Source organism: Mauremys reevesii, linkage group 15 (genome assembly GCF_016161935.1).
Source record: "Mauremys reevesii isolate NIE-2019 linkage group 15, ASM1616193v1, whole genome shotgun sequence".
NCBI classification, from domain to species: domain Eukaryota; kingdom Metazoa; phylum Chordata; order Testudines; family Geoemydidae; genus Mauremys; species Mauremys reevesii.
The window spans coordinates 16,508,709-16,572,455 of NC_052637.1; the positions used below are offsets into that span (position 1 = coordinate 16,508,709).

Here is a 63,747-nt window from a genome sequence, read left to right on the forward strand (position 1 = left end):
GAGCCATGGGACCGGCGACTGGCACAGCGCCCCCCGCGGCGTGCTGCCGTGCTTGGGGCGGCGAAATGGCTAGAGCCGCCCCTGCTCCTTAGACACTCCGGTCTAGCTTGCTACCCAGGCAAGTTGGCCTATGTGATAAATGGCCACTTACTCCAAGAATCACAAATATCCCAGGTTACACCCAGTCCCAGGAGACCAGTCACTCATCCAGGTCGATGGGCATCCAGGATCTCACCCCAAAGACAAGGCTGGGAGCCATTTCTATAGTAAACGTTCTAAACGTTTATTAGCTGAGTAAAAAGAATGAGAGAGATTGAGAGGTTCAAATATGTGCACAGGTCAGTCACAGGCTATCGTTTCAAAACATAGCAGAGATGTAGTAATCTGGCAGTTTCCTGAGAGTCCTTCAGGGCTACCCAGAGTGACTATGGGGAGCTCCATCTTCTCATCTGGTTATTCTGCCCCGTGGGAAGATAAACAGTCCTGAAATGACAAATTTTTCCTCATGTCCATATTTACAGCTTCTGCTCACAGAACCCAAGCTGCCGGCAGTGTTCCCACACAGGTCTCATCTTCAAAGGGCTGCGGGGGTGGGGTGGGGGGACAGAGCATGCTTAACTAAGGCCACGTCTACACTAGCACTTATGTCGGCAAAACTTTTGTCGCTCAGGTGTGTGAAAAAAAATCACACCCCTGAGTGACATAAATTTCACCGGCATAAGCGCTCGTGTGCACAGGGCTATGTCAGTGGGAGATATAGCTACCGCCGCTTGTTGGGCTGGTTTTATGATGTTGACGGGAGAGCTCTTGCCCATCGGCATCACGCGGCTACACAAGCATTCTTACAGCGGCTCATCTACATCACTACAGCTGTGCCGCTGTCAGATTGTAAGTGTAGACATGGCCTAAGGCTTTGCTCTTTGCTCTCATGCCCATTTGCTTTCCAGGTGCAGGAATTAGCACTTTCCTGTTAAAGTTCTTCTTTTGCATTCCACATTCCACTTATGTCCATAGTTTTACCAGTGAAAGTGCTAGAGCAGACCTAGCATTAGTTACAGGGGTATACGCAATGCAAACGTTTGCTATCACATTCTAACAGGGCACAGCAAAGTGAAAAACATGCATGCAACTTCCCACCAGTTTTTTATGACGTTTGAACACTAAACACATCCTTCTGCCTCTTAACATCTGCTTTGAACGACACGCTCACATGCATGGGCTGGCCCGGCTTCTAGCGGGGAGTTTGTCAGGTCTCAGCGGACACCTAGGCCTTGGCTTACCTGCATCACAGCAGGTATGAAGGGAAATGCCCAAATCTAGATTTCTGTGCAACAAGCACACCAGTGACACCAATACGGGGACTGACACCTTTAAAATCGTTCCATGTCCCAAGGGCAGGGGAATCTGTGAAAGGATGTATTGCAGCAGAGGGAATTGCGGAAAGATTTCCTGCTGCTTTTGAAGGTATGGATCCACAGGGTCTGGTCTATGTCCCAGCTTGTCACCAGTCCCCTGGGAGTGACCCCGACAGGCCTCAAGGACCCACACAGCTCCACAGGGGCAGGGCCATGACTCCAAGACTCCCGGCCTGGGCTGTCAGCACGAGCAATCCCTGTCTCTCTCCGGGGCTCCCTGCAGCAAATCTGGCCAAGCTGGAGTTGTGCCTAAGGCTTGTACTGGGCCCCTCCAGGGCGCAACACTCTCAGAAAGTATTTTCAGTGGCACCAGCAGCTTTTGCAAAATGAGGGACCCATTTATTAGTCACCTGGCTGCAGCAACTGGAAATCCTTGGTGTGTCATTGCACTCCATATGCTTTATACAAATATGTTTGTCAGCGTGAATATGATGTAACTGGAATATGCTTTATGCAAAAGGCCTCTTGTAAGGTATCATTACAAAGCTTAAGTATCAGAGGGGTACCCGTGTTAGTCTGGATCTGTAAAAGCAGCAAAGAGTCCTGTGGCACCTTATAGACTAACAGATGTATTGGAGCATGAGCATGCATCCAACGAAGTGGGTATTCACCCACGAAAGCTCATGCTCCAATACATCTGCTAGTCTATAAGGTGCCACAGGACTCTTTATTACAAAGCTTATGATCTACTGAGTGTGTTCATCCCATTTGTTTGCATGCAGGCAACTATAGGCCTGTTAGTTGACATCTGTAATATGCAAGATCTTGGAAAAAATTTTGAAGGAGAAAGTAATTAAGGACATTGAGGTAAACGGTAATTGGGACAAAATACAACATGGTTTTACAAAAGGTAGATCGTGCCAAACCAATCTGATCTCCTTCTTTGAGAGGGTAACAGATTTTTCAGACAAAGGAAACGCAGTGGATCTAATTTACCTGGATTTCAGTAAGGCAGTTGATACAGTTCCACAAGGGGAATTATTAGTTAAATTGGAAAAGATGGGGAGCAATATGAAAATTGAAAGGTGGATAAGGAACTGGTTAAAGGGAAGACTACAACGAGTTGTACTGAAAGGTGAACTGTCAGGCTGGAGGGAGGTTACTAGTGGAGTTCCTCAGGGATCAGTTTTGGGACCAGTCTTATTTAATCTTTTTATTACTGACCTTGGCACAAAAAGTGGGAATGTGTTAATAAAGTTTGTGGATGACACAAAGCTGGGAGGTATTGGCAATACAGAGAAGGCCTGGGATATCATACAGGAAGATCTGGATGACCTCGTAAACTGGAGTAATAGTAATAGGATGAAATTTAATAGTGAAAAGTGCAAGGTCATGCATTTAGGGATTAATAACAAGAATTATTGTTATAAGCTGGGGACGCATACAGGTTTTCTGCGGCCCCAAGCGGCAAAAGAAAAAAAAGAAAATAGCGGAGTGCCGCCCCTTGGTATTGGCCGCTCCAAGCATCTGCTTCTTTAGCTGGTGCCTGGAGCTGGCCCTGGATGCATCGGTTGGAAGTAACAGAGGAGGAGAAGGACCTCAGAGTATTGGTTGATCACAGGATGACTATGAGCCACCAATGTGATATGGCCGTGAAAAAAACTAATGTGGTCTTGGGATGCATCAGGCGAGGTATTTCCAGTAGAGGTAAGGAGGTGCTAGTATCATTATACAAGGCACTTGTGAGACCTCATCTGGAATACTGTGTGCAGTTCTGGTCTCCCATGTTTAAGAAGGATGAATTCAAACTGGAACAGGTACAGAGAAGGGCTACTAGGATGATCCGAGGAATGGAAAACCTGTCTTATGTTTAGTCTAAGCAAAAGAAGGCTGAGGGAGATATGATTGCTCTTTATAAATATATCAGAGGAATAAATACCAGGGAGGGAGAGGAATTATTTAAGCTCAGTACCAATGTGGACACAAGAACAAATGGATATAAACTGGCCATCAGGAAGTTTAGACTTGAAATTAGACAAAGGTTTCTAACCATCAGAGGAGTGAAGTTCTGAAACAGCCTTCCAAGGGGAGTAGTGAGGGCAAAAGACATATTTGGCTTCAAGACTAAGCTTGATAAGCTTATGGAGGGGATGGTTTAATGAGATTGGTCTTTGCCTATTAGCGGTAAATATGCCCAATGGTCTGTGATGGGATGTTAGATGGGGTGGGATCTGAATTACTTCAGAGAATTCTTTCCTGGGTGTCTGGCTGGTGAGTCTTGCCTACATGCTCAGGGTTTAGCTGATCGCCATATTTGGGGTCGGAAAGGAATTTTCCTCCAGGGCAGATTGGCAGAGGCCCTGGGAGTTTTTCACCTTCCTCTGCAGCATGGGGCACGGGTCACTTGCTGGAAGATTCTCTGCACCTTGAAGTCTTTAAACCAGATTCTGTAGCCTGCGTTGTGCAGGAGGTTAGACTAGATGATCATAATGGTCCCTTCTGACCTTAAAGTCTATGATTCTATGTCTGGAGTTAGGAGAATAAGATATAAACTTGTATTACTGATGTAAACATATTAAGTGGAAGCCATTAAGGGTGCTTCAGAATCAATGAACTGTGAATGGGTTTGTTTCCCTGCAAGCCTTCCTATGTAATGAAGGTAATGAAGAAGGAGGTCTTACAGTGACATGTGACCATGTCACCTAATACTTGAATCCATCTTAAACCTGGTGCTTTTCCATTTAGAAGGAGGGGTGGGAACCCAAAGAGATAAAGGATTCCTGCTTTGTGCCAAAGCTATAAAAGGGGGTGGGACAGAACAAAGAGCCCCAGTCATGTGAAATCCCCTGCTTTCCACTTAAGATGCCTACTGGAACTAACAAGAACTGTACCAGGGGAAAGGATTGGGCCCAGACTAGGAAGGAGTCTTGTCTGTGAAAGATGCTTATTGGAACATCTCTGAGGGTGAGATTTATCTGTTATCAGTTTCTTAATGTATTAGGCTTAGACTTGTGTGTTTTGTTTTATTTTGCTTGGTAACTTACTTTGTTCTGTCTGTTATTACTTGAAACCACTTAAATCCTATTTTTATACTTAATAAACTCACTTTTGTTTATTAATTGACCCAGAGTAAGTGATTAATACCTGGGGGAGCAAACAGCTGTCACTCTCTATCAGTGTTACAGAGGGCAGACAATTTATGAGTTTACCCTGTATAAGCTTTATACAGAGCAAAACAGATTTATTTGGGGTTTGGATCCCATTCGGAACTGGGTGTCTGGGTGCTGGAGACAGGAGTACTTGCTGAGCTGTTTTCAGTTAAGTCAGCAGCTTTGGGGGCATGGTTCAGACCCTGGGTCTCTGTTGCAGCAGGCTGGTGTGTCTGGCTCAACAAGACAGGGTTCTAGAGTTCCAAACTGGCAAAGAAAACAGGCTCAGAGGTAGTCTCAGCACATCAGGTTGTCACAGAGTGTGGGGGAGTCAGGGCCCTGCACCCCCCACTTCCTGTGATTCATCACGATTCTCAGCCAGCCAGTAAAACAGGTTTATTAGACAACAGGAACACAGTCTAAAACAGAGCTTGTAGGTACAGAAAACAGGACCCCTCAGTCAGGTCCATTTTAGGGGGTGGGGAGCCCACACCCAGGTTCTAGGCCTCCCCCCATCTCCCCACCAGCTCCAAACTGAAAACTCCCTCCAGCAGCCTGACCAAGCCACACACCCCAGCTCTTCCTCCAGCCTTTGTCCAGTTTCCTGGGCAGAAGGTGTCATCTGGCCCCAACACCCTCCTGGGCTCAGGTTACGAATGGCAGCCACCATCCTTTATGTGCTGGCCATCAAGTGTCATCCCTCTGTGATGTTACACCCTTATTTCCCATCATCATCTATGTCATAAACAGATAGTTAAGGGTTAATGTCTCTTTTACCTGTAAAGGGTTAAGAAGCTCAGTAAACCTGGCTGACACCTGACCAGAGGACCAATAGGGGGACAAGATACTATCAAATCTTGGTGGAGGGAGTTCTTTGTGCTCTTTGTTTTGGGGGTTGTTCGTTCTCGGGACTGAGCGGGACCAGACGTCAATCCAGGCTCTCCAAATCTTTCTGAATCAGTCTTTCATGTTCAAAATTGTAAGTAGCACAGGCAAGGCGTGTTAGTCTTATGTTTGTTTTCTCAACCTGTAAATGTTCCTTTTTGCTGAGAGGATTTTACCTCTCTTTGCTGTAACTTTGAACCTGAGGCTAGAGGGGGTTTCATCTGGGCTATATAAATCTAAGTACCCTGTAAAGTATTTTCCATCCTGATTTTACAGAGATGATTTTTACCTTTCTTTTTCTTTAATTAAAAGCTTTCTTTTTTAAGAACCTGATTGATTTTTCTTTGTTTTAAGATCCAGGGAATTGGGTCTGGACTCACCAGGAGTTGGTGGGGGAAAGGACGGGGGATGGTTAATTTCTCCTTGTGTTAAGATCCAAGGGATTGGATTGGTATCACCAGGGACTTGGTGGAAAAGCCTCAAGGCTATCCAGGGAGAGGAAAGTTTTGGGGGGACAGGGAGTGTGCCAAACACTGGAATTCTGGCTGGTGGCAGTGTTACCGGATCTAAGCTAGGAATTAAGCTTAGAAGGGCCCATGCACCCTAAAGTTCAGAGTGGGGGAGGAACCTTGACAATCTAGTATTAATGCAGACAGTAAACTAGTAAAACTCCCATGCAGCATTACCAGATTAATACTCCCTACTCTGCCATAGGGCCACCCTAGCGAAGCCAGCACCATAACAAGCCAGCCAAGCTGTGATGGACCCCATTTCTGGCTCTGTCCCTTTTTCAGTCTGCAGGCAGAGCTGTTGAATCTCTCCCAAAGGCAGCCCTTCTCCGGACACTCAGCCCCTTTCCCGCTTTGTTCTCCAGCTGCCTTCACAAGTCCCGCCCACCCTTTCCTGCCAGTGTCCCTTGTTCAGTTGTCAGGGAACGGGGGTCTCCTTGTCTTTTCAGATACTCTGTCAATCTGGGTCGGTTTCAACCTGTTCTTTAATGACTTACATGTTCCACCCAGCCAGCAAGGTCTCTCTCTCTCTCTCTCTCTCTCTCTCTCTCTCTCTCTCACACACACACACACACACACACACACCTACCTTTGTCTCCTGCACTGCTCCAGGAGCAGCATTAACCCTTTCCAAACACTTGCACTGTGTCACAGAAGGGTTGGGATGTTTACCAGGATATTGCAAAATCAAGTGATCTACCAGTGCAGAGCCAGCAAGGCATGCAGCCCCACGCCTGCCATGAACAGTGATGCCCAAAGCAGAGAAGGGCTCCAGTGTATAGAACAACTGGGTATAACCGAAGAGGCGGAGGAACCTTTGGGATGGGTTAACTTGATGGTTGCAGCAGGAAAAAGGCAAAACATGGGTAAGGTGTGAATATCCATAGCCCCTTGAGACCTAAGTGTAACCCTTCTGCCCCTCTGAGTTGGCAGCAACAAGGGCCGGGTTCAGTATCCAGGGGTTCCGTTTCAATAACACAAATGCAAAACCGGCTCGAGCCCCCACCCAGTGACCTGGGACAATTACATACCACCCCCCCGGGCACCTCTAGGAGGCAATACTTCCCCTCTTGCAAGCACAGAGTCCGAGTGTAGCAAAATCCTTTTAATAAAGGAGGGAAACAATGCGGCATCACATTGGAGAGACACCACAAACAGGACTATACACAAACCATAAGCAAAAACCCACCTCCAAGTACATTTGGCACTGTCCTTTCCCCCTTAGGGTCTTAAGTGCAATCACCCCAAAGTCCAACAACCCAAAAGTCTCTGTCCCTGGGCAGTGTCACCCCAGAGTTCAAACGTTTATCTGCAGAGTTTTACCTCCCCAGCCTGAGTGGAAATGGGGGCGGGCACACAGGGTGTTAAGAGGCACCTTACATGAGTCGGGGCCGACTGCCCCACCTCTCCGTGGAGTTTTGCTGCAGCCTTCACCATGACTGGCTCCACTTCACTAGCTGCACCACAAGCTGCGCCACTCCTCGAGCCATCCCCACAAACCACTCCACACACTCGCTCACTGTTCCTTGGGCCGGTCCACAAACCGCTCCGCTCTGCTCCGCTCTCTGTTCCATGGGCCACTCCAACCATCCCACAAACTGCTCAGCTCAGCTCCACAGGCTGCTCCAACCATTCTGCAAACTGCTCCGCTCTGCCAGCCGCTTAGTGATAGATCTTCAGGCTCCCCCACTAGTTAACACAGCACTCAGTGATCTCAGCTCAGTAAGTTTAGCTCTTTTAGGCCTGGTCTACACTGGGGTGGGGTCGAACTAAGGTACGCAACTTCAGCTACGCGAATAGCGTAGCTGAAGTCAAACTACCTTAGTTCAAACTACTTACCCATCCTTACCCACCGCCGTTCGCGATGGTGGAGTTCCGGAGTCGACGGGAGCGCGTTCGGAGTTCGATATATCACGTCTAGATGAGATGCAATATATCGAACTCCGAGAAGTTGATTGCTACCTGCCGATCTGGCGGGTAGTATGGATGTACCCTTAGTGATTTCAGCTTGTAGTAGGGGAGCCCCAGTACTGGTGCACTATTGGCCCAAAGTGAATTCAGCTCAGCAGCCTTTAGATGAACTCCTAATGGAATCAAAATTAGCTTTGCTCTTCAAAAGTGGAGAGAGGAGAAGGTGCAACTGGTGTCCCTTGTCTAGTGAGTGCTACTTAGTTGATGGTGAGATCCTCTGTCATAAAACAGGTTCATAGTCCCTCATTCACATAATCAGGGTAACAACACTTTATTCCTCCTGCCCCAATAACAGAGAAATTGGAGATCCCATAGCTGTCAAAGTGACCATTTTAGGCTGCTGTGGGCTATGGGTGGGTGTGCCTATGCAAACAAGATCAGCTCCTGAAATTATTTTCCACACTTGCCATAATTCACCACCAGATGTCAGGGTAGAGCTCATCCTGACTCTGCTTACATAAGCAAAGCAATAATGCGAACACTCCAGCCTCCCCAGCCTCGGTGACCCTGCTCCCAGGCCAGCCACAGACGGCATACTCAGTGTGCTAGCTGCTCAGTCTGGGTATTGGCAGGTCAGGCTGGCTGAAGAAAGCAGCAGGTCAGACACTGGCACCTGAAGCTGGACCTTCAGCAGAACACCCTTTGTTGTGCTATCTGCCCGAGAGAGATTCCAGAGGCATGTGCATGAAATACAGCAAGGACAGAGAGTTGAAGTCATCATGGGTTGACACTCCAGTGCACATCAACACTGGAGAACTCTATGCCGACCTCCAGGGATGCCCATGGGAGCCCCTTGCCAGAGTGGCTGGGGGAATGGGGCTTTTTGTCACTTTGAATTTTTGGAGACGGCTGGACATGGGAAATGTTTTGATTGGGAAGTGCAGGTGTGGTGCCTCAGGAGAGTGTTCCCAGCCTCCTGTACGGCTGGGCTCTCTGGCCAGATGGCCTCTCCCATGGTGCATCCCCTCCTGGTGAGATGCCATGGTGCATGCTGGGGGGGTGTAATCTGGATGGGGCGCCCTGCCCAGAGAGGAGAAAGGCAGCACAAGCTATACCTCTCAGGGCGCATTACCACAGCATTTCCAAACAGAAAGATTTGAGGCATTCAAGGTTTCTAAGGAAAAGTCAGAATTTCCCATGTAAAACAGACATTTCCCAGGACCCATGTTTGTTTTCTCCCCACATCGGTTTTCCGCTGAAGAACAGTTTGAACCAGCTGATGGCACTGAGGCTGGCAGGGAAGTCTGAAGGTTCCCCCCTCGGCCACAGGAGTCCCAATCCTCTCCTGCTGTGGTTGTGATCCCCGGTCCAGCCCCTGGCAGGAGCTCCATGGGAGATCAGAGCCCCAGGCACCCAGATGTGCTAGGCATCTCGGTGACCCAGAGACATCATGGTGCCACCTGGCAGAGAGCACAGAGGCTGCCCGGGTTTCCTAGGTCTACTGTCTACATTACAGTGTGTCAGAGAGTGGCGTGTGAATTCTCTGCCAACAGCCAGGATCCCAAGGCTTGTCCCACTCATAGTGAGATGTATGTGTGGGTGATATTTAAGGATGGAGTCGATCTGCAATTGCTAGCGGCAAATATCTCCATTGGCTGGAAATGGGACACTAGATGTGGAGGGCTCTGAGTTACTACAGAAACTTCTTCCCCAGATGTCTAACTGGTAGGTCTTGCTCACATGCTCAGGGTTGAACTGATCGCCACATTTGGGACTGAGAAGGAATTTCCCCCCAGGTCAGATTGGCAGAGACCCTTGGACATAGATGACTCATGCCTCCTGTTACTGGGGTGGGGGACAATCTAAAGGGGAGGACATGTGGCCATCCCATGTGTCTCCTCTGTCCAGTGACCCCCTTGCCCTGTACCCATCCCAGGGCCGCCATGCTCTCCCCACCCCATGTTACCTGTGAGGGGAGGGACTGTGTCCTTCTCCCACTGTGCCTGATCCCCGGCACATTCTGTCCCTGTCTCTGGCAGTCAGGCCCGGGCAGGGAGCAGGAAGGATCCACTTCTCACATGGCTGAAGCTGGCCTCTCTGGGTTGCTTCTCCAGCTGCCTGTGAGAGCCCAGCTGGGGAGGCGGTGGGCCACCCTGTCACGGAGTCACCAGGGCGACAGGGCGGCCCAGACGGGGAGGGGGGACACAAGTGGGGCAATTTGCCCCAGGTCCTGGAACCCGCATGGGGCCCTGCGAGCCCTGGCCTGGCGGCGGTCCAGGTCTTCGGCCGGCATTTTGGCTGGCATTTCGGGACCCTTCAATTGTTCCGGGTCTTTGGCGGCATTTCGGCAGCGGGGGGGCATGGGGGCTTCAGTTCTGCTGAAGATGTGGAGCGACTGAAGGGTCCCCCACCGCTGAAATGCCCCACGAGCCCCGGCCCAGCAGTGGTCCAGGTTTTCAGCAGCATTTTGGCAGCAGGGGGCCCTTCAATTGCTCCACGTCTTCGGCAGAACTGAAGGGCCTCCCGCCGCCAAAATGCCCCACAAGCCCTGGCCCAGCGGTGGTCCGGGTCTTTGCAGGCATTTCAGCGGCAGGGGACCCTTCAGTCAGTCCGCATCTTCGGCGGCATTTTGGTGACGGGGTCCCTTCAGTGCTGCTGAAGACACGGAGCGACTGAAGGGCCCCTTGCTGCCGAAATGCCGCTGAAGACCCGGACCACTGTCAGGGGAGTACAAGCGCCACAGCTCCCCCGCTTTGCCCCAGGCCCCCTGAATCCTCTGGGCAGCCCTGCGGGGTGATGCTCTGGAATTACTCCCTGCGAAGCCAGTCAGGACTCTGGGGGAGCCTCCTCTCTCTGAGCATACTGTCTCCAGGGCAAGAAGCTTACACAGCTTTGACCTTCCCGGGTCTGACCTCAGAGCATTCAGCATCCCATTCCTCACCATGCACTTCCCACAGCGAGTCCACCCAAGCGGGGCTCCTGGAGAAGCCAGTCAGACGTGACTCTCAGCCAGCCAGTAAAACAGAAGGTTTCTTAGTTGACAGGAACACAGTGTAGGACAGAACTTGTTAGTACAGAAATCAGTGACCTTCAGCCAAGTCCATCTTTGGGGGAGGGGAGCCCAGAGCCAGGGCTCTGGTCCTAGCCCTTAGCCCCAAGCCAGCCAAGACTGACTCGCTTCCAGCTGTCTGGCCTCTGCCCTGCCTGTTGCTCCTTCTCTGGCCTTTGTCTTGCTTCATGGGCCAAAAGTTACCTGGTTGTATCCCCCTCCTAGGTCTCAGGTTACGAATGGGTGGCCATAGCATCCATGCAGGCAGCTGGAGCAGCCTCTGCAAAAGTCACACACAGCATTCATGCAAAACAGTAAGGGTATGTCTACGCTACAGGATTATACCGATTTTACAGAAACCGTTTTTTTAAACAGATTGTATAAAGTTGAGTGCATGTGGCCACACTAAGCACATTAATTCGGTGGTGTGCGTCCATGTACCTAGGCTAGTGTCGATTTCCGGAGTGTTGCACTGTGGGTAGCTATCCCATAGCTATCCAATAGTTCCCGCAGTCTCCCCTGCCCATTGGAATTCTGGGTTGAGATCCCAGTGCCTGATGGGACAAAAAACTTTGTTGCTGGTGGTTCTGGGTACAGCCTCACCCCTCCCTCCTTGAAAGCAGCGGCAGACAACCGTCTCGCGCCTTTTTTCCTGGGTGAACTCTGCAGACGCCATAGCACAGCAAGCATGAAGCCTGCTCAGCTCAAGACAGCAGTCATAGACGTTTTAAACACCTCGCGCATTCTCATGCAGTCTATGCTGAACCAGGACCTGCAAAACCAGGTGAGGAGGAGGCGGCTACGGCAGCGCGGCGACGAGAGTGATGAGGACATGGACACAGAATTCTCTCAAACTGGGGGCCCCGGCGCGTTGGAGATCATGCTGGTAATGGGGCAGGTTCTAGCCATGGAACGTTGATTTGGGGCCCGGGAAACAAGCACAGACTGGTGGGACTGCATAATGTTGCAGGTGTGGGATGATTCCCAGTGGCGGCGAAACTTTCACATGCGTAAGGGCACTTTCATGGAACTTTGTGACTTGCTTTCCCCTGCCCTGAAATGCCAGAATACCAAAATGAGAGCAGCCCTCACAGTTGCGAAGCGAGTGGCGATAGCCCTCTGGAAGCTTGCAACACCAGACAACTACCGGTCAGTCGGGAATCAATTTGGAGTGGGCAAATCTACTGTGGGGGCTGCTGTGATGCAAGTAGCCAAAGCAATCACTAAGCTGCTGCTACGAAAGGTTGTGACTCTGGGAAATGTACAGGTCATAGTGAATGGCTTTGCTGCAATGGGATTCCCTAACTGTGGTGGGGTGATAGATGGAACCCATATCCCTATCTTGGCACCGGAGCACCAGGGCACCCACTACATATAAACCGCAAGGGGTACTTTTCAATGGTGCTGCAACCACTGGTGGATCACAAGGGATGTTTCACCAACATCCAAGTGGGATGGCCGGGAAGGGTTCATGACGCTCGCGTCTTCAGGAACACTACTCTGTTTAAATGGCTGCAGCAAGGGAATTACTTCCTAGACCAGAAAATAACAGTTGGGGATGTTGAAATGCCTGTAGTTATCCTGGGGGACCCAGCCTACCCCTTGATGCCATGGCTCATGGCAGCCTGGACAGTAGTCAGGAGCTGTTCAACTACAGGCTGAGCAAGTGCAGAATGGTGGTAGAATGTGCATTTGGACATTTAAAGGGACGCTGGCGCACATTACTGACTCGCTCAGACCTCAGCCAAACCAATGTCCCCTTTGTTATTGCTGCTTGCTGTGTGCTCCACAGTCTCTGTGAGAGTAAGGGGGAGACCTTTTTGGCAGGGTGGGAGGCTGAGGCAAATCACCTGGCCACTGATTACACGCAGCCAGACACCAAGGTGATTAGAAGAGCACACCAGGAAGTGGTGCGCATCAGAGAAGCTTTGAAAACCAGTTTCATCACTGGCCAGGGTACGGTGTGACTGTTGTGTTTGTTTCTCCTTGATGAACCCCCCACCCCCCCTTGATTGACTCATTCCCTGTAAGCAACCCACGCTCCCCCTTTGATTACAGCTTGCTTTCTAAGGAAATAAAGTCACTCTCGTTTAAAAATCATGTATTCTTTATTAATTAATTATAAAAAGAGGGAGACAACTGACAAGGTAGCCAGGGTGGGGTTTGGGAGAGAGGGGAGGGGGGGAAGGAAAAAAATTTTTTTTTTTTTTAAAAAAATAATGTTTTGGGCTGGCTGTCTGTCAGGTGTGGTGGGCGGGCGGGTGGAGCCCCCCCACCACGTGTTTCTTACGTCTGTAGGTGAAAGAGGCTATGGAACATGTGAGTGGGGAGGGTGGTTATACATGCTGCTCCCGCTCCTCCTTCCGCTCCATGTCAGCATGATCAATTTCAGCAGCCAGCAGCCCCAGCGTTGCATCATGCCTCCTCTGATCTTCCTGCCGACACCTCTGATCTTCCTGCCGCTCCCTCTCATCTCGAGCGTCTCTCCTCTCCTCATGTTCATTCCTCCTCTCCTCACAGTCACTGATACCACGTCCTTCCACTCATTCAGATCTCTTATCTTTTTTCTGGTCACTTCCTTGATTTCCGAGAACATTTCGTCTTTTTTTCTTTTGCCTTATCTCTCTAGAGATAGCCGGACGGGGCGGGCAGGGGAGGCTTGAAGCTGCAGGAGGAGAGGGAGGAAAAAAAAAAAGAAGAAAAATAAAAGATACATTTACAGACAGAACAATATTACTCTTGAACAACAACAACAACACTACTTACATATAGCACATGTGATAGTACAACACACATTTGCATGCATCTTAATATTAAGTGCCTGCGGCTTTGGTGTAAAGACACACAGGCAGGTCCAGGCAGCAGAATTCCATGCAGCCCATAAGCCATTGTCTTTCTCTTCTGCAGCCCTTCATATATATAGTGCCTCCTTTCCCAAACAGCAAGCAAAGCCCATTGAGTGCTGCTTCTTTCCTGTTAACGGTGCAGCACCAGAACCCCCATCCAATTATCTGGGATGATTTTACCCCTCCCCCCCCCCACAGCGTGTAGCAGGGAAGAGATCCCTAGCCAAAAAAAAAAAAGCTCAGCACCAATCATGCCCCCTCCTCCCCTGCTTGGCTAACTGCCCCTTAATTAAATTTTATTTTTCAACCAGGTTACCATGAACGATATCATCATATCTCTGAGGATAACATATAGGATAAGATACGGATGTGATGTTGCTTGAACACCAGGACCATACACAGCTAGGCAGCTTTCTCATGCAATGATGCCAGATTACTTGCTACATGCATGGGTGGGTGTCCTCCCACCATGGAGGACGGGGAATAAGGCTGCCCTGCCCAAACCTTCTGCAAAGGCTTCTGAGTACCTCTCAGGCGAGCTTCATGGACTTGTCAGTAACCTGTCCTGGCTGTGAATGCATCCCAAGTCCATAATTAATAATTAAAATTAAAAAGTGCTTTATTTTAAACCATGTCTTATATTTACAAAGTACATTCAGTCAGAGGTCCCTTCATGGGCTTCATTGTGGCTTGGTGGGGGGGGGAGGGGGGGAGTTCGTCAGGCCAAAAAACGGTCCTGGCTGTTGGGAGGAGGGGAGTGTGGTGCTGTGTGCTGCTCTCTCTCCTCCCTCTCTTCCTCCTCCCTCCTCCTCATCTTCTCGTCCAGGAATTCTCAGGCAGGCTGAGGATTACCCCCCCTCTCGAATCCACGGACAGGGTGGGGTACTGGTGGTGGACCCCTAGAATGTTTGCCTGCCCTTCTGTTTCTTCTTTCTTTTTTTTTTTCTGGTTTGTCTAGGCTCCCTTAACGCTCTTCACGCACTGTACTGAGTCCCTAGTGGTAGCTCTCTCCTCATCCATCCCCTGGATTTTTTTTTTTTTTTTTTTTTTTTTTTTTTTTTTGGGGAGTTCTGTCTGTCTGGGAATCCTCTCCCATATAGCGATCATCCAGTACCTCCTCCCGTGCGGTCCATGCTGAAGCTTTTTTTGGTCCTGTGTGCTCGCACGCTGGGCAAACAGGAAAACAGAAAAAAAAAAAAAAAAGCTTTCTGGGCTTTTTTGCTAGTGCTACTGTGCCAGATTGCTGTCCAGAGCAGCTGTCCAGGAGCACTGTGGGATAGCTCTGAATACCGGATACCCCCACCAACGGCCACACTAACTGTATCCAACAATGAATGTTTGGCAATACTGACTAGCTACTACTCCCGAGTACAGATAGAGATAATTAATATCAATATATATCAATAATTTTTTTTTGTTGTGGACGGTGCAGGGTTAATTTGGTTTAATGCTGCTAAATTCGGTATAAACTCGTAGTGTAGACCAGGCCTAAGACTCACATATAACAAAGGAAAAGCCCCACTTTGTATCACACACCCCATACAGGCCCAGCTGCTGGGGACAGGGGCTGAGTGAATTTGAATCCCCTCATTCCCCCAACATGTTTGGCATGGGCTAGCCAAAGTTCGGGGCCCTGTTGGTTGCGTCCATTAGGAGAAATGGATGATAAAGCCAGGGATTCTCTTTGGTTATTTACTTATACATCAAGTCCTGTTTCCCTGAACAAAGGAGGGTTCAAACAGCAGGGGACAATCCCATTCCTCGCTGTTCCAAATCTGCTTTTCCATGCAGCGCTCTGTGCCCAAACAGCTCTCTCTCTCTTCAGGTGCCCTAGTGTGTGTTAATATAGCACAGGGGCCAGTTAATGCATTACCCACCACTGTGCATGAGAACATATGCCCCTGTGCTGTGGACTAATGTAGACCAGCCCTTAGTCTGTCTGTGCTTTAGTTCCCCCATCTGTAAAACATGATGGTGGTGGTGGGGCGGGCCGTGAGGATCAATACAACACTCATCCCCAGCTCTTATCTAGTGTATTCCACCAGTAGATCAAAAAGCAATTTACAAAGGAGGTCTGGATTATTACCTGGATTATTGGGGGGAGGGATAGCTTTAGTTTATAATAAAGTTCTGTTTTTTTAAAGAATCTGATTGGTTTTTAGTGTCCTAAAAACCCCACTGTCTGGTCTCTGCTCACCTTGTTAACCTATTTGGTTGGTATATTATTCTCAAACCTCTCCAGGAAGAGGGGTGAACGGGCTTGGGTGAATATTTTAGGGAAACAGGAACTCCAAGTGGTCCTTCTCCTGAATCTTTGTCTAACTCACTTGGTGGTGGCAGCAGTACCCATCCAAGGACAAGGAAAGGATTTGTGCCTTGGGGAAGTTTTTAACCTAAGCTGGTAGAAATAAGCTTAGGGGTCTTTCAAGTGGGTCCTAACATCTGTACCCCAGAGTTCAGAGTGGGGCGGGAACCCTGACAACCCCCATTTTACAGGTGGGGAAGCCGAGGCATAGAGTGGGATTGATGTGACGAGGTGGGGATTTTCCCTTATGTTGTATGTGAGCCTATGTGAGGCTTACTGTTTTGCATGAATGCTCTGTGTGCCTCAGTTTCCCTGTGTATTGCACCAGTGTCTAGGTGGTGGGAATAAGGGCATGTGACTTTGTGGGGGCTGTTCCAGCTGCCTGCATGGATGCTATGGCCACCCCCTTCATAACCTGAGACCCAGAAGGGGGATGCAACCAGCTGACTCTTGCCCGGAAAGCGATACAAAGGCTGGACGAGGAGGAGCAACGGGTAGGGCAGGGGCCAGACAGCTGGAAGTGAGTAAGTCTCGGCTGGCTTGGGGTGCAGGGGGAGGGCCAGAGCCCTGGCTCTGGGCTTCCCTCCCCCAAGATGGACTTGGCCGAATGTTCCTGTTTTCTGTGCTAATAAGTTCTGTTCCACGCTGTGTCCCTGTCGACTAATAAACCCTTCTGTTCTACATGCTGGCTGAGAATCACGTCTGACTGCGGAGTTGGGGTGCAGGGCCCTCTGGCTTCCCCAGGAGCCCTGCCCAGGCAGACTCACTGTGGGAAGTGCACAGTGTGGAAGGGGATGCTGAATGCTCTGAGGTCAGACCCAGGAAGGTCAAAGCTGTGTAAGCTTCTTGCCCTGGTGACAGTATGCTCAGAGAGAGGTACACCAGCGTCCTGGCTGGCTTCATATGGAGTCCTAGCTAAGGTCGCCCAGAAGGCTGGTGGCAGAGCCAGGAATAAGAACCCAGGTGTCCTGAGTCCAATGCAGTGCTCTATCCACCAGGCCACACTGCTATTAAAGATTGTGTGTGGCAGGGGTGCTGGAACTATTTTTAGTGGGTGCTGAGAGCCATTGAACCAAACTGTAAACCCTGTGTATGATGAAAATCACTTCAAGGCAGGGGGTGCTCACCACTAATTCCAGTGCCTATGGTGTGAGGTGCTGCGATGCTCTGGCCATGGGGGTGCAGAGAAGCTATGTTAGCTAATTTAGGGTTTTGCACTGTTGTAGCAATATCAGGTGGGTGTGCAAGTCACTTTTAACATGTCTGTACTGGAGCTGTGCACTGAAACAGCTAGATGAGTATGAGTGAATCTGAATTCATTCCAGACGTCGCTGTGGGCACGAACAGGGCTCCACCATCCCAGGCCATCATGTCCCATAATCCCCACCACACACACCAATAAATATTGTCTGATAGATTCTTTTGATCAACCCCTTTTGAGACAGCCCTGCCATGGTAGACAGTCTGATTTCATTCATAACCCTGGTCCCCAATAGCTCAATCTTCTTTTCCGGATATCGTTAGTGATTAGGCGTTGTTGAATTTGCTGATGAATCTCGGCATTTGTTATAAATGTATTCCATTCAATTCCCACTCTTTTTCTAAGGTCTTTGATTTTGAAGGCATTTAGATGGCTGCCTGCCCATGGATTCGCTAAATCAATCAATAAAACAAAACAAAAACAAAACAACCCAGTATGGACAGCTCCCTGCCATTTGAGATGCACCCCACGTGGCATTTTTTGACAAAAAATGCAGATTTGGGTCAACTGAAGCATTTTGTGAATCTGTGTTAATATTGCAAAAAATTGTTTCGATCCAATGAATAAATTAATCCCCTACCCAAACCTGAAACGTTGAGTGTTTACTTTACCTGTTAGGAAAGGAACTGTTTCCATTTTTCTGATTTAAACAACTCTTTGTTTGATCAAAATTCCTTTTAATTTTATTCTTTTTTAAACATAAAAAATGGCTCACTGTTTAAACAGACTGGTTTTGTCTGGGGTGGAATAAAATGCTGCATTTTATCAGAAATGCATTTTTCTTTCCAACTTTTCAATTTACTGAAAATTTTAAAAAAATCATTTTGGGATTGACCTGAAACAATGTTTTTTCTTTGATTTTTCAGAATTGCCAGAAACCCCCTGCAACTCCATTATCCACACCGTGCTGACACCATGGTGACAGATGCAGCATATAAAGCTGGCGAGATCCCCACTAGGCATTTAGAGCAATCTAGCCTGCCCCGTTCAAAGGTCAGGCTGAGATGACGTCATGGTGACCCTCTCTGAAAGTTACCCCCAACCAGGGTACCACTCTGTGGCCCTTTAAAAACCAGAGGTCTGTATTTTGTTTGTCAAACAGTTTGTGAGGATCAACCCAGAGACCCCTTTTTAAAATCCAAAATTGTAAAATGAATTGAATTGAATTTTTTGTTTTATTTCAAAATGTTTCATTTTTCGCATGTGTCTGCATTTCCCATTCTCACCTTTTCTTTCTTTGTTTTTCTTAAATTTTCCAGTGGAAAAAAAGTTAGAGAAAGTGTTTTTTCTGCCTCCAAATTGCTCTCACTTGATTCCCACTCCTCTTCCAGAGGGGGGAAAAAAAGATGAGAAAGTTAAATAGCAAGAGAACATAGGAAAAAGGCGCATGCACACAGGCACCAACCCACCTCGATTCCCCTCCAAAACGGAATCCTTGGAGAGGAAAACATTTTGAATTTCAGATTCTTTTTCATCCTTAAAAAAAAAAAGGAAAGAAAGATTTTTCATGAAAAAAAATGTCATTCTTGAAATGGAATGAAAAATTAAAATTTGGACCAGCCAGACTCTGAAACCCCTGAAACCAGATCCCCTGGCTGGTTATTTGCCTCTTTCTTTTAGGGTGAGTGCTGGGCCCTTCCTCTTTAACGCTCAACATTCTTTAAAGAAAGTTTAAAGGGGCTGGTTCCCCTCTCGGTCATCCTGCTGTAAAGGAGTCCCAGTCGTGTAGGCCGGTGGTGGAGAGAATCCCATTCACTGTTACAGACTAGGGACCGAGTGGCTAGGCAGCAGTTCTGCAGAGAAGGACCTAGGGGTTACAGTGGATGAGAAGCTGGATATGAGTAAACAGTGTGCCCTTGTTGCCAAGAAGGCTAATGGCATTTTGGGCTGTATAAGTAGGGGCATTGCCAGCAGATCGAGGGATGTGATCATTCCCCTCTATTCGACATTGGTGAGGCCTCATCTGGAGTACTGTGTCCAGTTTTGGGCCCCACACTACAAGAAGGATGTGGAAAAATTGGAAAGAGTCCAGCGGAGGGCAACAAAAATGATTAAGGGGCTGGAGCACATGACTTATGAGGAGAGGCTGAGGGAACTGGGATTGTTTAGTCTGCAGAAGAGAAGAATGAGGGGGGGTTTGATAGCTGCTTTCAACTACCTGAAAGGGGGTTCCAAAGTGGTAGACTGTTCTCAGTGGTACCTGATGACAGAACAAGGAGTAATGGTCTCAAGTTGCAGTGGGGGAGGTTTAGGTTGGATATTAGGAAAAACTTTTTCACTCAGAGAGTGGTGAAGCACTGGAATGGGTTACCTAGGGAGGTGGTGGAATCCCCTTCCTTAGAGGTTTTTAAGATCAGGCTTGACAAAGCCCTGGCTGGGTTGATTTAGTTGGGGATTGGTCCTGCTTTGAGCAGGGGGTTGGACTAGATGACCTCCTGACGTCCCTTCCAACCCTGAGATTCTATAGAGAAGAGACACACTATGGCCACTCACCCCCTGTAGCACATTTTTCCTCTTGTGATTGCAATCTGAGAACGTAGCCCATAGGACTGGCCCCTTTTCTCCGCCCCGCTGTCCTGCTCCCTGCATGTAGGAGAGTCAGGCCTCGAGTGCTTGCTGCCTCTATCTCCCGTTTGCCCTACAACTGACCCATCCCACCCTGGGCAACTGCAACTGAGGCCGCGTCTGCTCTACAGCCACTGCAGCAGCACATCTACGGCGCTGCAGCTGGGATGCTGTAGCACTATAGATGCTGCCTACGCTGACGAAAGGGGATTTTCCAGTGATGAAGTAAATCCGCTTCTCTGAGAGGCAGTAGCGAGGTGGATGGAAGAATCTTTCTATCAACCCAGCTGCATCTCCATTGGGGGGGGCAGGGGCCGACCTATGTGTGGCCCTCAGGGCATGAAATCTGTCATGGGGGGGTCGCAGAGGGTGAGGGTGCCACGGGCTGCAAGAATTTGCCCCATGAACCCTTTATTCCTGGTGATGATGCATAAAAAGGAAAGAACCCAGCGCTTCTCTTCCATCCCAGGGTTGGCAGTGAGAAAAAAGATTTTATTGCTGGAAAACGGAGCCCCTGTGATTGCAGGGCGCTGTAGGGTGACGAAACGGCCACATTTCAAGAGTCACTTTTAGGATACGTCAGTACTAAAGCTGGAAGTGTGCTTTACAGCACGGGGTTTTCAGAGGTAGTGAGGCCATCGGGCCGTCCTGGAGGGGTCTCGGTCTAGAGGCCCCTGGGCCGTCCTGTGTGGGGGGGTGTCTCTGGCCCAGAGGCCCTCAGGCCATCCCGGAGGCCTTCTCCCAAGTGGGCGATGGGAAGTGGAAGTGCCAGGTTCCCCTCTCCTCTCCCTGAGGAGGGGATGGGGCAGCCTGGCGCAGGCTCTCGGTGGCACCTGCTCACGGTGTGCTCCCTGCGTGCTCCCTGTGGTGCTTGGAGAGGGCTGAGCGGACACTGAAGCCTTTCCCACACTGCCCGCACCTGTAGGGCTTCTCCCTGGTGTGGGTGCGCCGGTGCCGTGCCAGGTTGGACCTCTTGACAAAGCCCTTCCCGCAGTGGGGGCAGGCGTAGGGCCGCTCACCAGTGTGGGTCCAGCAATGCTTGGTGAGATGGGCACTCTGGGCGAAGCACTCACCACACTCGGGGCAGGCATAGGGCCGCTCGCCAGTGTGGACACGCCGGTGCCGCTCCAGGTGGGAGCTCCAGGTGAAGACCTTCCCGCAGTGCCCACAGGGGTGGGATTTCCGCTCAGGCTGGGGTCCCAGGACCTCTGAACCCTGAAGCAGCTCCGAGCTCTCCCTGAAGCAGCCACACGCCTCCTCCTGGTGAGCTCTCCGGGGCTTGGAGCCCAGCCTGCAGTCCTTGCACTGGGGACCCTGCTGCCATTGTGGTGGCCCCGAGCTCTCCCCAGCACCCTGGCGGCAGCGGCTGTGTTTCCCCTCCTGCTGAGCTTTCCTGGGCTTGGCCGGGCTCTGCTTGTGAGGTCGTTGGCGCTGCCTGATGCTCCCAGCTGCGTGGGTCCGTTTGTGTCGTGTGAGGTCAGAGCTGTCCCCGAAGCCCTTCCCACAGTGTGGGCAGCGGAAGGGGCGCTCCCCGGTGTGGGTCCGGCGGTGCTTGGTGAGGTGAGCACTCTGGGCGAAGGCCTCCCCGCACTCCCTGCACCGGTAGGGCCGCTCGCCGGTGTGGATGCGCTGGTAACGCTCCAGGTGGGAGCTCCAGGTGAAGCCTTTGCCACACTGGGCACAGCGGTAGGGTTTGTCCTCCAGGTGGCCACGCTGGTGGGCCACCAGGGCTGGGGGGTTGCCAAAGCGCTTGCCACAATCGCCGCACTTGTAGGGGCGCTCGCCGCCGTGAGCCAGCTGGTGCTGCCGGAGGTGGGAGCTCTGGGTAAAGCGCTCGCCGCAATCAGGGCAGGCATAGGGGCGCTCGCCCGTGTGGACACGCCGATGCCGCTCCAAGTGAGAGCTCCAGATGAAGCTCTTGCCGCAGTCCTGGCACCGGTAGGGCTTCTGGCCCTGGGGCGTCCGCTGGTGAGCCATGATATCCTGCAGTTTCTTGGGGCTGGGCCCCTGAGGGGCAGGTTTGCCCTGTCTCCTCCTTGCCCCTCCCAGCCTCACCCCAGCAGGCCCCTGGCAAACAGCTCCTGAAAATCCTCCTGGCAGCTTCTCCTGTGGTTCCGCTGGATCAGGGCCTTCCTTTGGAGGCTTTTCCTCCTCGGTCTCACTCACCGTCCCATCACCTGCCAGGACAGAGAGAGAATAACTCCCACACTCCGCTCCTGCATGGCTAGGTCTCAAAGCACTTTACAAATCCCCAATCCCCAGATGAGGAAACTGAGGCACGGAGTGGGGGTGTGACTTGCTCAAGCTCACCCAGCAGGCCAGTGGCTAAGCCAGGAATGCACCCCAGGTCTCCTAGGTCCCTGTCCAGTGCTCTGTCCAGTTGGACACTGCCTGCCTGGAATCCACTGCCTGCTCTGGGCGGAAGGAACCTCGGAAAGGGGGAAACGTACTAAAATAGCTCCCGGGAGATTAGAAAAATCACAGTCTGAATCCCCCAAACCCTCGCCCAAAAGAGGGGACCAATTCTGCCCCCACACCCCATCCAAGCCCTCAACGGGGAGGGTGTCACAGCCGGGTGTTGTCAGGCTGGGTGCGAAGCTGTGAGTGACGCTCACCTGGAGGCTATGACGCCCTCTGGACACAGTCCAGACCTGGGGGAGCAGCGGCAGAGCCGGGGACACTGCTGGGGCCTGGGTGGGAACCCCAGCTGTTTATTGTCCAGTCGGCATAGCTGAGCCCTCACCTGTGCCAGACGCTGCTGGGATCTCCCTCCCCTTGGAGCCTCTGCGACGCCGTTCCAGTCCGGAGATCACCTCTGTTTTCAGGAAGGGGAATTCTGGGGGGGTCAGGCGGGGGAACAGAGCTCATTAGGCAGAGGCCCCCTCTCCTTGCCCGCTGCCAATGGGGCTGTGATCACTGCGACCCACAGCCCCTCCCTGGAAGGCTATGGGGCTGCATGGGGGTTCCCCAACTCTCTCCGTGTGATAAGATGCACATGAAGAGAAGCCACGTCTACCTCAGGGGATTTATTTGTCCCAGCCACTAGAGAAGGACAGGTCCCCATGCACAGTGAGCACCACACAGCTGGGATTTCCCTATTCCCCGACCGAATGGCAGCTGGGATGCTCCCTCCCCGGGAGTGAGCCTTTGACCAGCCTTGCCCTATCCACAGGGCCAGGTCTGCATCTGCAGAGTCCCAGGCACCCGTTACGCTACGGTGTCGTCAGTCCATGCGATCGTCTCACGAGTCTCGCAATATTTGGGATTTGACCTCAAGCCCTGGTTGCTGGAATCGTGAGATTGTGCCGGAATCTCAGGCTTCACTACAAAAAGAGACATGAGAGCCCAGGTGGTGCGGAGCGTTGACAAACTATCACTTTAAATTCTCAGGAGGTTTCCTGGTCCTGTTGGCAGGCTAGTGGGCGCTATAGGGAAGCATGTGACCTGGGTCTAGCAGCAGTCTGCAAAGACCCAGCATAGAACAAGGTGCGGTGAATTGTGCCAAATTGCCTGAGGGAGCAGCCTGTTTTCTCTCTGTGTGTTTTTGGTTCTTGTGCATTTCAGTTCTGGATTCTAAGCAACCAAGTCCTGTTGCTTCCAGCTAGAGTGTATTATGTTTCTATCTCGCTTCTTTGCATGTAAGCCAGGAACGCAACAGGGAGCTGCAGAGAACAGTTTGAAAATGTGACCCTGAGTGTGATGCTAACGGCTCAAAAGCCAGAAGGTGAAAAAAAGAAGCCCAGCATTTTTATGTCTTCAATCTCATGATTTCAATGCCAATCTCATGATTCCAGGGGTCTGATTCAGGAGTTTGGCTGCAGTAACAACACCCCAATGGTCATCAGAAAGGGCAAGCCACATTTTTTAACCCCAGCCCCCTTCTGTGCTGGTGTGGGATCCCTGGGAGACGCTGTGGGGAGAAGGGCCTGGGAAGTGCCCCCTGGAGGGGGTCTGGTGATCTCCACACACCAGGGCAGGTTACAGTGACTCCAGTATAGCACAAACAATAGGGCACTAGCACACCCCAACCATGCCTCGAGATTGGGCCCTCCCTGGGAATGGGAAATACGTGTGAGTGACATGAGACTCATGACCACAGGACATAAGAGTGGAAGGGACCGCCTGGCTCATTGAGTCCCCAGCTACCTCCGACAGCCCCGTCATATCATCCCGTTCAAGCTGCAGCTTCAAACTAGCTGTTCCTGAACCTCCCTCCTCTGATGGGTAGAACCCTGCCAATTTCCAGCCTGTTTATCTCCATTTGTTCTTGTGCCGACATGGTCCAGTTGCATTAGCAGATCTTCCCTCTCCCTAGAGCTCATCCTTCCCTCCAAATGAGAAGCAGCCCTTTCTCAGTCTGTGTCTGGCTAGGCTGAACAAGCTGAGCTCATCCACGCTCCTCTCGTAAGCTGACTCCGCTGCCCTGGGCATGCAGAAGTCCACTAGCAGGGGCCGGAGAGGGGATGGTCTCTCTCAGGCTGGCATCTGTGGACTATGGGGCTGATCCCACTGAAATCTAAAGGACCCAGACCCTGAGCAGCGCTTCAGAGACACCCCCACCCCCCATGTCCGAACGCCTGAGGGGACAGGAATCCTCACCCAGCGACATAAGGGTGTCATAGCTTTCTTGCATGACGTCCCTGTACAGGGCTTTTTGGTGAGGATCCAGCAGGACGCACAGCTCCATGGTGGAATACACAGCCACCTCCTTGACGACCACCAGCCCCTGGAACAGCCAGAGACCCTCACTCAGAACCTGCTGTCCTAGCCACACACATGCGCCTCCACCCCCGAGTTCATCCATAGACCCCACTGCCCCACCTTCTGGTGCTACCTAACGAGTAGCATTCCAAAAGGCAGCATGACCCAGGGGATGGTCTTCTACCCTGGCTCGGCCATTGGTGCCCACAGCCCAGCCATGTTGCTGCTTCATGCCTCGGTTTCCCCATGTGTAAAAGTGGGAGAATGACCCTGAGCTCCTTTGTAAAGCACCTGGAGATCTGTGGATGGAAAGTGTGACAGGAGAACTCATGCTATTAGTATCTCACCCTCATCCTCCCCTGCCCAGCCCTAGCCTTTAACTCTGGGGCATTTCCATTGCCCATGAGAAAGCTGCTGCTTTAGCTAGCACCCTTCGCAGCCACCCCTGAGCTTGCCGTGCCTCAGCCGGGCATGGAGGCTCAGGCACAGCCGTCCTAGTGAGGCGCAGATGATCTGCCATTGCCTGTCCGGAATGAGGGGTTCCCAGACACCTTTCCCCACTGCAGAGTGTGAAGCCATTGGTGCCTTGGCTACTGCCATGGCAGGCCGCTGCGGTGGGGGTGGCTGGTACCCCTCTCCCTGGAATGTCAGTGCCATGCTAGACAGGTCTGTCATTGCCAGCTTTACCCACTTCCCCCTGCCTGCTCGCTGCTCCCCCAGCCTCCTGGATGGGCCACCCTCAATCCCACAGCCCAGCCCGTGGGAGGAGGGCAGGATCCGGAGCGTTATCCTGAGGGCAAGCAGGGGGAGGCTTCACGAGGGGCTTTTGGCCAATTTCTCACCCCAGTTTCCCCAGGGCCTTTCCCTGCATACAGACAAATTAGACCCACTGATGCTGGGAAAACCCTGGAGCACTTTATTCCAGCACAGACCCAGCCCCTCCCACCGGGACCAAACCGCCCAGACACTGGTACCCCCCTCCCAGGCACAGAGCCTCCTAGCCAAGTGCAGAACCAAAGGAGCCGCTCTGGGGGATCCCCTGACACTGTCCCCAGGGCAGCGCATCCCCCCAGCAGCGCGGGGACCAGGCAGAGGCAGGAACTGGCTTTTCCTCTCCCTGCCCCTCCCCTTCTCCCCAGGAAAGTCACTGTGCCCCGGGGTGCTGCAGGGAATGGGGCTGGGCAGGGCTGGGAGCCGGGACCCCCCTCCCCACTGATCGCTCCTGCTGCCCCTGCCAGTCTCTGCCCCTGTCTCCCTCCCGCACCCTCCCCTCGGGCTGGGAGACTCGGTCCCTGGCCCCGCCCGGGGCGGTCGCTCCCCGGAGCTGGCTCGGCTCCTGCAGGCGCTCAGGGGGGCAGAGCCGGGGGGGGGGGTCAGGGAGGGCAGCAGCTCTGGGACTCGCAGACCCCCGCCCCCCCGGGAGCGGAGCTGGGGCGAGGAGGGGCCGGTGGTGCAGAGTCACTTTCCTGCCCGGCCCCAGCCCTTCCCCCGGGTCTCGCCCCTCACCTGCAGGCTCCGGCTCAGGGGCTGGTGTCGGCAGAGCCCGGGGCTGCCCCAGGGGCTGGTTCCAGCCCCCGCAGAGAGTCCCCCCGGCTGGGCACAGAGGGGCGCTAGGGAAGGGCTCTCCCCGCACAGACCCGCAGGGCAGCAGCAGCGGCTCAGCCCGGGCTGCAGGTTCTCTGCCCAGGAAGCTCAGCTCCCTCCCGGCGGAAGAGGAAGCGGGGCGGGCAGAGGAGGAACCAGTTTCCCCTCCTTGATCATTAGCCACTGTCCTCTAGTGGCAACAGCTCCTCCTCCCCGGCCGCTCCAGCGAAGCCAGCCCCGGGGCTGAGCGCTTCCCAAGCGTGTCACTGGGCCCCGTTTTTGCTACTAGTAGCAGTTTCTGCCGCACAACATAACCATCTGGGCTCCTGCTCAGGACTTGCTGCCGCCTGATCCATGGAGTTGCAAATCAGGAGGGACAGGGTTTGTGGTCAAAAACACTCACATTCTGCTTCCTCCTGGCTAATGTGCAGTCAAAAACACTCACATTCTGCTTCCTCCTGGCTAATGTGCCAAATTGACCTAGTGCAGGGTTCTGGGGGTTTCTGCATTTTAATTTTATTTTAAATGAAGCGTTTTAAGCATGTTAAAAAACTTATATACTTTATATACAACAATAGTTTATTTATATATTATAGCCATAAAAAGAGACCTTCTAAAAATATTAAAATGTATTACTGGCATGCGAAACCCTGAATCAGAGAGACTAAAGGAAGACTCGGCACAGCTCTTCTGAAAGGTTGCTGAACCCTGATCTTTTGGATGCTTGAGGCATGCTCTTCCACTTTTTTATGTGTGAATACGTGAAAAGGGGAGGTAAGGTTTGTGGGTACAGAGCACTCGCCTGACCCCAAGGTAATAACCAGAGTGGCCCCATTCATTTTTTCCACTGGCTTCCTCCTTGATTATTTCCAATGACTTGCCTATGTCCCTGTCACTGGTCCGGGGATGGTTGTGCCCCTGTCACTGGTCCAGGGATGGTTGCAAATCTGGAGGGATGGGGTTTGTGGTCGAAAACGCTCACGATTTGCTTCCTCCTGGCTAATGTGACAAATTGACCTATTGGATGAGTGAGGCGCGCACTTCCACTCTTTTGAGTGTGAATACGTGAAAAGGGAGGTAAGGTTTGTGGGTACAGCACACTCCCCTGACCCCAAGGTGGTAACCAGAGTGGCCCCATTCATTTTCTCCACTGGCTTCCTCCTTGATTATTTCCAGTGACTTGGCTGCCTATGCACCTGTCACTGGTCCAGGGATGGTTATGCATGTGTCACTGGTCCAGGGATGGCTGTGCACCTGTCACTGGTCCAGGGATGGTTGCAAATCTGGAGGGATGGGGTTTTTGGTCGAAAACGCTCACGATTTGCTTCCTCCTGGCTAATATGACAAATTGACCTATTGGATGAGTGAGGCGCGCACTTCCACTTTTTTGAGTGTGAATACATGAAAAGGGAGGTAAGGTTTGTGGGTACAGCGCACTCCCCTGACACCAAGGTGGTAACCAGAGTGGCCCTATTCATTTTCTCCACTGGCTTCCTCCTTGATTATTTCCAATGACTTGGCTCCCTATGCACCTGTCACTGGTCCAGGGATGGTTGCAAATCTGGAGGGATGGGGTTTGTGGTCGAAAACGCTCACGATTTGCTTCCTCCTGGCTAATGTGACAAATTGACCTATTGGATGCTTGAGGCATGTATGCACCTGTCACTGGTCCAGGGATGGTTGCAAATCTGAGGTAATGTTTGTGGGTACAGCGCACTCCCCTGACACCAAGGTGGTAACCAGAGTGGCCCCGTTCATTTTCTCCACTGGCTTCCTCCTTGATTATTTCCAATGACTTGGCTGCCTATGTCCCTGTTACTGGTCCAGGGATGGTTGCAAATCTGGAGGGATGGGGTTTGTGGTCGAAAACGCTCACGATTTGCTTCCTCCTGGCTAATGTGCAAAATGGACCTATTGGATGATTGAGGCACGCGCTTCCACTCATTTGTGTGTGTGTGACATTATTGATATAAACTGGGACCATATAGAACATGGTTTGCAACCAAGGTCCTGTAGTGGCACCAAATCTTAGGTAAAGGTGGTCATATACGGTGGCTAAGACCAGGTAATGGGTTGGTGGTTATGATTATGCTGTCTGTAGCATTTCTTAGTTGAAGTTATAAGTATTGGCTCTGTACTGTCTGTATTTTGTATTTCTGGGTGACACCGCACACAAGTTGGTGTTAGCTCTGATAAGTTCACTTGATGGCCTATTAAGGACTATCAGCTACACAATCGACCCATGCAGAGAAGGCAGATACGCCTTGTAACTGAGCAAAGTATGCAGGGACTTGCCCATATGACTCTAGACTCCATTTTGCTGTAATGTTCCACAGTAAGGACAAAGGTTCTTACACCTGGAAAAGCCTATATAAGGGTAATGCCTCATCTCCATCTTGTCTTCAGTCCTGCTTCTTACCTCTGGAGAGATTTTGCTAGGAAATGAAGCTCTAGACAAGGGACTACTGACCCATCCCAGCGGGGGATGTTCTCCAGAGACTTGATTTGAACCTGCAGTTTACTCCATCACTGTTACAAGCCTGAACTAAGAACTTTGTCATTACTCTATGTAATTGATTCCATTTAACCAATTCTAGCTCTCATCTCTACCTTTTTCCCTTCATGAATAAGCCTTTAGATTTTAGATTCTAAAGGATTGGCAACAGCGTGATTTGTGGGTAAGATCAGATGTGTATATTGATCTGGGGCTGGGGCTTGGTCCTTTGGGAATCGAGAGAACCGTTTTCTTTTATTGGGGTGTTGGTTTTCATAACCATTCATCCCCAGGAGGAGTGGGTCTGGTGGTGATACTGGGAGACTGGAGTGTCTAAGGACATTGTTTGTGTGACTTGTGTTCCCCAGTGCAGTGAAACCAAAGTCCTTTTTGTCTGGCTGGTTTGGGTTGCCTTAGAGGTGGAAAACCCCCAGCCGAGGGCTGTAACTGCCCTGTTTGAGCAATTTGTCCTGAATTGGCACTCTCACTTTGGTACCGCCAGAACTGCCTCATCACAGTGTGAATAAGTGAAAAGGGAGGTAAGGTTTGGGGGTACAGAGGACGCCCCTGACCCCAAGGTGATAACCAGAGTGGCCCCATTCATTTTTTCCACTGGCTTCCTCCTTGATTATTTCCAATGACTTGGCTCCCTATGCACCTGTCACCGGTCCAGGGATGGTTTCAAATCCGGAGGGATGGGCTTTGCGGTAAAAAACGCTCATGATCCACTTCCTCCTGGCTAATGTGCCAAATTGACCTATTGGATGATTGAGGCGCGCGCTTCCACTTTTTTGAGTGTGAATACGTGAAAAGGGAGGTAAGGTTTGGGGGTATGGAGAACGCCCATGATGAGACCACTTTCTTTTTTTAAATATATTTTTATAATTTGCATTATATATATGGACACAAATACAGAGAATAAATTTTTCAAGTAAAAAACATGTTTTATTAAATTCTGATTATACATAATGCAACCCAACGAAATATAGTTTTATGTTTTGAACAGGAGGCATTTAAACTAGGGGTATTTCTATTGGGGTTTTTTGGGGGGTAATGAAGTGAACTATGCACATTTCTTGCAGTTGTACTCTTTCTTCTCATCTTTCAGGTTTTCTTGATTGGTTCCTTCTGCAATGCAGGGTATGTGCGCCCACCTCTTGCAAGAATCACACTGGACCTTTGATAAGTAACAATTAAGAAATGAAATCACAGAAGTTATAATGTTACACATACTTAGCATTCACTCATGCTATTCCTTCCACATGGGAGCATTACCTAATATATGATAATCAGCATGAAGAAAACGATTACTGCTGTGGAATTTTTACAGAAATCATGCTCCTTAACCAGTTTATGGCATATATTTCTCATTCAATATTATTTATCTTACCATCATGCAATCCTCATTTTCTTTTTCACAGTTGATACAGTTGCAGTATATGCAGTAGTCCTCCACGCTTTCTAAAAAATAATTATAGCGTTATGAAATGATGAATATGGTATGACCAACACTGAAAATGCAAACCTTGATTTCTTACTTGTCAATATTTTAATGCAGTCAATGGTTTAAACTTTTTTTTATTTTTTGGGCATCATAATTTCTCCAATTTTTACTTTACTTCACCTGTATCTAAAAATGCAAATTTCATTTAACTGATCAATAGCAATCACTCACCCCCTTCAAATTTTTGTTTACTTAAAGATATTATTGATTCGTAGTCACCATTAGAGAACCAAACCTGTGAGATATCCCACTTTAGGGGTGTTACGATAACAGTCTACTATGTGACAAAGTTCCACTCTTCATGTTATCTTCACATGTGCCTAATGAGTCCACAAGACACGCAAGAAAGTAATTACCTGACTCCTTCATTAGAAGAATTGCTATATGTCTTCTAAATGCAGTAGTAGCCTCTTGTGTTGTTTCTACCGCACTGAAGTCTTTGTGCTGCAAATACGTTTCTGCAAACTAGCAACACAGATATTTAGAATACACAAGTAACAGAGGTGAAAGTTGGCCAGTCTAGTGTACCGTTAAGAACTGGCCACTGCTTCCTTCCCGTACATGGCTGACATTACACTACCGCTGTGGCAGTGCTTTATGCTTTAACGGCGCTGCCCCCTTTATCCCATCTCCCCCGCATCAGCGGCCCAGCCATAGGGTCCGGCAATGCTGTTGAACGCTCCTGGCAGGGCTGCCTACGGTGGGTGACCAAAAGGGTCTCTGGGTTACGGTGATTTACAAGCACCTGGTGCTCCTGGCCAATGCAGCAGCAGCTGGCACGAAGGGCTGGCTGGTACAATCTGGTCCCCCCAGCACCGCACCTTCCACTGGAGACCCCATTCCTTCTTGGGGCCAGAAGCGCACCCCGTACACCCTGGCAAGGACACCGGTGCAGTGCCCACTGGTAATCTCTGTCATTTACTTTCAACATGGATAAGTAAACATACATAACCAATATTAATGGCAATTTGGTATTCAATACCTTTAAGATGAGTGGTCCGCAGTTGTGGCCATCACTTTGTCTTGGATGCGGAACAATTTTACTGTTCCAATCAGATGAGGATTTACTAGTTAATCGTTTTATGAAGTTTCTGAAATTTTTAGAGATTATATTAGCAGACTGCATAAATGAGCTCTGCTTTCCCTCCCCCCCCCCCCCCCGGTTTCTTGACATAGATAAAAATCCATTCTCTCTCTTTTCAATTAGTAATTGAAATGACTTACTGCTCACATACATACATACACACACACACACACACACACACACACACACTTGTTTTCATATTATTGTCTCACACTTTACACAATGTCTCACCTGATTTGCTGTGCCCCATGTTGATAATAACACATTCTCAAACATGCAACATGCTACTGTTTCGTGTCCACATTATGTTAAGTCTTTCCCCAGAATCAAATCACTACTTGCATCCGAAGAAGTGGGTATTCACCCACGAAAGCTCATGCAGCAAAACATCTGTTAGTCTATAAGGTGACACAGAATTCTTTGCTGCTTCTACAGAACCAGACTAACACGGCTACCCCTCTGATACAAATCACACAAGTTCACTCAAAGTCCATCATTAAACATATTCAGTAGAAGTGCATGCTGTTTCAATTATTACTTGTCACTAACAGGAAGATGTTAGTCTCACTGTTGTTACATTCCCTTTAAAAAAATGTCAATGGAACAGTTAATGTCCAATGTAAAAGCAAGCATCTAAGAAATCACCTCCAATTCCTCAGGCATGTCCTTTCATATCTGATCTCATCACACAAGGGGTCAATTATTAACAATTCCTTTTTTTCCATCAAGGCTATCTGTAAGTTTCAATATATTCAAAAATTTTATTGGTCATGAGATGTTTTCAAAAAAATTATATTGAATTATCAACAAGCATTATGCTACTAACATATTGTTGTTTGTAATGTCTCAGTAAGACACAAGATATAAGCATATTGTGAAATCAAATAATTATTTACTAAATGTATTCTTCCAGGATACATGAACAATGTAAAGTGACAGTTGCAATTTTTTATAACATTCACATTTCTCTTTCCTTAGCATGCACTGAACACACTGAAAACCCGCAACAAGGGAAATTGTAGTACAATATAAAACATCTTACCGCAATAACCCAATGACCTGGTGTGTGGTAAGGAAGCAATAATATATCATTTTGAAGTAATTCACTCTGTATTTGTTTAAAAATCCAAAAATTAGTATTTCAATTATAGTTTCCAGTGAAGCAAACCATTAAATGTACGTTATACTGTATTTCCCCAAATCATTACATGTCTTACTATTAGACTACTCCTCCACATCAAACATACCACTGTATTTTCTGCTTCAACCTGTGTTTTACTCAATGAATGAAACTGAGCTTTTCTCATACTATGTATTAAAGTGTGTCAGCATTTACCTTCACTTTCATTTGAGTAGCTCTTCCTGAGAGAATGACAGTGGAAACTACTGCTGAGATGGCTTCTACCTGTTGACAGTCAACAAAGTTATTAATGCATTAATAATTGTGGCATGTCAAGCACAAAGTTAATTTAACATAGACAGACATGCAAGGGATCCTTCGTTTTACAAATCAGATATGTATATGTAAGAGTGTCCTATAAAAACTAAATGATTTGTAATCAATGTGCTCTGTCTTACTTAATTTAAAAATGTGACTAAGCTGTTTGCATACTTGTGTACAATTAATGGACCCAATGAACTGTACAGCAAAACTAATGGGGCCCTCTATTGCATGTCCAATATGCACCTCCAAATACCTGATACTAAATTTTTTTAAGCATAAAATACAAAGAAATGTTGCGATAACCGGTGTCTGTTGATATTTCAAGGGTATTTGGACTTAAATATGTTGTGCCACATTAACGTGATTGTTCACTTATTGAATCAATGTATACTGTCATGTATCATCACAGTAAGTAGCCTACCTTTCCATCTGCTTTCTCAACTACACAGCTCAAATATGCATCAATAACCTACAACACATGATGAAAGAAAAGCACAATTTCAATGACATTTGATTAGTCAAACCCATTAAAAAATACTTGTTTACTGGTACTGAACTGTACCTCATCACTTATCCAGCTTCTAGGTTTCAGGCAATGAAAGGAGGAGCCATATAATTTAATGTTTCTCACTTTGGCCTCCAGTCTCGCTGTGTGTTTGCTGGTCATTACCAATTTGACTAGGGGAAAAAAAATTACGCATATTATATGCATGGTAATATACTTTACTTATCCTCTGTTTTACTACCGTCAAAGCCGCCACCTTGTACATGAAAACCTATAATATTGTTCCAGTTATTAAGTATGTTAATCTGTGTAAGAAAGGTGCTGGAACCAGTTACCTTTCTGAAGCCATTGGCTGTCTTCCAAATCCTCCGTAAACATGTCATCAAAACTGTCATCAGCATCACTTGTATCATTGTATGAAACATTTTGCCCTCTAGACTCCTCTTCTTCCATTGCTGTCACCTCTGTGTTTTCCACTGTGCTGTCGGGAGATCCAGTGCCATCCACTTTTCTAATCCCTTCCGTGGGTGTTTCTGGTTCAGTCTCACCAACTGCAGGTTCAGTTCCAATTTTTCCCTCTAATTTGCTTTCAGCAGCTACTGTTGGTGGCTCTTTTAATGGTTTTAAGTGTGCAATACTGTACATGCTTTGTAACTGTTTCCCTGAGAGGGTTTGTAATTTCACTCTCTTACCTTCAATTCTCATAATTTTGTAAGGTCCCCGATAGTTAGACTCCAGTACTCCACCTTTTCTGGTTCTCTTTCTAGCGTTCAGTAATAGAACAGAGTCCCCGACATGAAATGCTATTTCCCCGTATTTAGATTTCTTTCTTTTAGCATAAAGTCTTTGTTGTTTCTCCTGTGCTTTGGCAATGTTACCTAGGGGCAGTGCAATGTCAGCATCATGTCTTGACGTCATATCTATGCTGTACTCTTTGCAGAACTCTTCCACGAATGTATTAATATCTGGGATCTTTGTAAACAAATGGAGAAGGGGTTGTATTTGTAAAATGAAGACACACTGAATGCCATGTCTACATGACAGGTGCTGGAAAAAACACACTTACCGGGTAATTCTCTGGGACGTCTGTTGGAAACACTGGTTCTTCAGTAAACATTAGACGAAAAGGTGAAATTTTTGTTGTTGCGTGTGCTTTTGTTCGCAAAGAAAACAAAACGGAATCAAGAAATTGATCCCAGTTAGTCCCACTGTCATCAACCATCTTCCGCAGTGCTCTGTAAAAAAGGGACATTGATTTGATTGCTTAAAAAAAGAAAGTCACATGTACGGTCTTGTTTAAAACAGATCATACATAATAAAAAAGGTGTAATACAGAATGAAAAAGACTTTCCATGTAACAATTCCTTTGGAGATTTTTCTGTGAGTTGTATCTTCTAGCATAACACAGTCTACTTGCCATTAGTACTATAATATTCCCAAAAAATCACTTACCTTTTTATGGATCTATTAGCGTTCTCAGCCAAGCCATTGGTCTGTGGGTGGTACGGACTGGTGAAGCTACGTTCTATTCCCAATTTTTCACAAAAAAACAAGTTAAACTGAAAGAAAAGAAGTTACACCGTTAACTTGCATATAGGCTTCTGTTGAGGACTGTTCCATTGCATATTTGCCTCTACTTTTATGTTTTTATTAGCAACAGGAATAGACTATCTTTTGATATTTGTTTTTTAAACCAGTAGTTTTGCATTTCTATGTTAGATATGAAGAATAATAATGGTATAGGAATACTGATGGTGACCAACAGCAGTTTGGGAAAAAAAATTAATAAAGGATGGTGATTGTTGGAGATCAATGGGTGACCTCATAGTGAGTTTTACTGCATATTACAAATAACCAGAAAAAAAAAGGCCATTACCTTATTATTGAATTCTGAACCAAGATCTGTCAGTATCCGATATGGGCATCCACGTCGAAGAATCAATTTGTGTATGTTCGTAGTCACCTCGAATGCTGACTTACTTCTAAGTGGAAAGCCTTCCACCCATCTTGACAGATAATCTATGACTGTCAGTATATACTGGTATCCATCCTTTGTTGTTGGTAATGGTCCTATTAAATCCATTCCCAACAGTTCCCAGTTCCGTGTGACCTACATACAAGGGTACTAGTTACAGTCATACTACACATGTTTATTACTAAATGTTCTCAAAAAACCCGTATGTCATAGGGAGAGTACAGAATGTAATATGGTGACAACAGCCATAGAATCCGAATGAAAGCCCACTTGTAAATGATAAAGGAAAAGAAAGAAAGGAAAAAAAAAACAACAGAAGTACAGGAATGGGATATAGAAAACAATACTACAGTAAAGCTGTAGAAGTATCCCCAGCCACTGAGATGTCGCATGACAAGTAATTGCTGCACTATGCTGTACCACTTGTATGCATTGGACTCGTTTCAAAAACAAACCCGCATTGTAGTTCAGAAATAACAATGGATAATGATAAACAATGTGTCTTGATCAAAAATTAACCTTTATGCTTTTCAAGGTGGTATCCAGATTTGATTGCTTTCCCTGTTTCTGGCAAGTCAGGCATTGTGCAACCTGGTTTTGATAGAACAAAATGATGACATGAACATTTTGTTATGGAAATAGTATTCCAAAGGAACACAGTTAACATTTGCCCACCAAATATAATTTTATATTCCTTTTCTTCATTGTGAACTTCTACTTCACTTTTAAATAGCATTCATCAGGATTTCGTTTCATTACTGTACATACCCAATTGGTAATGTCTTTTGTCATCCCTGGCCAATAGTGTTTTGATGTCAGCACGTTCCTCGTTTTGACTATTCCAAGATGTCCACCCACTGCACTGTCATGAAACATTTCAAAGAGTTGCAGGGCTTCTTTCATGGTATGCACAACGACCACCTTTCTTCCTTTTGCTGAATGGAACAATGTCCCCTCTGTTGATCATAGAAGATGGAGCACGGAGGATGATTAAGGTTTATCGGGGCCCTGGGCCACAGCAATTGTTCCCCCTGTACCCACCCTGTCCACCCGCAGCACCACCTATGGCCCTGTCCCTTGCGTCCTCTTCACCGGGATCTCAGCCATGTTCCACCTAGGCTCCCCACCATTTTGCCTACCCCAGAACTCCTTGTCTCATTTCCTACCCACCCCGCTCTCCCACACAGCACTGGGACTGGAGAAGCTCTATTCCTATGTCATGGCTGTACCAGGAACTGAGAGCTCCTCCAGTCCCAGGGCTGCAGTGGGGTTTTTGATGCTGCGGTTCTTTAGGGGACCAGGAGCAGGGTGCTGTGGATTCTCCTGCCCCACCAGGCATGTATCCTGGAGATGAGGTTGGGCATATGGGCTTCCCCTGCAGCCCTGTGGCTTCTGCCAGGGCTGTGGTGGGGGCAACATGTTTCACTTAATCTGTAACTGGTTACTTGCAAAACATTTATTAATTATAAGGTGTATGCCTATCAAAGACATCTATGTACACTATGAATCATAATACCTTGAGTACAAGGGGGAAATTTCACTGTATAGCAGGGCTGCGAAGAGTGGGGGTGGGAAGTGGGGCAATTTGCTCTGGGCCCCGCAGGGGCCCCCCACGGGAGGTTTTTGTGGCCCCTGGAGTGGGGACCTTCACTCGCTCCGGGTGGCCCCGGGACACTCTCTCAGGGCCTGGGCCACCGGAGCTTCTTCCACTCCTGGTCTTCGCCGCCGTGGGGTCCTTATGCCCCAGAGGAAGGTCCCCCCACCGCCAAAGCGGGACCAGCCACCGAAGTGCAGCCGTGTCGTGGGTGGTAATTCAGCAGCCGGGGGGGGGGGGGTTCTTCTGCTCCGGGACCCGCCGCCGAAGTGCCCTGAAGACCTGCTGAGGGGGCTCCCTGCTGCCGAATTCCCGCAGAAGACCCGGCTGCACTTTGGTGGTGGGTCCCGCTTCGGCGGTAATTCGGCCCCCACCATGGGTCTTCGGGGCACTTTGGAAGTAGGTCCCATAGCGGAAGGACCCTCCGCCGACGAATTACCGCCGAAGCGTGGTCCTCCGCCGCTGAAGACCCTAGGCCCCTGGAATCCTCTGGGCGGCCCTGGTGTGTAGCTAGAAATTTTTGCTAATTTTACATATAGTGATTGCTGGTGGTGCTTGCAGCAGACTGGATAACATAATTAAGAAATGAAAAAAAAAAAGTTTTTTTCAAAGTCATACTCATTTATCACATAACTGTACATCACACTGCATTTGTTGCACCACTGGTATAGATTGATTTTCTGGATAATTTAAAGAAAAGTAGAGATACCAATTCCGGTCCCATTAAAGATAATAGTAACACTCGACATAATCCCAGTGTTGGGACATCAGGGCCATCATTACATAGGAAACTTCAGCCTGTAAATCTGTCAGTACTGTATTAAAAAAAAAAAAAAAAGGATTCCTTTCCTTCCAATGAAAAGTTGACAGCATATCGACGCAGGTTCAGTCTGCCAGCTTTATTCATTCCTTCAGGATATGTGCCTCTTTTTAAGTATGCCAAGACATTTGCTATTTTTTCTTCAAAAGACTTCCCTGAGAATCATTGACAAGAGAAAACAGTTACTTAACCACAAACATGGCATATCAATGCATATAAGACTTAAAGTTGAGTTACAAGGTATGAGATGTAGATTGCTGACCTATAAGCAGGGTAAACCAAAATCAACGATGCATCAGTCATAGGCCAAACAGAAGACATACATAAAAAAATGTCAGGCTTGTGCATAATTTTAAAATACTTGTTAATTGGAAATTATGGCCATATTCGCCCAATGCAGAGTGAATGTCATCAGAGATGAAGAGATCACTACAAGATTGTAACCATGTATAGACAGATTGACTCAGGACCGTAAATGTGACAGCATAAATATGTCCTTAAAAAAGTAAAACAAGCAGATTTTCTTGAAAGTAAGGGGATCTGAAAACTAAAGAATAAATAATGAACTAATTAACAATATATGGTGATATTCTTATGTCATATAACTAGAAGGAACCTTGAAAGGTTATCAAGTCCAGTCCCTTTCCTTCAGTAGCAGGCCAATGTACTGTCCCTGGCAGTTTTTCCCAAGCCACCCCTTTTTTTTGGAGCCCTGATCCCTAAATGGTACCCTTACGGACTGGCCTCACAAACCTGGATTTGGCAGGCCAATGCTCAAACCACCGAGCTACCCCTAACCCCGTGGGTACATATGAAAAATTTCTACTTACTTGCCATTATGTTGAGTTAATTTTCTGCTTGGTGCAACTTTTTTTGGAGAAAATACTTTTCTGTAAATCTGAAGATTATGAAAGAGAGACAATCCTGTAACATACACATATCATTATCACATCATTCCATGGCTGCCCAGAGGATTTAGGGGCCCTGTGGCAAAGCAATTTTGGGGTCCCGTTCAATAAAAAAATTGCAATACTATATTCTCGTGGGGGCCTCAGCAGGGCCCAGGAAAATTGCACCACTTGATCTCCCCCATGGGTGGCCCTTGGAAAAAGAAACCTTCCGCATCGCAGCACAAACCCAGTTTAGAGAAAACTTCCTTAGGAGGTATCACTGGTTCTCAGAATCAGGTAATGGAAAAAGGCAGTAAGGCTCATTAAAACGGTTGGATAAATTATTTCCGTCAGTGGGTTTTTTGGATCAAAAACTAGGGGTTTTTAAAACAGCAGAAGAAATTCACGGACGATTTCTGCTTTCCTTCGAAATTTTTTTTTTTTGGGGTAATAGAAAAGCTAAAAGTAATCAGCCAAAACCTGAATATGGTTTGGGTTTCATAAATACGTTTCAAAATATTTGATGCTTGCTGTGCTTGATTGTGTTAAGAAACAAAAAGTTCTGCTTGAAAAAAATCAAAAACTTTTGAACCACCTCAGCTTGTGACCAAATGCCTGAGCCCACCCAGTCAGAGGTTTTTTCCAGGTTTCTGATACTCTGCTGGCTTACTTGACTCATATGGGTCTCCATAACTTTGGGCTCATTTAGGGTAGAACCTAAGAGCAGCCATACCGGGTCGACCAACGGTCCATCCAGCACAGAATCTTGCCTACCGACAGTGGCCCATGCCAAGTGCACCAGAGGGAGTGAACGTAAGAGGTAATGATCAAGTGATCTCTCCCCTGCCATCCATCTCTACCCTCTGACAAAGAGAGGCTAGGGACACCATTCCTTACCCATCCTGGCTAATAGCCATTTACGGACTTAACCTCTATGCATTTATGTTTTTCCTAGAGACTGGCTCCACGGGGTCCACTACAAACCGGAGACGGTTATGGTGGATTTGTCTTTAGTATAGACTATGTACATACTCCACGAACTGATCATTTGAGCTTGTTCTAGAATCTGGGATAAGCCTATGTTGTGAAAACTGACATGCTTAGAAATGCACATGCATGTGCATGGACACTGGTTGCTAAAATTCAATTAACCCAGGAGTTCTCCAACTGGCGTCGGGACACCTCAGGAGGTCACAAGGTTGGGGGGGGGGGGGTCCACGAGCTGTCAGCCTCCACCTCAAACCCCGCTTTGCCTCCAGCATTTATAGTAGTGTAAAATATATCAAAAAGTATTTTCAATGTATGGGGTTGGGGGTCACACTCAGAGGTTTGCTATGTGAAAGGGTTCGCCAGGACAAAAAAAGTTTGAGAGCCACTGAATTAACCCCTCTGAAGCCTCAGGGAATGTAGGGGAGGGGGGTGTCTCCCTTAGTAAGGTGGGGAAGAAGGTAGGCGGTGTAGGATATTGCTCTTCTCATGTGATTCCCTCAAGTGGCTAATTTTAAATGAAGCTACCCTCTCCTGAAATTAAATATATACTGTAATTTGGCATTTGAGAAGTGAAAGGGATGGTAGCCCTAATGGAAAAGCTAACAGCTTGGCTCTTCTGCAAGCCTCAAACTGCAAAATGAGCTTTAGGGTAGTGAAGGCTGTGCCTCCAAAAAAGACTGGCTCTGCTCCCTATCTGACCCCCACCCACTTCCTGCCCCCCAACTGCCCACCCCAACTCAGAATCACTGAACCCTTCCTGCTTCTTGTCCCCTCACCATCCCCTACCTCCCACCACCACCCCGTGACCCTAGCCCTGCTCCCTGTCTCCTGATTGACCCACCCCCTATCCACCCTCCTGCTGAGTCCTGACAGACACCCCAGAACACCCACAATACAACCCCAAAGTTCCCTGTCCCCTGACTGCACCCCACCTCTGCCCCCCTCCCTGTCCCCAGGACTTCCTACCCCTTAGCCAGCCCCCCCGGCCATAGCCCCTTAACCCCGGCCAATTACCCCTGGCGCCCCGCTCACACGGAGCCCCAGCGCCTCGTTTCCAACAGTCTCCCTGAATCGCTGCAGCGTGGCTCTTGAGCTACGCCACGCTCAGAGTCACGTGGTAAAGGGTGGGGCTAGGAACGCAGCCCCGCTGGAGCTCGCAGCCCCACCCCCTTACCACGTGTCTCTGAGCAGGGAGGTGGTCAGGCCACACCCAGCTGCAGCTGCTCTGAGGCACTACTGGATCCGCTGAGGCTCCAGAAGAGGGGTGGAGACCTCACACGTTCTCTTGGGGGGGCCCTGCAGAGCCCAGGGCTTGGGGCATATTGCCCCACTTGCACCCTACCTCTGTGTGGCCATGCCTCAGTCTCATCAATGCCTTTAGTCAATAATTGTAATATATTTTAACTAATCAACCCTAACATACTGTTACTTGATTATCTTACCAATTAGATCCCACCATCTACATTGTTTTAAACCAAGCAAAATTACTTATATGTCAGCCAAAGACACATAAAAAAAAACAGACCATGCACAGAGAAACAATATAGAAATTGGTAGCAATAAAGAAATCACCATGATTACAGGCTTGCAAACCATTTAAGAAATGACTACATTCTGAAGATTCTTTATTATTCATGCAGTTAGCCAGGAAGACCCTTATTATTTGGGTACTTTTAACAGATTTGCCCATTACTTGGGATATGCTCATTTAGTGTGGTTACTTGTCTTGGTTTTCCTTGATATTTCTCCTCTTTGGGGGGGGGGGGGGTGGTAAGTTGTGTAAATCTATCAATGTACTGGTTGTGTGCCCACTGGAATGATTCAAACAGCACTTTCAAGCTGACACCCTTATTTGTCCCACAGTTAGCATGTCCCTGTCATCACCCTTACATCATAAGGAGAGCCTAACTAAAATAAATTATATTCTTAAAGATTAATACCTGTGGTAGAAAAGGAAACAGAGAGATAAAATGAGGGAACTCACCCACTCCAGGAAACTTGAACTTGTGAGTCTGCATTGTTGTTCTTAACTCAGAATCTTGATTCTGTCAGGAGTAGATGTTGTTACCTAGGGAAGTGGTGGAATCTCCAAGATTTTTAAGCTCAGGCTTCTGAAAGCCCTGGCTGGGATGATTTATGTGGGGATTGGTCCTGCTTTGAGCAGGGGGGTGGACTAGATGACCTCATGAGGTCCCTTCCAACCCTGACATTCTATGATTATATTCTATGATTCTAAATCAGGCATACTTTGGGTCTATGCACACATGAGAATTCTTAATTGACAGTGAGGAAATGGTTTGGTAGAGAAAATATGGAATTGGTTGATGGGAAAACACTAGATTTGTTTATGGGTAAACTGAGGACTGAAGGAATTTATTTAGGCTAGATAATAGGAACTGATCACCTCTTACTATGGGTGGTGTCCCTTCAGGTGGCTGACAAGTAATTTGTCAGCTTCGGTATTTTGGATATCAGTAAGAGTTTCACTACTAGAAGTCTGTCCTACTGCTATGGGTGTGAATAAGGATAGGGGTGTTGCCTACAGCTTGTCACCAAAGAAGTAGGTATGTCTCGCACCTCCATTAACTGCTTTATGCAAGGTTTTTCTCTGATCAGTTTTGGTTGTGTGGGGGTGAGGGAAAAGACTGGATAATGTGCCCTGGTTGCAAAAGAAGACAGGTATTATCTGTGACCACTGAGTTCATAACAGGATATTGATAATAAAATATTTAACCATGTGTTGTGACTACTTACATTAAAGAAATCCATTCACCTTAGTTTAGGAGAGAGAGCACTGATTGACAGAAAGTAATAAGGTGTTGCAGATCCCCATAGTGCAATTGTTTTTTCTTCTCCACTGTCAGTCCAGCTTTCATTTTGGCGAGTTTTGCACAAAGATACATCCAATAATTCTGCAGCCACTGGTCATCAGCCCAAGCCTTCATTGTTGCAGAAGATTTTTGCCCTTGGGAACAATGTAGGGTGAGACCATATAATACACTTACTGAATATTTGTGAATCATCTTCTACACATAAGCAATGACGTGTGCACATGGGACTGTAAGAGCTGGATTCACAGGCAAGAGTAATGCAGCAAAAGGCAATCCTAAAATTTGTAAACAGTTCTGATACTTTACATAGACAAATATGAGATACTCTTTTAAATACTCAAGAGATGTGATGCAGAGTTTGATGGAATATAGGGAAAGTATGTCACTGCATCAAGTCTCCTGTAGCAGTAAATTAACAGCAGGGAAGCAGATTTTTATATTTTTAGTGGCATCCAGAAACGGTCCAAGGGAGTTTTCCTATTGAAGGGGGATGACAGGGGCCGCAGCTTATATGGGCTCGAGGTGCTTAAGCACCAGTAATCTTCAAGGCTGAGGGCTCTGTTCCACCAATATTTGGAGCGGTGTTTCTCCCCTGCCCCCGCCGCAGAGCTTCCCTGCCTGAAAGAAAACAGCCAGTGCCTCTCTCCTTTCTTTGTGCTGTTTCTGCCTACGGATATAGAGATCAGCGGCTGGCAGCCTCTTGGAGCACCGGGGAGGGGAGGAAGAGGAGAGAGGAGGAGACAGGAGGCACTCAGGTGCTTAGGAGTTCTCTTCCCCCTGCACGCAGGGGAATAGCAGGGTGGGAGGCCACACATGATGGCAGCCCCCACCCGGTGTGACGAGCTGGGAATGTTCTTAATGTTTTCTCTGAATACTGTGTTGGTGCCTCAGTGTCTCCTATGCCGTTCTAAAGTATGTAGGTGGTGGATCAAGGTATTTGATTGCTACAGAGCAAAGGGCCAGTGCACCTAAATGCCTGGCACTCTGTCTCCTAGCAACTGATGGCCTGGGCCCCTCCTCTGCAAAGGTGCCAGCTGAAGGTGTTGGAGACAAAGAGGTCAGGTGACCTCCTGGCCCAGGAAAAGAACTGAGCAGAGAGGAGGGGCTGGAGGGGGTTTGGGAGTCTGGAGCTAGCTGGGGATGATGAGGGAAGTGCATATGGGGATCTGGCTCACTGCCCCCAGAATGGACCCAGCTGTGGGATCTTGTTCGCTGTACCTACAAGCTCTGTTTTAGACCGTGTTCCTGTCACCGAATAAACCTCTGTTTTACTGGCTGGCTGAGAGTCATGTCTGACTGCGAAGTGGGGGGGCAGGACCCTGTGGCTTCCCCTGGACCCCGCTGGGGTGGGATCGCTGTGGGAAGCACATGGAGGGGTAGAGGATGCTGAATGCACTAAGGAGAGACCCAGGAGATGAAGATGTGTGAGCTTCTTGCCCTGAAAAAGTCTGCTCCAAGGGAGAGGAGGCTCCCCAAAGTCCTGACTGGCTTGGTTGGGAGCAGTTCCAGAGCATCGCCCAGGGACTCTGTGCCACCCAATACCCACCGCAGGGGAGGCGAGTGGGCTTTCTGGACCTGAGAGAGTCCCTAGGAGCATGTGCAGTGACTGTGTTGCAGAGTGAGTGTGCTGTGGGGGGAGAGGAGGGATCCCTCCACTGGAGCTTGCTGCTGCTGATAATGGGTGGGGGGGAGTCCTCTCTGGTCCTAGACCTGGGGCAGCCTGTCTGCATCCCAAGTTACTTATCCCCAGCCCTCCCCCACCCCAGAGCCTGCACCGCCAGCACCCCAAACCTGAGCACCCTCCTGCACTGTGAACCCCTCATCCCCTGCCCCACCCCAGAGCCCTCACCTAAGGGGGGAAAATGTGCAACTGAAATGTGGTGGTCAGTTTGCAGTATCATTGTGTTTAGCACAATACTTGATTATTTTACACCCCTTTAAAGTATATAAGTAGTTGTATACAGGTGTTACAAAGTGGCAATGTTCTTAATGTTTTCTCTGAAGACTGTGTGGGTGCCTCAGTTTCCCATATGCATTTCTCAAGGATCTAGATGGTGGGATAAGGGGGTGTGATTGTTGTAGAGCCCTGGAGGGCCAGTGTGATGCTGTCTGCACAGAGAATGGCCGAAACCCTGTCTCCGGGCACCTGAAGGCCTGGGCCACTCTCCTGCAAGCTGCCAATTGAAGGTGTTGGAGAACAAAGAGATCAGGTGGCCTCCTAATGCCTGGAAAAGAGAGAGAGGGCAGAGGAGGGAGTGTCAGTGCCTATGCGGACTTCCGGGAAGCCCATGGTGTGGAAGGGGATGCTGTGATGCTTTGGAACTACTCCATGCAAAGCCAGTCAGGACTCTGCGAGAGACTCCTCTCTCTGAGCGTACTGTCTCCAGGATAAGAAGCTTACACCTTCCTGGGTCTGACCTTGGAGCATTCAACTCTTTCCACACCGTGCACTTTCTGCAGCAAGTGTGCCCAGACAGGTCATGGGGCAACCAGCGGTCCCTGCACCCCAACTCTGCAGTCAGACGTGACTCTCAGCCAGCCGGTAAAATAGAAGGTTTGTTAGACAACAGGAACACAGATTAAACAGAGCTTGTAGGTACAGAAAATGACCCCTCAGTCAGGTCCATCTTGGAGGGTGGGGAGCCTAGACCCAAGTTCTGGGCCTCTCCCCATTTCCCCAGCCAGCTCCAAACTGACACTCCCTCCTCTAGCCTTTGTATCTCTTTAGGACAAGGAGGCCACCTTATCTCTTTGTCCCCAACACCTTCAGTTGGCACCTTGCAGGGGAAACTGAGGCATCCACACAGTATTCCGAGAAAACATTAAGAACATTCCTAATTTGGCACAACAGGTGTAACAAAATTTAATACCGTATATTGAAGCAGGCAAGTGCTGCTTCTCACTTTCCACTTTTAAATGACCCTTGTAATCGTGTGTTTCTGATGTGTTGTAGCTTAATTTTATATCAGCTTACAGAGCGAGAGCGGGGAGATAGACCACCATTTTGGGCACCACCAAAAATTATACAAACCTGCCGCCTATGGGATTAGATTCAGTATCGACTTTACAATGGTGCCATGGCACCAGGGCCACCCTGCATCTCACTGCAGACACAGTGCTCAGAATTAAGCAATGTTCTCAAGGCTATTGTACTCAGTACTAGTTTTCAGTTGGCAGCTACATGCTTCAGCCAGGCCACTTTCTCACTAGGCTATATCCTGAATATTGTGACTGGGAATGAGGCGGGGGCGGGGAGTGTAGCAGATGCAAATTCGAGGTGAATATTATCTTGTCAATACTGTCCTGGGTTTATGATGCTTTATGCCATGGACTGAAGCAAAGTGGCTGGTGAATAACCAGGAATCTGGTTAATAATTATCTAAATTCAGCTTTCTTCTTTCTCTCTCTGTGAATTATCACTACTTCAAAATAGTGTGCAAGTTGACTGGATAATGGTAATAAAATAATCTCTTGTTAAAACATTGTAAACCATACTACCTGGTTTTTATATTAAACACCTACTATACATAATACAATAAATCTGACAAACAAAACCTAGGAACATTTTATTCTTTCTATGTCTTATTTACAGTTTTACAGTAATCTCTTGCTTCAGAATGCCTCAAGGGTCACCCATACAGTTTGCAATAGGAATCAACATGTGGCTTGGCAGCTGACTCTTGACTGATTCCTGAACAGCTGGTAACTCAATATTAATCTGACATAGATACTATATGCAGAAGCACAACTCTGTATATATGGGGAGGGTGATTATTGACCTTTCTGCATATGTAATAATAGTTTTTGGTGTTTGTAAGACAAGGCATAATAATGAACTTTGTAAAAGTTCCTGTTTGGTGTGAGAGATGTTACTTATACCTAAATTCACTCCCCTTCCCCACACCCAGCCCTATGCATGCTGGCTAGGGAATATCACTACTGTAGTGTCAGCTTTTAAGAGAGCTTCACATGCAGAGCCGTCAGTAGGGATTTTTGGCACATAAGGCAAGGAACAGAGGCAGCATGTCCGACTCTTCCCTATTAGAGGGAAGGATCCACCAACGAATTTCTGCAAAAGAGCTGTATGCGCTGCCCCTCTCCATTGAAGACGACCAGCGGCACTTCGGCAACGAGTACCACAGTCCCTCTCAGAGGGAAGGACTTGCTGCCGAATTGCCGCTGAAGGAGAGACTTTCTGAGCCCCTCACTTTCCGTGCCCGAGGCAAATGCCTCACTCGCCTTGCCCTCGTTACGGCAATGTTCACATGCACCACTTCTAGTATTACGGTAAGTTAAAACAAGCTACAGTACATTGGGACATTAATGCTCTATTACAGTGTTTGCATTAGCATATTAAAAGCTATAACAGTGAACAGAATAGTTAGGGCCGGCTTTAGGAAGTTTGGGGCCCACCCAATTCAAACATTTTCGGCGGTGCCCCAGCAGGGATGACTTTAAAAAAAAGGAAAAAAAGGTGGGGGAAAAAAAGCCTTTCCTTTCTTAGCAACCGGTTCCCTATGAAAAGTTATGATTTAAGGGATGTGCCAGAATATGTATGTCTGGTACCAATAGGGTTACTATATTTCCAGATTTAAAAATTCCTCCCGGACAGCAATTTAAAAACCAAAAAGTCTGACATGTCCAGGAAAATAGGGCTGTATGTTAACCCTACCTACAGTTCTTTTTTAAAAAGATGGGCCTGAACTAGAAATGAGCTCCGTTTTACATGTGTGGGTCCAGGGGCGGCTCTAGAAATTAGGCTGCCCCAGGCAGCGCGGTGTGCTGCGCCGCCCTTCCTCGGTCCCGCGGCGGGTCCCCTCTTCCCGCGGCTCCGGTTGAGCTCCTGCAGGCCTGCCTGGCAGGTCCACGGGGACCTGCCGCAGGCATGACTGGCCGCAGTCATGCCTGCGGCAGGTCCACCGGAGCCAAATGCCGCCCCCCCCGGGAAAGGGCCGCCCCACGTGCCTGCTTGGCGCGCTGGGGTCTAGAGCCGCCCCTGGTCCCTGCCACTCCCTGGGAGTGTGCTAGGGTGACCAGATGTCCCGATTTTATAGAGACAGTCCCAATCTTGGGGTCTTTTTCTTATATAGGATCCTATTAACCTCCACCCCATCCTGATTTTTCACACTTGCTGTCTGGTCACCCTAGGGTGTGCACATGTGTGTGGGTACCAGCTGCTCTCTTCTCCCATCATTGAAGCAGGTGTGCAGGGTTACTGCCCAGGGAATTGCAGGGCACCAGTGGCTATGGGGCTGGCTGCAGGAAGGGCAAGGGGTGCAGCAATGGCTGGAGACAGGGGTGTGTGGGGTGGGGTGGGCTGGGCTGGCTGGCTTCAAGCAGGGCCATGGGGGGGGTGGCATAGATTGGCAGTGCTGAAGACAGAGGAGTGCAGGAATGGCTGGCTTCAGGCAGGGGGGTGCAGCAGGGGTTGGCTGGAGACAGGGCACGGGGTGCAGGTACAGGGGGTACAGACCACCTGGTATGGTAAGTGCTCCCTCCTCCTCCTCCCTCCCCCACCAGAGTAACAGCAGCCACCTGGGGCTCCCCTGCTTCCACAGCCCTGGCCATGTACACAGCTGCCGGAGCCCTGGGGAAGCGGCGGGGCTCCAGTGGCTATTTAAAGGGCTGGGGCGATAGAAGCAATGGGGGCGATGGACTTTTTAAGTAGCCCACAGATCCCAACAGCCCTACCCCAGGGCTCCAGCAGTGTGGCAGTGGTGGCAATTTAAAGGGCCCCCAGGCCCTTTAAATTGTCCCCTGGAGAAGCCGGGCCACCCCGGTACAGTGCACTGACTCTTGCCAATACACCGAACCGGGGCTTGGGCGCAGGACCCTCTTAGGGGCAGGGCCCGATTCAGGGGAATTGGTTGAATTAGCCTAAAGCCGGCCCTGCCAGTATATCCAGGACATTAGTAGCACACTTCCCCCCCCCCCCCCCCCAATACCTAGTAGTTGCATTGTCATCTCCCATAGCTACTTAGGTTGCAGCTTTATTGTTAAACCTAAATTGGGAAGAAAGACTATTGATTCAGAACTTCTTTAATGGTTACTTTATCGCTAAAGGGTGTAGTGGGGTATAGACTTGGAGAGAGGAAGGTTTCTATGATGTAGGCAAGATCAAGTATTTTATCCAAAACCAGAATACGAATGGCGCTGGTCTTCTGGGTGTCTGACCTTCAGCTATTGTCAAAAGTTTGAGGGTGACTCATCTCCTTCCTCATATTTTGGTTGAGGATTGTATTGATAAAGGGATTGGCCTCAAAGACGTGGTTGTAGGACTCTGCCACGGTGTAGTTTTCATCTTGGATTGCCTGGTCCTAATTATAGTAAAGCATGCGCTTTAGTCTTTGTAATTATATGTTATAACTCTGTTGCTTTTTATGAAGACAGGAGTAAAAGAAAAGTAGCTGCAATATTTTCATACTAAACTAATGCTGAAAATGTACATAATTTCAATCAGATTCCTAATCTTAATTTTTGGTTAATTTTCTTATGGATTTATTTATTATGGTGGGAAACTGCTATAGGGAAGTACACTTCTCCTATATAGGTCATAAGGATCCTATCTGTCTGAAACTGGCTGCTCTTTCTTTCTTTGATCTGCAGAGTGACTGATGCTTTTCAGACATCAGTTGTGGGTACAGAAGGGTTTCATTGCATCTTCTCTCTTGGCACCAGTTACTGTTCTCCCTTCTTGTTGTATTGATAGTGGGTGTGTGTGTCTCTCCTTTCTTTAAAATCATATATGCTAGGGACAGTCTTGTCCTCTTCTCCTCTCCTGATGTCAGTGTAGATGCAGGCGGTGCAAAATGTACTACAGTCATATAGTATCTCAAATGCAAAGCTACATTTCAATGATCTGAGGTTTGAAGAACAATGTGGAACTAGCTGTTTTATGGGATGTCTCAATTTCATTCCTGTAGTAACATAACTGGTGATAGGAAAGCAGGGAGAGAGAGAGGTGTGTGCTCTGCAAGGCTGCTTGCCACGGGGCCAATGGGTGTGGGTGGGCTGGGTAGGATCACGGGAGTCACATCTCAGGGATCTGCCCCCCTACCCAGCACTGCTCCAGCTATGAGCTGTCTCCACTGCCTGGGACCTATGGGGCCCCACCTGCCTCCCCAGGGGAAGAGCCACCTGGGACTGGTGCAGAAGCTGCACCAGTCTCAGCCACTCACAGGGAACAGTCGGGGAGGGGGGAGGCTCAGCTGGGTCCTGAGAGAGCCTGGCCCGGGTAGGCTCTGCTCCTGCTCCAGCCTGGCTGCTTCCACCACTCCCAAGAGGCCAGAGTTCTCCTGCCCCAGGACCAGTTCTGGCTGCGCTGCCATCTCAGCCTCGCAGCCACAGTCACCTCCCATCAGGGCCGGCTACTGTGGCTGGGGGCTAGGGTTTGGGAGAGTAGGTCTCTAGGGGTGTGGGTCGGTGCTGGGCACTGGGGGGGGGGAGATCTATGTGTTGGGGGCCTGTCAGTGGGGAGATCTGTGTGTGTGTGGGTGCTGGGAAGTGTGGGGGTCTGTGTGGGTCACTGCAGTTGTGGTGGTGGGCGGAGGGTAGGCGAAAGTAGGCAGGCCAGCGCCAGCGCCGCGCCGCCCGCCCCCTCCCGGTGGGTCCCCTCTCCCTTCCCCCTCAGTGAGTCTCCCACCGGCACGCTCTGGGCTGGTCCGTCGCGCCGGGCGGGGCGGGAGCCCTGCGCACCCAGTGCTGTGCGGAGCTCGACAGAGCCGCGGGAAGAGACCGCCCGCCGTATTGCTGCCCGCGGCAGGTCGCCTCGTCCGCTCCGACCTGCCGCCGCAGGCATGCAAGGCTCCAGGCACGGAGCCAAAATGCCGCCCCCGACGCCCGCCGCGCCGCCTGCTTGGCGCGCTGGGGTCTAGAGCCGCCCCTGGTGGTGGGGGGCACTGGACAGTGAGGGGATCTGTAGGGGGGCTCTGGGTGGGAAGGTGTGGGGCACTGTGCAGTTGTGGGAGGGCTGTGGGGGGTCTTCAGCTGGGGGGCACTGGTCAGTGAGAGGATCTGTGGGGGGGTTCTGAGTGGGTGGGGGAGTGATCTGGGAGTGCACTGGGCAGGGGGGTTTGTGGGGGTCTCTAGATGGTGCAGCACTGGGTGAAGGGAGTCAGAGGGGTTCAGGGCAGGGGATTTGTGGGGGTCTCTGGGTGGTGTGGCACTGGGCATAGGAGTCGGAGGGTGCTGAGCAGGGGTTTGTGGGGTCTCGGGGTGGTGTGGCACTGCGCGTAGGGAGCCAGAGGGGTGCTGAGCAGGGGGTAGCATGGTGCAGCATGGGCCCACCCCCAAGGGGAAGAAGCACAATGGCAGTGCAGGGCTGGGCTGGACAGCATGGGTCTGGCAGCTCCTGGTTTGTAAACAGTGCCCTTGTACTGGGCTGGGTGGAGTGGGGCTGTCCCTGCCGTGCCATGACTCATATCCCATTGCCCCAAGTCAGCCCCTAGCTCTGAGGACTCTGCCCCCCTGCCTCATGTCCCCATTTCCCCCACGGGGGCCCACAACAGGTTAATCCGGCCCTGTTTGGGGTGCAGGCTCTGGGATGGAGTTGGGGGTGCAGGAGGGTTGCAGGCTATGGGGAGTTTGAGTGACGGGTGCAGGCTCTGACCTGGGGCAGGGGATTGGGGTGCAGGAGGGGGTACAGACATGTGGGCTCTGGGAGGGAGTTACCAAATCAGCACGTTGTATAAGAGAAAGGAGCTGCAGGGATTTCATATAGACATAGAAAATGATAGAAGACACTTTTACATAGTCAAAATGTGAGAGACAGAGTGTGAGGGAGGGAGGGAGGGAGGGGCCGTCTGTACAATATTTCCCCGCATTCAGTCTCCTGGATGGAGCAGTAAGAGCCCTGCAGCACTTGTATAAGATAGAGGAGCTGCGGTGTCTGAGCTTTGACAGTGTAGGAATCGGGCTGCCTGTGCCTTTAAGACCCAGCCCCAGGAACCCGCCCCCTGCTCCAGGGCTGACACAGGGCACAACTGAAAACAGCCTGTGCCCCCCCCACAACCCCGACACCCCCAGATCTGCGAGCCCAGCAGGTGGCTCATCCCGAGGGCCACTGTTCCCCCACCCCTCCTAAACGGGGTTTTGTCCCCACACAGGGTCTGGCAGCGTCTCCCCTGGGCTTAACCGCGGCTCCCACCCCCACCCCCGATTTTTCCCCTTCAGCCTCTCTCCTGCCGCTGCCTACAGCAGCTTGAACCCCTCTGGCCAGTAAATTTCTGTCCCCCGCTCAGACCCTGGCAGCCCCCCCGCTGCGATTTGCCCCCTTGAGCATTTTAAACGCCCCCAAAGAGCAGGCAGCAAATCGTGAGTAGAAGTGAGGGCAGAGAGAGGGCAGTGGCGACAGCGGAGGTTACTGGGCATGCTCAGTTCGGCTGCGCATGCTCAGTGCAGCCAAAGTAGCGAATCGGGAGCGGTTCATGTTTCTGTCCGTACACCTGCTGGGTCAAGTCTGGAAGCGAGAGCGAACCTCCCTGCTGAATGGGAAGTGAATCGGGCTGGGAGTCCCGCCTGAGGCCCCCCCGCCCCAGAAATAGCTTGTTAATTGCAGTGCCCCCACCCCAAGTCCTCCAGCGCCCTGGAAGCGCACCCCAATCAGAGCAGTTTGGGTCCGGGACAGGGGCGCTGGAACAATTTGTACAGTGGAGGGGCTGAGAGCCACTGAACCAAACTGTGAACCCTGGATATATGGAGGCCACTAGAAGCCGTTGATGCGGCTGCACCCCCCGGCCCCATTGTGTCAGCACTCTGGGGCAGGGACAGTCCTTTCCTGGTGCACATGGAGCCCTGACCTCTGATGCAGCATCATCAGTGCTAAACACGCCTCGCTGAGACCAGTGCTTAAAGTGTGGGTGTCCAGGGGGCTCCCAGGAAGCCCCAGACACAGCCAAATAAATACAAATCAAGCCACGTCCCTGAGCCACGTCCCTTAGCCACGTCTAAGTACTGGCACCTGCTACTGTCGGAAGACCGGATACTGGGCTAGATGGACCTTTGGACTGACCCAGGAGGGTGGTTCTTATGTTCTACCAAAGCTGCTGTTCCCAAGGAGACTCCTTCCCCTTTTTCAGACCACTTTAAGCACTGGCTCGGATCTAGCTCCCGCTCCAAGGCTCCATTTCTCCTGCCAGCGCTGAGGATCCAGGATGCTGGATTATTTATTGCTTATTATTTGTATTAACATGAATAATGTCTAGCACCAAGCAGTCCTAATCCCAGCCCAGGAGCTCATCGCTGCTGTACAAACAGGGAACAAAACCACAGCCCCTGACCCACACGGCTTTTGCTGACCATCCATGCACACGTCTGCTTGTTACAGTCATTGTTGTCAGTCTGAGCACGGCCAGCTTCAGGCATTCACAAATGATGAATCAGGCCCCCAAATCAAGCAATACTTACAAATCACATACTCGCCCAAATAATGAATGGGGATTTCTTTTTCTTTGCTTTCCTGTTTCCAAGCCTTTAGGGGTCACATTTTCAGGCTTTTCCCCACAGTCTCCAGGGCGAGAAACTTGCTCTTTGTAAGTGAGAGCCATAGAATTAGGGGTGCAGGGGGTGCTGCAGCACCCCCAGGTTTTATGTGGGGTCCTGGCTGCTGGCCCCACTCCTGGGGTTCCACTCCCAGCAGTGCATCCGGGGCCCTGGCAGCCAACCCTGCACTTGGGGGGGTCTGCTCTTGGCCCCGCATGCAAGACTCTGCTCCTGGCCCTGCATCCACCACCAGCTGTGGCCCCAGCCTTGGCCCCCTTACACCTGTCCGAGTCCCCCCCTTCCAGAGACACAGCCCTGCTCCCAGCCTCAGCTCTGGTGATGGGTGGGGGTGCGGATAGGGGTAAGGGAGATGTGAGGTAAAAAGTTTGGAGACAGTTTTGCTGGCTTTCAGCACCCCCACTATAAGAAACATTCCAGTGCCACTGGTGAGAGCTGAGATTTAGAGCTGGGTGGATTTTTTTCATCCATACAGTCATTTTTGTCAGCTGGAAACTATTTGCAAAATTGTGCCTGAAAAAAATGAATTATTTTGGAAATGTCCAAGTGAAATGTTTTGTTCTGACCTGAACATTTTTTTCCACTCTTTGATTTGTCAAAATTTTTTTGAAACAGTTCATTCAACTCAAAATCAAATGTTTATTTTTCCATCACTGCTAGTGAACTGACACATTCCTTATTTGCGCAGCTGTTCTGCAATTCTCATGCAGTCTCTTGATTTGGGCCCTGAGCATGGGCGCCAACTTATATGGGCTCGTGGAGCTAAAGCCCCAGGAATATTCAAAATCAGGGGCTCTGCTCCACCAATATTTGGAGCTAGGTTTCGCCCCTTTAAATCCCAGCCGCGGACGGGAATCAGAGGGCTCTGGGCTGCCTGCAACCGTGGAGAGCCCAGAGCCTTTTAAATCCCAGCCGGCTGGGAATCAGAGGGCTCTGGGCTGCCTGCAACCGCGGGGAGCCCAGAGCCCTTTAAATCTCAGCCGGGGCTGGGAATCGGAGGGCTCTGGGCTCCCCGCGGCTGCCAGCAGCTCAGAGCCCTTTGAATCCCAGCCCCTGGCCGCTGACTGCCCCCTCCCCAGACCTCTGTCCCAACTGCCCCCCAGGACCCCCACCCCCTATCTAAGCACCACTGGTCCTTGTCCCCCGTTACCCACTCCCGAGACAACTGCCCCTAACTGCCCCTTGGGACCCCAGCCCCTATCTAAGCCTCCCTTCTCCTTGTCCCCAACTGCCCCCTCCTGAGACCCCACCCAACTTCCCCCCAGGACCCCACCCCCTACCTGTCCCCTGATAAACCTCCTAGACTCCCATGCCTATCCTACTGCTGCCTGTCCCCTGACTGCCCCTCCGAACCTCTGCCCCATCCAACCCCCCCTGCTCCTTGTCCCTTGACTGGCCCCTGGAACCCCCTACCCCTTCTCCAACCTTGTAATCTTGTGGCACTGACGCGTTGTAGCTTCATTTTATATCGGCTTACAGGGCGGGAGTGGGGGGGGGCACCACCATTTTGGGCCCCACCAAAAATTATACAAACCTGCCGCCTATGGCCCTGAGTCTTTAGGAAATGCAAAAAAATTGCAAGCGCTGGCAACACTGATTTTCTCAAGGCCCTTTCCCCCATTCTTCACAATGTGTGGCCATGTAGACTAGTGTAAAGTGAGCACAAACTATACATGTCGTGTAAAGTGAGATCAGGACAGTCACATTTTACATCCACTCTGTATTGGTGCACAAGACTGCAGAAGGAAGATAATCTACCAAATGGCATAAATTGAAAGAGTTGAGGTTTAAAATAATTAAAAAATGCACATGCAATCAAAATAAAAAACACACAAAAATAGTTTAAGTAAAAATTAAGATAGTTTTCAAAAGTTGAAATGGTTAAAATAGTTTTAGAAAGTTAAATAGTTTAAAAAGTTAAAATTAATTTTAAAAAAGTTTAAATTGAACTTTATTGGCACTTTCACTTGCACAGAGAAAACCCTCAAATGCCATTTGTTTTAATATTTTCACAAAAGTTTTGTCCCTTTTTTTATTTGCAGCAAAATTTGAAAGTTCAACATTGGCCTTGTGGCAACTTATAAAACATTTCAAAATTCAAAAAATGCCCCTTAGCTCTGGTTATAACAAACCTCATCTGCAGGGGAAGCTTTGGCACTGAGTGACAAACTATCACAAGGGTTCTAGACTCAGAAAAATGTTACAGTCTGTGCTATTTCTCCTTCATCCATTATCAAAGCCAACCAACTCCACTATCTTAACTGAGGCCCAGATCTTCCAAGGTATTTAGGCTCCTAACTCCTGAGACAAAGTTCCTCCTCTAGCTTGGTGGGTCTTGTGCTTATTGGCAGATTTGCTCACCTCAGTGATCTTCCCCACAGTCTGGGTCAACTCCTCCTGTGTCTGATCAGGAGTTGGGAGGTTTGGGGGGAACCCAGGCCTGCCCTCTACTCTGGGTTCCAGCCCAGGGCCCTGTGGATTGCAGCTGTCTATAGTGCCTCCTGTAACAGCTGCATAACAGCTACAACCCCCTGGGCTACTTCCCCATGGCCTCCTCCAAACACCTTCTTTATCCTCACCACAGGACCTTCCTCCTGGTGTCTGATAACACTTGTACTCCTTAGTCCTCCAGCAGCACACCCTCTCACTCTCAGCTTCTTGCACCCAGCTCCGCTCCACTCACACTCTTCCTCTCCTCTAGCTCCCCCTCACTGACTGGAGTGAGCTCCTTTTTTAAACCCAGGTGCCTTGATTGGCTGCAGGTGTTCTAATCAGCCTGTCTGTCTTAATTGGTTCTAGCAGGTTCCTGATTACTCTAGTGCAGCCCCTGCTCTGGTCACTCAGGGAACAGAAAGCTCTTTCTCCAGTGGCCAGAAGACCTCCTTTCTGCTCCTCTGCTGTAGAGGGTAGGAGGGAGAGGGCTGCTGCTGCTGTTGCTGTTCCTGCTGGGCCCTCACTGCTGCTACTGCTCTGGCTCCGGCTGCTCCCCTGGCTGGGCTAGACACCACCACCCACCCCCTTTCTCTGCTGTCTGCTTGCTGGCTGGCTAGTAGATTTCCCCCCCACCACCCAGTTGCTGCTGTTGCTCCACCCACAGCCCCTTTGGGGGGGGGGGCTGCTGGCCGGCTCCCCAGAGGAGGAGTGAGGACCCAGCTCCAGGCCTTGTTGCTGAGGAAGCCACCACCACCATCTTCTGGGCGGGGTCCCTCCTGCCTAGCCACCAGACCACCACCTGGAGCTGCTGGAGCTGCTGTGTTAGCTGCTGAGGAGCTGCTGGAGCCCCGAGGAGAAGGAGAGTGCTGCCTGCTGCTGCTGGAGGACCTCGTAGAGACTCTGAAAGCCACCGTGGAGGGGGCACCTAAGGACTGAGTATTTTTCGGACTGTGCTCTTGTGGTGGGGGCTTGGACTGTGTCTGTTGGGACACTGGGGGTGTGGCGTGGAGCCTGCCCCCGGTCCATCTGTGTCCCCCTTCGCCCCCACCACCGTCGTTGCCCCCTCCACCACCCCCGCTGGCGTTTTTCCATCTGCCTCATTCTCCTGCCTCTGGGACTGAGCTGCTCACCTGGCTTGCCACGCCCACCTCCACCATTTGGGCCTGCAGCAGCAGCCAGCTGCATTGACGTTTTGCTCAAGTGCCCGTGGGCGCACCCCCCACCCCCACCCCCTTGGCCTGACCCCCTCTCCTTTGCCACATTTGTCTGCCCCGCCCATTTCCTCTGTGGCCCTGACTGTCCTGCCCCAGCCCTGCAGCTAGCCCCGTGGTCACACTGCCCTGTTCCTAGTTTGATTTTCCCCCCGGCCCTGTGATCCCCCAGCCCTGATTGGCCCCTCCCCTCGTGCGCCCATGCCCCCTCCCATGCGCTTGTGCCCTTCCCCCATTTGAGTTTGCCCTTGTTCACTGCACCCCCCCCCCGATGTTGTTAGCCCCCCTGGTCCCCTAGTGCAACTAGAGGAGCCGGAATTCCCCTCTGGGTCGGTGACCTGCCACCCTTCCGCCCCTGGGTCCTTGCTTGCTCCCCACGCCCCTTTAGCCTTCCCTTTTTGGCACCCTCCTCCCCTGCCTGCAGCCTAGCGGGGAGGGGTGGTCGCCTCCTTTCCCTCCCCTCCCCTCGCTGTTTGTCCCCTTCCCGCTCGTTATGGCGGGGACGCGCGGGAGACCTCGATGCTCCCACCGCCTCTCCTCCCGAAACCCCGTGTCCAATCCCCAAGCCTCTACCTCGACCGCGCTGCCGGTTTACCTGCCACTGCCCCGCTGGGCACCGCAACGGCGAGTATCGGGGAGACGTCCGCTGCTGCCATGTCCTTCGCCCCTTCCGATTCGGAGGGAGCCCCCCCAGCCGGTCGGAAAGGTTGGGGTGGGAAGAAGGGTAAGGGCCCAGCTATAAAGACCAGGCCCTCCATGGCGGGGACTACCCCCGCTGCCGTGGTCCCGGTACCGGCCGCGGCATCCCTCCCCGCTGTTCCCTCTACCAGCTCCGCAGGTGTCCCTCCTCCGGCCCCCAGGGCATATGCCCAGGTGGCGGCGGCCCCCCCGCCTGCCGCTACTCCTCCGCCTGCCACTTCCACTACCATCTCTAGCGGCCGGGGCCCCTTTCCCACCTTGACTAGGAAGCACGGCGTCCGTTGCCTCCTGGTGCCCGCCTCGCCCCACGTCGAAACCTATGTGAGGGCGTTGGCGAGGGTAGTGGGGCCCACGGCCATTGTGGCGGCCTCCAAAATGTACGGGAAGGTGGTCTTCTTCCTGGCGTCGGAGGCCGCTGCCCAGGAAGCGGTAGAGACGGGTCTGGCAGTGGGGGGCGTGTTTGTGCCCCTGGAGCCCTTGGAAGACCTGGGGGTCCGCTTGGTCCTGACCTCCGTCCCTCCCTTCCTGCCCAATGCCACCCTGCTGCCCGACCTTTCTGCCCTGGGGCACCCTATTTCTGTCATCAGCCCTCTCCCGTTGGGCTGCAAGGACCCCGCCCTCCGTCACGTCCTCTCGTTCCGCCCGGCAAGTGCAGCTTCAACTGCCGCCGCGGCACGTGACGGAGAGGCGCTCGAGGGGTCCTTTGTGGTCCCCTACCAGGAGCCCGCTACCGGGTGCATTATTCAACGGGGAGGCCCGGTGCTACCTCTGCCGGGCGATGGGGCACATCCGGAGGACTGCCCTTGGCCCGGCACGGAGGAGCGTCCGGGACCCCCGAGCCCCGGTATGGCGCCGGCCCCGTCACCGCCAGTGCCCCTAGCTGCCCAGCACCTGAAGCTGCCCCTCCTCCTTCTCAGTCCACCGCTGTGGAGGAGGGTGCGGCGAGTTAACGCCGAGCGTGGGAGAGGCCCGCCCAGGAGACTCCTCACTCGTTCCTGTTGCCCCTCCGTTGCCTCCCGAGTCCCTAAGCCGCTGCCCTTGCCCCCAGACCTGACCCTGTTAGCCAGCCCCTGGATGATGCCATGGAGGCTGGTCTTTAGTGCAGGAAGCGGGGCAAGCGGAAGGCTCCGGTCCCATTACATCTTTCAGATTCGGAGGCCCCGGAAGAGCAGGAAGGGGTCTCTGATGACGAGCCTTCTGCCTTGCCCCCGACAGCGCCCGTTTTGTGGTGCCGGCTGGGCGCGGCGTGGCAGCACCGGACGGTGATGCTGCCCCTCCTCCAGGGTCCTTCCTGAGGAAGCCCTCGAGGAGCCCCCTTGCTCGCTTGCCATCCGCAGCCTCCGCGAGGACTGAGGTGGGCGTCGCTTCGGGTGTTGGCGGGGAGGGCCCCGGGGTGGCGGACGGCAATCTCCCCTCCATCTACGAGGAGATCGAGGCCCTGGGTCTGACCCCGGTTACGCAGGGGGAGGATGACCCTTTACTAGCGGGCCTCGATCTGAGTGACCTCACCTCGGTCCCCCTGTCCCGGTTTCCCCTCCTGACTGCCGCTTCTGCTCCTGCCTCTGAGGGTCCCCTGGGATCCTCCATCATCCCGGCTGCGGGTGGCACCCGCTGACGGCCGAGCCCATCGAGGCGACGGCCGATGCCCCGCTGCCCGGACCCGATTCCCAGGGGGTGTCCCTCTTGGGTGTGGGCCAACCGACCCCTTGCCCTACTCTTGTCCCCTCCACCTCCCGTGATGCCATTGCCGCCCCTCGGGATACTCCCCAGGGTGCAGCCTTAGTTGTTTTTCCCTGCTCTGACCCATCAGGGGCTGCTGCTCTCCTTCCGCCGCCTCCTGTTGAACTGGGGAGCGGGGCAGGCCGCGTGGCGTCGGCCCATCGGACGCCACGTCGAGGGTCTGCCCCCTGCCTGCCCGCCTTGGTGGGCCACGGGGCTGTGACGGGGGCCCCGCTGGGGGACGGTCATCGGTCCGTCACCCCACCCCCCCATGCGCTGAGGGAGGAGCTGCGGGCGTTCCTTGAGGACGTCCGTGGCTCCCGTAACAAAGTCCAACTCGCGCTCCAGCGGTGGGGGGATTTCCATCTAATCCTCCGGGCCGCAAAGGCCCTCATAGGGGAGGGTAAGGGGACCGGGAAGCAGGCCGCCGCGACCTACCGGCGGGTCTGCCTCTTCCGTGACTCTCTCCTCACCCACGGGTTTGGTCACGGATTGCTGCGCGGCCCGACGGAGGCCGTGGGCGTGTCTGCCAGCGAGGATCCCCCCCAGCACTCCTCATGGCGACGATCATCTTTGCCACTTTGAACGCCGGGGCTGTAGGATGGGTCTCCGCAGGAGCCAGGTGCTCTCCTTCCTTCGGGTCGGGGGGTACTCTGTGGTTTTCCTGCAGGAGACCCATACGGATCCGGCCGCTGAAGCTAGCTGGCGGCTGGAGTGGGGGGACAGGGTCTACTTTAGCCACCTCTCGGTTCGCTCGGCGGGAGTGGCGACCCTGTTCTCCCCCGACCTACGGCCCGAGGTGCTGGGGGTTGCCGAGGCTGTGCCGGGCCGCCTGCTGCACCTCCGGGTCCGCATGGAGGGGCTTGTGGTTAATCTCATCAACGTCTATGCCCCGACATCGGGCCCGGAGAGGTTGCGTTTTTATCGGCAGGCGTCCGCCTTCCTCGGCTCCCTGGATCCTCGTGAGTGCCTGGTCCTGGGCGGGGACTTTAACACCACCCTCGAGGAACGGGACCGCTCGGGGACCGAGCAGTGCCCGGCCGCAGCGGACGTCCTCCGGGAGATCGTCGAACGCCACTCCCTGGTGGACGTCTGGCGCGACCACCACCCGGACGACGTCTCGACTTTCACCTTCGTCCGGGTGGAGGCCCATCGGTCGCGCCACTCCCGGCTGGACCGCATTTATCTGTCACGTTTCCACCTTTCACGAGCCCACTCCTCCAGCATTCGGCCGGCCCCCTTTTCTGATCACCACCTTGCCACCGTGACAGCCTCTCTCTGCGCGGAGAGGCCGGGGCCGGCCTACTGGCATTTTAATAATAGTTTGCTGGAGGACGTGGGCTTCGTGGCATCCTTCCGGGAGTTCTGGCTGGCCTGGCGAGGGCAGAGACGCGCCTTTCCCTCGGCGCGGCGATGGTGGGACCTGGGGAAGGTGCGCGCCCGGCTCTTCTGCGCGACTACACCCGGGCGCCAGCCGACGGAGGGATGCGGCGATAGAGCAGTTGGAACAGGAGGTTTTGAAGCTGGAGGCGTCTGGCCGCCAGCCCGAGGATCCATCCTCTGCGGAGCGTGCCGGGAGAAGCGGAAGCTCCGGGCCTCGAGGATCATCGAGCCCGGGGTGCCTTTGTTCGATCCCGCATCCGCCTCCTTCGGGAGATGGAGCGCGGCTCCCGCTTCTTCTACGCCCTGGAGAAAAGGAGGGGGGCCAAAAAGCACATCATCTGCCTCCTGGCGGAGGACAGCACCCCCCTCACGGATCCGGCGGAGATCTGCGGGAGGGCCAGGGCCTTCTACGCGGCTCTTTTCTCCCCGGATCCGACCGATCCTAACGCTTGCAAAGTGCTCTGGGACGGACTCCCGATGGTCAGCGCGGGCGACCGGGACCGGCTAGAGCTGCCTCTCACTCTGGCCGAGTTCTCGGAAGCCCTCCGTCGCATGCCCACCAATAAATCTCCGGGCATGGACGGGCTGACCGTGGAGTTCTACCGCGTGTTCTGGGACGTCCTCGGCCCAGACCTAGTCACCGTCTGGGCCGAGTCTTTGCGGAGCGGGGTCCTCCCTCTTTCGTGCAGGCGAGCCGTGCTCGCCTTATTGCCGAAGAGGGGGGACCTCCATGATTTACGGAATTGGCGTCCCATCTCGCTCCTCAGCACGGACTATAAAATCGTTGCGAAGGCCATTTCGATTCGGCTAGGGTCCGTGCTGGCGGACGTGGTCCACCCAGACCAGACCTACACCGTCCCGGGCCGCACGATCTTTGATAACTTGTATCTGGTCCGGGACCTTCTGGAATTAGGGTGTAGGGATGGTCTGTCGTTCGCCCTCCTGTCCCTGGATCAGGAGAAGGCGTTCGACAGGGTGGATCACGGGTATCTCCTGGGCACTCTGCAGGCGTTAGGCTTCGGACCCCAGTTTGTGGGTTTTCTCCAGGTGCTGTACGCTTCCGCGGAGTGTCTGGTCAGGCTCAACTGGACCCTGACCGAGCCGGTCAGCTTCGGGCGAGGAGTACAGCAGGGGTGTCCCCTCTTGGGTCATCTGTACGCTCTGGCGATCGAGCCCTTCCTCTGTCTCCTCCGTCGGAGGTTGACGGGGTTGGTGCTCCGGGAGCCGGAGCTGCGGCTGGTCCTGTCGGCGTACGCCGACGATGTGCTCCTCGTGGTCCAGGACCCGGGCGACTTGGCGCGGGTGGAGGCTTGCCAGGCCATTTATTCATCGGCCTCCTCCGCCCGGGTCAACTGGGTCAAGAGCTCTGGCCTGGTGGTAGGGGACGGGTGGCAGGCGAGCTCCCTCCCACCCGCGCTTCAGGCCATCCGGTGGAGCGCGGGTCCGCTGCTCTATCTCGGCGTTTACCTTTCTGCCACGCATCCGTCTCCGCCGGAGAACTGGCAGGGTTTAGAGGGCGGGGTGAGGGCGTGGCTCCGGACATGGACAGGACTACTCTGGTGCCTCTCTTCGGGGGAGGGCGCTGGTGCTGAATCAATTAGTCCTGTCCATGCTCTGGTACCGGCTCAACACCCTGGTCCCGGCCCCGGATTTCCTGGCCAACCTCCGGACGGCGGTTCTGGAGTTCTTCTGGCCAGGAACGCACTGGGTCTCTGCAGGGGTCCTCCACCTGCCCCTGGAGGAGGGGGGGCAGGGCCTGAAGTGCCTGCGCACTCAGGTTCACGTCTTCCGCCTCCAGGCCCTGCAGAGGCTCCTATACAGTGTGGGTAGTCCGGCGTGGAGCGTATTGGCACACACCTTCCTCCGCCGCTTCCGAGGGCTCCGATACGACCGGCAGCTCTTTTCTCTCCATCCGGGAGGTCTTCCGCGAGACCTCTCTGGGCTGCCGGTCTTCTACCAAGACCTCCTCCGGACCTGGAAGCTCTTTTCAACGACCAGGTCCGTGGCGGCCACCGTGGGGGTCGATCTCTCGCGAGCCCCTGCTACACAACCCCCAGCTCCGTGTGCAGGTGGCGGAGTCCCCCGCGGTGCGCCAGAGGCTGGTCTTGGCAGGAGTCACCAGGGTCGGAGACCTCCTGGACTATGACCGGGGAGACTGGCTGGATCCCCTGACGCTCGCTCAGCGCATGGGGCTCTCCAGCCTTCGTACCCCCCGGCGCGTACTTCAGGAGGTGAAGGCCGCTTTACTGCCCGCTGCTCGGGTTTACCTCGACCGGGTCCTGCGAGAGGGCACGCCCCGCCCACCTTCCACCCCGGGCCCGGTGGATCTTTTTATCGGGCCCCTGCCCCGTGGCCCCACTCACCCCCCTCACCCTTTCACTGCAAGCCGGCTGCCCGATCTGCAGCCAGTTTTGTTCCAGACCGCGCCAAGGAAACATCTGTACACGCTCGTGCTCCACACGCTTCACTACCTCACCCTCGCGTCCCGCCCCGATACGAAATGGCGGGACCTCCTGCCACCTCTCGAGGGTGAGGAGCCCCGGTGGGCCAGCCTGTATTCTGCCCTAGTCCCAAGGCCCGCCGGGGATGTCAGTTGGCGGCTCCTTCACGGGGCCGTGAGCACGGGCGTGTACTTGGCGCGGTTTACCCCTGTCCCCAACACCTGCCCCTTTTGCGGCGTGAAGGAGACCCTGGCACATGTTTATTTAGAGTGCGCCAGGTTGCAGCCCCTGTTCCGGCTCCTCTTGGATCTCCTATTGCGTTTTTGGTTGCACTTTTCCCCTCACCTGTTTGTCTATGCACTCCCTATCCGTGGCCCCACGAAGTCGCGGGATCTCCTTGTCAACCTCCTCTTAGTCCTGGCCAAACTGGCCATCTATAAAACCAGGGAGAGGAGGTTGGCCGATGGGATTTCCTGCGACTGTGGGGCCTATTTCCGCTCCTCCGTCCGTTCACGCATCCGGGCGGAGTTCCTCTGGGCGGCGTCCACTGGCTCCCTTGACGCCTTCGAGGAGCAGTGGGCGTTGTCCGGGGTTCTCTGCTCGGTGTCCCCATCTGGTTCCCTTCGTTTAGCCCTGTGACCTCACTCCCGCTCCTGTTTTTTTTCATTAGTTGTCCCACGTACTTACTTAGTGTCCCGGACCTGTGGATCCTCTCCTTAGGCTGGGGGGAGGTCCTTTAGTAGTGGGCGGGCTTCGCCCGCCCACTTCCTGGATACTAATAGGACCAGACTCCTGTACCCCACTGGTTTGGGTCTGTCACACTCCCCTGGGCCTGAGGGATCTTTGCTTCGGAGAACAGCCTGTCTTTTGAAGCAGCCAATAAGTGCTCACCATCCTCATCAACATCACATGTGTAACCCTTCTGCCAGGTGGAGTTGGCAGCAAAAAGGGCCAGGTTCAATAGCTAGGAGTTCCTCTTGACAATACAACACAGAACCAGCTCAAGCCCCCGCCAGTAATCTGGGAAAACTAAACCCTGAAACTGTGCACAGCTGTCCCTTCATTGTCTGTCTCTGCAACACGGTCCTCACACTGGGGCTAAGGCTTAGTCCC

The 63,747-nt window shown here is 51.3% G+C and overlaps 2 protein-coding genes and 1 long non-coding RNA gene across 3 annotated transcripts; all 3 read right to left on the reverse strand.

Moving 5' to 3' along the window:
- Positions 1-20,145: 20,145 nt before the first annotated feature.
- LOC120383027 (zinc finger protein 436-like) lies at positions 20,146-26,224 on the reverse strand. Its single transcript, XM_039500652.1, has 4 exons — positions 26,043-26,224; positions 24,435-24,561; positions 22,579-22,671; positions 20,146-22,012 (listed from the first exon to the last, which is right to left on the reverse strand). Exons 2-4 carry the CDS (start codon positions 24,520-24,522, stop codon positions 20,673-20,675), a joined length of 1,521 nt encoding a protein of 506 aa, XP_039356586.1. The 5' UTR covers positions 24,523-24,561; positions 26,043-26,224; the 3' UTR covers positions 20,146-20,672.
- A 3,366-nt stretch (positions 26,225-29,590) lies between these two features.
- Positions 29,591-36,084, reverse strand: LOC120383117. Its single transcript, XM_039500742.1, has 15 exons — positions 35,895-36,084; positions 35,646-35,717; positions 35,028-35,261; positions 34,604-34,710; positions 34,218-34,386; positions 33,487-34,123; positions 33,209-33,324; positions 33,068-33,115; positions 32,539-32,607; positions 32,245-32,310; positions 31,848-31,936; positions 31,101-31,209; positions 30,475-30,583; positions 30,005-30,075; positions 29,591-29,791 (listed from the first exon to the last, which is right to left on the reverse strand). The coding sequence occupies exons 1-15, from the start codon at positions 36,027-36,029 to the stop codon at positions 29,678-29,680; spliced, it is 2,145 nt and encodes a 714-aa protein (XP_039356676.1). The 5' UTR covers positions 36,030-36,084; the 3' UTR covers positions 29,591-29,677.
- Positions 36,085-37,257: 1,173 nt separating this feature from the next.
- On the reverse strand, positions 37,258-40,528 carry LOC120383043. The gene is made up of 3 exons (XR_005588342.1): positions 40,435-40,528; positions 38,371-38,438; positions 37,258-37,695 (listed from the first exon to the last, which is right to left on the reverse strand). It is a non-coding gene; the product is annotated as an uncharacterized LOC120383043 (long non-coding RNA).
- Between the last annotated feature and the right edge of the window lie 23,219 nt (positions 40,529-63,747).

What these genes read in the sequence shown, in the direction of transcription:
- LOC120383027 (XM_039500652.1), bottom strand. Translation starts at nt 24,522, where the DNA reads ATGGAGCTGTGCGTCCTGCTGGATCCTCACCAAAAAGCCCTGTACAGG. An exon ending in TGACACCCTTATGTCGCTGG is followed by an intron (nt 22,672 to 24,434) that starts GTGAGGATTCCT and finishes TGACCCCCCCAG; the next exon opens with AATTCCCCTTCCTGAAAACA. An exon ending in CCCAGCAGCGTCTGGCACAG is followed by an intron (nt 22,013 to 22,578) that starts GTGAGGGCTCAG and finishes CTGTCCTGGCAG; the next exon opens with GTGATGGGACGGTGAGTGAG.
- LOC120383117 (XM_039500742.1), bottom strand. Translation starts at nt 36,029, where the DNA reads ATGAAAGAAGCCCTGCAACTCTTTGAAATGTTTCATGACAGTGCAGTG. An exon ending in GAAGCTGGATAAGTGATGAG is followed by an intron (nt 33,116 to 33,208) that starts GTACAGTTCAGT and finishes CATGTGTTGTAG; the next exon opens with GTTATTGATGCATATTTGAG. An exon ending in ACATGCCTGAGGAATTGGAG is followed by an intron (nt 31,210 to 31,847) that starts GTGATTTCTTAG and finishes TAAAAATTTCAG; the next exon opens with AAACTTCATAAAACGATTAA.